Below are 72,089 nucleotides of genomic sequence, written 5' to 3'. Positions count from 1 at the left end.
CAAACAGCCAATGGAGTAATGAAGTTTTTAATCAAAAACAGTTTTAAGAGGTCATCTTTGTGTCAGATGCCCAAATTCACAGCTGGGTACCTAACCAAGCAGCTTGGTTTCCCAAGATAGTTGAGTTCCACTAGCACAGCTGGGTAAGAGTCTCCTCTGCAAAGGATGAGTCTTTCCCACCTTCCTAGACGTACAGCGTCCCTAGATACTCACTTTCTAGCTACACTTTTCTCCCTTCCTCTCCTAGTTTCCAAGTCAGGCACAGGGCTCAGACCAAAATGAAAGCACCCTGACTTCACAGGGCTGTTTAGACATGGTGGGATTGCCACGGCTCCAGGCGTGCTAGGATTGAGGGACTTTGCCCAGTGGGCTGCTTGTGACTTCCATTCTTGCTAATGTGTAAATTCATTCCCGAAGGTGGCTGAAGCCATGGAAATCATGCTAATAGCTGTTGTGTCCCCTCTCATCCGATGTGAGTGGCAGCTTCAAGACTGGCAGGTGGCTTTGGTGACAACGGTGAGTGACTTACGTTCCCCACATGCAGGTCATCCACTACGTAGGCATTGTCCAGGAAGCCCACCACAGGCTTTGTAAAGTACATTTCCCAGTGGACCAAGTAAATTCCTAGGGCCTCCTCTCAGAGACAAGAACAGTACCATAACTGTAGCAAACTGAGGAGAGCACACGTCTGCGCCCAGAGCTATAATGCCAAAACAAGTCCCCACTGCCAGATTCTTATTTTGAAGCCCTTGCCATCCAACCCTCAGCTTTGAGGGTTGAAGCAGTGAGTGTCTACATGGTGGAAGTCAACTCCTGAAGGCCACCTTGCCCATGGTTCTGGGCACTGCATTTCATCTTGCTGCTTGGAAAACATTCAATTCACTCACAGTTCAAAGAGCAGAGCTTCCCAGTGCTGCAGGGAGTGGGCCCTACACAGCTGTATTTCATTTCCCCTCAGATGGTGTTTTTTGGCTACATGGTCTTCAGCATAGTGCTCGGGCTCCTGGCTGACAGGTATGGCCGCTGGAAGGTGAGTGAGCTCTGGGGGTTGCATGTCCTTTTCCCCAGCCCCATAGAAATCGTGCACATGGCTGGACCCATGGTTTGATGACCCTAGTTTTGCCCTTTTTACAGATTCTGCTGCTCTCGTTCCTTTGGGCAGCCTATTTCTCCCTGCTGACCTCGTTTGCCCCATCCTACATCTGGTTCGTGTTCCTGCGGGCCATGGTAGGAGGTGGCGTGTCGGGCCACGCGCAAGGGTAAGGCTGTGCTTCGCTCCTCGTGGCACGGGCAGCGGCAGGCCAGCCTTCAGGAGAGGGTTAGCAGAGGCACCCTCCGACCCGAGGGGGCTGAGTTCCTGGGTTTGCAGGGAGAAAGGACCTCCAGCTCATTTTGGCTTGACCCTGGCGGAGTGCCCGGTTTCCCTCCCACTGGGCCTGATCAGCCACGGCGACCGGGAGGAGACGGCGGGGAAGGGGCCTCCACGGGGTCTGGAAGGGGAAAAGGGGAGCGAATTCCCACACCACCTTAAAACAAAACGCCGTCCTGTAATTTCACTGAATCCTGGTCAATCGACTTAAATTGCAGTTCCCAAGGAGTGCTGAGCCCGGGAATAGAGAGGGCAGATGGTTTACATTAAGCCAGTGACAGAGGGATTATTAAGCACATATATTATAAAAACAATTAGACAGGTAACAGATGAGCAATGGCTGCTTCCTCATAAAAAAGTCACAACAGTTCTGCTTAAGTAGCAAATTCTTCTTGAACTGATGTAAAATGTTCCCACTTAAATGAAACTTTCTGCCCTGTTGGGGTGGAAAGGGGAATGTGAAGGGGGAGAGGAGAAATTCACAATATTAACAACCACTTCACTAGGAGCCTGGCAAATTAAATGATTTCTTTTGACTCTCCCTGGGAATCAAATGCAATGATCCAGCATCTTCTATGGATCCTTGAAGCCTGGTTGCTGCCCACACAGGAAAGCTCAAAACTGGTTGCATTGACCCAAGAGCCCCTTGCCAAAGCTAAGGACAGGATGGGTATCGATGTTGTTGGGAGGAGAAGGCACTGTGCGCCTGGGTCACACAGCCATTGATCTCCTGGGACTGCCTCCCTTGCAGGAGGACCCCCGTTCCCTGGCCATGGAGGCTACTAGTTGCCCTGATGAGGATGGAGGAAAATTGCGTATTTTATAAAACACTTCAATAGCTGAGATAGAAGGAATTAATGTGGGTCTCTCCTTACCCCTGTCTCTTTCCAGCCAAGGAAGCACAATTCACACCTGTGAGCTTGAGAGACATCAGTGCCAGGCCCTCCCCCAGGGATAGAAGGTGGAATGGATTGTTTTCTTTATGTAATGAAAAACAGATTCACTAAAAATTGTCCACTTCTGTGAACATACTGTGCCTGTGCTGATACCACCATCACCCCACAGGAGCTTCCTGTAGGATTATCTGACGCACAGACTACGGTGCTAACCTGCCTGTATCCTACAGCCATGGCCTGGACGGGTTTCATGCTGTCCCTCTCCCTTACATGTATTGTGGTTCCTGCCTGAGTGAAAGTCGTATTGAGCAGGGATCCCCCTGTCTCTGGGTTCTCAGTGCTGGAAGAGGGATGGGCAGCAAAGTCCAGCATGGACTGAGCTGAGCTGCTACTTGATTAGTACAGAAATTCTCTTTGTTACAGTATTTCTGCTTTTTTCCCCCCCTTTTTTGCTAGGCTTATCATAAAAACGGAATTTTTGCCTACCAAATACCGAGGATACATGTTGCCCTTATCTCAGGTAAGAGTAAGCATGTTACTGTAGTTTTTCTAGCCCAGTTTTTCTAGTCCCAGGAGATTTGTCCTGCTGCCATTTGGAAGCAGAGTCTCCAGCACGTCAACCTTTCTCCCAGAGCACTCACACTTGTCTTGGTCTGACCAAATGCCTACTGCCTCCTGCGCCCTGGAGTGTGGTGTATGTGTTTTTAAAGATGGACACAGACAGCTGCCTGCAGAAAAGAAGGAATTTCTCCTCAAATAAGGTCCTAATCCGTGCATCTCACTGTCCCTGCTCAGGGCTTTGTGTGGGGAAGGGATAGAATAGCTAGTCCCAAATTTGTGACCTCTTGCTGGGCAAAGACCACAGCAAGCGTGACTGGGGTTGTTGCTGACTCCAGATTTCTGCAGTGGGCACTTGCTGCATGTGCAAATGATCTGTGGAGGCCTCATCGAGCACATAAATTCATCTGACTGTTGAACCAAAAGTGTTTGTATATGGTCTTGGTGGCAGGGATAATTTGCTTTTCATTACTGCCTGTTTGATCCCAGGGCTTCATTACCAAAGCGTCACCAGAAACACAAAGGTTTATAAAAAAGAACACTCTTGTGTTTCTCCCCAGAAATTTGTTATTTCTGCCCACAGATTACTCATGAACTTGCTGTGGCTTTTATGTATTTGTTTGTGCTTTGTGTTGGCTGAGTTCCCTTGGGTGGTCCCCTGGAAAGGGACGCATCTCCTCATGGCAAAAAGTGAACTTTGGGGAAGGAATGTATTGCAGATTGGGGGCCAGATTCTCCGTTGGTATAACTTGGCATTGAGTCCACTGGAGACCCACCAACTTCCAGCAGTGAAAATCTGGCTTGTTTTTGCTCTCAGTGCTTGTAAATCTGCTGCTTCCCAGCAGATATTTAGACAAGAGGAAAATTCAGGCACATGAGCATTAGCAGAGAAGTGACTGGGAGGACAAAAGAAGTAGCTTTAGGTACAATGGTAGCCACAGCTAGTTATCTGTTTTAATCTGGAGCTAATTAAGACTATCTTCAGCTGTCCCTCCCCAAATCCTTCCCTTTCTTTCCCTCTTTCCTTCAACCCAAGCTCAGCTTCTCAGACAGCTGCAGGACGGCTCGGTTTGAATTGCAGTGCTCCCCAGCACAGATCCCCACCTATCTGTGGAACCAGACCAGGAGGGAAGAAAATAGACAAGTCATGGCTATGGATTCATGTTTTAACCTCTTCTTTTCCCTTGGAAAGGTGTTTTGGTTGGCAGGATCCTTGTTAATCATTGGCCTGGCATCAGTGGTGAACCCAACCATTGGCTGGAGGTGGCTGATCAGAATCGCCTCCATCCCTGGCATCCTTCTCATCCTGGTGTTCAAGGTAGGAAGAGCTCCTTTCCCTGCCACACTGCCACTGACCTGGCATCTCCCCAGGCACCAACAGGCATTGCCCTCCAACCCCTGCAAGCCTGGGGCTGTCCCTGCGTCCTCTTTCCACCACCACAGCCCTCTCACCCAGGGTGCTTGGGAAGGTCCTGATGGCTTGGGGGTGGAGGGCTGCAGACCAGCTGCTGGGGAGGTGTCACCCTGAGGGTGATAGCTTGGCTTTGCCTTGCTTTGAAAAGCCTCTGGCTTTGCTGCTGTGCTGCAGCCCTCCAGCACTTTGGTCTCCAGTGTCTAGGCTGCCAGCAGTATCCAGGGACTACGGTGGTGGGCCAGGCATCAAAAGGAAAACAGGCTAGACAGGATGGACATAAAAATTCACAAGTCTTATCTTCAGTCCAGTGCTCACCACAGCTCACCCTCTTCAGTCTTTACACTTGCCAGGGCTGAGGAAAGAAGCCGCAGTAAAGGGTTCACAGAGTAAATGGGTGTCAGGGTCAACCACAGCTTCCTCAGGTTTACTCATACTTCAGAAATATCAGCCTTGGACGTGAGGACCATCTTATTTGTGGGGACTGACATGGAAGCTCCCTACTGTAGTGCTGAGCTGTGGCTGGTGCAAATTGTGCTGATGTGAAATCCCTTCTTGCAGCTGAACAAATGCACAAGTCCACCTGGGGTGCTACCTGGGCAGGCAAATGCAAGGTCGCTGTGAATGTCCACTTGTATGACTGTCATTGGGATCCCTGATTATTTTGCCAGAAAAAACATGGGTAGCAAGGGCTTTTAGTCCAGAAATAAGAAAAGACACAGTCAGCATACTTACCTTAAAAAAGGAATCTTTAATTCATATTTCAGTGACATACATTTAATTGTTTACAATTTAATAGAGACATAATTTAGTGAAAAGGTACTTAATTTTGGAAAGACCACCAGGTGTGGGTGAATGTTGCAAATGCTAGTGATGAGTGAGTTTGTTCCTAAATTTCATCCATGTCTTCCTATTTTTAATGGCCTTGTTGAGTCTTCCAAGACTTTTGCTCAAGGGACATTTGCCTCATCCCGTTTTAGAATTTCGATTAATTGAGGGTTGTTTTTGTTAAACCTGTATCTTTGGCTTCTACCTCTCACAAGTGCTTGCCAGTAGCAAGCTCAGTAGCAAACTCCTGGGAGCTAGACCAAGAAATGGGTTTGTCAGGCAGGGTGATCCCCCCAACATAGGCTATGGGGAGCTGGGACACGCAGGGGCACCCCAGGGGATGGCTGGGGAGGAGGACAGACAAAAGGCTGCTCCAGCTTAGGCAATGCCCTGTGCTAACCTGGTTGGGCTGGGGATGACAGGAAGCTGTGAGTAGGGTTGTGTGGACAGAGAGGTGCAGGAAGGCTTTCTGACCCCCCTCTGCTTTCAGTTCATCCCGGAGTCTGCACGGTACAACATCTCCACAGGAAACGTGGCGGCTGCCATGGCCACGCTGAGGAGGATAGCCAAGATGAACGGGGCAGCGATGCCCGAGGGGGTGCTGAGGGAGCCCACCAAGGTAAGCCGAGCCCGTGGTGCTGCCCGGGCCCTATGTCCCAGGCAGGGCTGCCAACATCTGGGCTTCAGGGTGGGAGCGGGGCTGCCAAGCACGTCTCTCTCTGCCTCAATCCCCCTCCTCGCCTGGTTTCTTTCCAGACAACTATTGAATATGATGATGAAGATGTCATTTTTCTTTTGGAGACAATAATCTTGGATAATAATCAAAATGGAATTAAGTTTTTTTTTTGTTTTTTTTTTTCTTTCATTGTGTTCAGAAAAATATCATACTGAGAAAAGATTTGCTTCCTTTACCACAAAAATGGCTCCCGGAAAAGTACATTCTTCCTTATTGCCCATCCGTCCCTCAGGGTGTCCCCTGTGCTGTGAGACCTGGGACCTGCCCCTTGGGGTCCCTCTCAAGACTACGGCTGCTCAGGTTGCAAGGGTCCCTGCCATGAGGTCACCTCACCACTCTCAGAGGCTTCTCCCAGCCCTTGGATGAACTTGTCCACTGGGTCCCAGTAGCCCGGGTCCCTGACTGTGGAGCCACAGACCAGTGGATGAGGGTCAAAGCAGGAGAGGCCATTTCAGAGCTACCACCGTTTGCACTTGCAAGCAGCTGAGCAGCTCAGGAGTTGAACACTACTGGACCAAAAAGCCCAAAAGCATGTGTGGGTGTTGGAGGTGGGGCAGGAGAGGAGTTGGGGGCCAGGTGCCCCCCAGGCTGTTCCCCCTTATCCCCTGTCTGGGCTCTGCTGACTGCAGGGTGGGAGGACTTATTCAGGTGACTCCTTTAACCCCCAAGAGATAAAGACTGGGCAAAACTATTGTCTAGAGCCTCAGAATTATTTTTCAGCTCTTTTAAGTCCCTTTCCTGGACCTCTTTGCTACTTACTCAATCCCACAGGCACCAAACATTGTCCTCAGCAATTCATGCAAGATGGTGCCATTGTATTGGAATTAATTAGGATTAAAGCTTCCCTGTAGTTTAATTCAATTTATGTAATGGACCCACATTGGCTGTGGGAAGGGCTTTTGTTAGTTGTACACCCTCTCAGGCTTAACCAATGATGAGGAAAACGAAAATAAAGCCAACCCAAACCACCCCTGTGAACTGGTCTCCCCTCGGTGGTGGGATGCTGGGGCAGCTGCCGGTTCATGGGGTGCAGCAGGGCTGGCAGAACCCCCCAGTGCCTGCTTGTCTCTTTGCTTACTGGCATTACAGGCCTCCCAGCAAGATGTACATGGCCACAAACTTGCTCCACCAGCAGAGCAGCAGATGCTGGGCCTCTCTCCCCAGCACACGGGGCAAAAGGAGCTGCCAGCAGCCTGGCAGTGCTGGCCCCCAGCAGCAACCATGTGCCCCTCCAGCACTGTGATGGTCGTGCTGGGGCCAGACTGCTGGGGACTGGGGAGGGGGGGGCCCGTGGGGGTCGGGAGTGCTCAGGGTGTTCTCTTTTCCTCCCCTCCACCCTTTGCAGCTCATCCTCCTGTGGGCATCCTTTGGGAAGAGGGGCTTTCTTCTCCAGAGGGCTGATGGGGTGCTATGTTGCACCATTTGTCAGTCTGTCTGTGCCATCAGCAGCCTGGGGTGGGGGCACGGGGGGCCTGGGGTGGCAGCTGTTGTTGCAGAACACTCATCTGTGTATAAAAGATGCCTTTTTAAAAACTATTTCTCTCAAACAATTTGCAGGAAAGAAGAGGAAGATTCAAGGACCTCATGCACCCCAAGTACCTCAGAACCACTTTGCAAATATGGATCATATGGTAAAAAAAACTATTATTTTTTTTCCTCTCTTGTGTGTCAGCTCATTCTCTCAGTCAAATACGTGCAGGGAGCAGAAGCCTCCCATTGACTCTGCCATTACAAGGCACCTCTTCTGGCTCAGGAGGCGGCTGCAGAACCTTGGCAACTGGAGGGGGGGAATATGTGGGTGTGGGTCACCACAGGCTTGTCCTGATCTCAGCCTGTGCCTCAGACACCCGGTCTTGGTTGGTGCTAACATAGGCAGAAAAAGGCTGGACATCCAGGATGGTACAGGGCACCATGAGACCTTCCTCAAGACAGGGTGGCGCAGGGGAGGTGGGGTGAGAGCCAGGCAAGAGCTGCAGGACCGAACCCAGGTCCAGCGTGCCCCAGCCATGTGCCTTCCCTTCTTGGTGTAAACTTGTTCTTTGCAAGAGAAGGACAAAGGCAGCATCTTTGCAGGCCACTCATTGTATCAGTGAAATAGGGCTCCAGCAGAAACTCATTAACCGTTACCAGTGCCACTGGCTGGGGAAAATTAAGATTGAAGAGAGATGGGTTTCATATGCAATGTTCCTGGTAGCTGTATGCAAGGGTAATGCATGTTTCATTGACTTTGCTGTCTGGAATGGAAATGTATAAATAATGGGTCCGTGGGAACTCATTGACCCAAAGTGTTGCTAAGTCAGGCCTTGAATTTTTTATGTTTTTTCCCTCTCAACTTGCATGAATGTTACAAAATGTTGCTCTTTCTGTTTTTTAAGTCCTCCTTTCTCTCCTAGTCCCCCTCGGCCCTGGATCGCTGGGGTGTTCTTGGGTTTACATTCCCACACCCACCCCGCCATGTCCTGAGCATCCCCCCTCTCCCCAGGCAGCTCGTTTCCTAGCTTAGATTCTGCTGCTTGTTTCTGAAACTGCCAGGGGGTGGATAAAAAAGTGAAAATTACTTCCCAGCCTGCTTATGATTAGGCGTATGCTGAATTAGTTGATAATGACACAGCCAGGCTGCCATCACCAATGCTGTGCTCTTGACAGCCAGCCAGGGTGCAATGTGAGCCTCTCCAGCCAGTTAATGAAAACTCCTTTCGAAAATCCCTGGGCAGAAAGGATAAGGACTTAAAAAACAAAAAAAACCAACCTGGACAGTTTCTTCATGTGAGCTGATGTTGAGACTCCCACCCCTGGACAGGGAATGGTTTGGAACTCTCTCCAGTTACAGCCCTGCATGAGGAAAGGGACCAAAGGGGCATGCTCTGCCCAGCGTGACAGCGGCAGGTCACCTGCTGCAGATCAAGAAACAGCACTAAGGGACAAGCAAAAAGGTGTGCTACGAGCTGGGGTGGGGTCCTCTGAGGAAGAGAGGTGCATGGAAATAGGTGGTAGTGGTGTGATCGGTGACCTGGTGGGTGCCCGAGTCACTACTGGGTTAAGGAGATCTATCACACAGAGCAGGTGTACACAGTAGGGGTCCCAGGGCACCCAAAACCTGCTGCCCTTCAGTTTCCTCACCTTCCCTGTTGTGTTGACCACTCACTGCAGTGTTTTCCCCTCCAGGCTCGGCATAGCTTTCGCTTATTACGGCGTCATCTTGGCCAGCGCTGAGTTGCTGGAGCGGGACCTCGTCTGTGGCTCTGCGGCACCACCCATGCAGGACCCTGATGATGACTCCAAGGAGAACCACAGCCCCTGCCACTGCCGCTTGTTCGGACCCGCTGCCTACCACACCATGATCATCAGCACCGTCGGAGAGATCGCACGTAACCCCTTCTCCCCTCCCTGCCCGTCCCTGTTCACAGCCAGCCAATGCTCCCTGCAAAGCTTTTAGCTGTGCATGCACTTGGTGACGTGCCAGAGGTCAAAATGTCCCCAGCAATGCTGGCAAGTGCCAAGCTCAAGCTCTTCAAACGGAAGGTCTGGGGCACAGGCCATGGGCTGGTGGCAAAGGGCATGGGAGGGCATTGCTCCCCAGGTGAATAATTCAGCTTCTGATGGCAGCACGGGTCATTCCAATAGCAGAGCCAAAGGCCTCCTTTGCAGTTAGTACATACTGACAGCCTTGGTTGGATTCCAGGGAAAAATTGCTCTTAACTTACCAGAACCAAGCTTGTCTTCCCAAATTCCCAGACCTGTACTTTTGGAAAGCCATAAATAATCAAGGATTGCAAGTAGTCACATTGATGTAACTGAATGCACCACACAAGTGCCCTACTTTCCAAGGGATGGTGGACTCAGGAGCAGGTCCTGTGCTGAGTGCTGCAGTAAAGGACAGATAAGTGCCCAGGGCATCTGCAGCAAACCAAAATGCTCCCTGGTGCAGCCAGTTGGGAAGCAGTGGGGAGTGGCAGGATGGCCCAAAGGCACCCACATAGGACCCTTGAGAGAACGAGGTGTTTTTGAGGCACACTGCATAAGGTCTATCAAGCCAGACAACCATTGCAGTTAGGTCATCTAACATTTTATGGTTTTCCCTTTTGTTTCCAGTAAATCCTCTGAACATTCTCGGCATCAATTTCCTCGGGAGACGGCTGAGCCTGTGTATCACCATGGGATGTACGGCGCTATTCTTTCTGCTCCTTAATGTCTGCACATCAAGGTACTCTGTCTCAGCACGGGGGTGGTGTTGGTGGAGGGGGTGCAGGTACTGAGGTGCAGGTACAGCAGGTGCTGAGGGCAGTACCTGTGTTATTCTCAATTGGTCCAGGTCTCAATTCTTCAGGCCAGTAAGTCTTACACACCTGAAATCCCCTCTGACCAGTTCCCTGCACTTCCTGAGAAAGCTGTGGCAGCAGATGATGCTGTGGTGGAGGGGTGTGCAGAGCAACTCACCCCCATAGCTTCCCCTAAGCACACAAGCAGCTGCTTCCTAGTGCAGTTTGGAAAGTTAAAAGTGACGTGAAGAACACGCACTATAAAGAAGTCATATTTTTCTTTCAGTCTCTTTTTCCTTCCCTTTCTTTCATTTTTGGCAGTTACATATGTCTCTTCTAACTTGTAGAGTTGGGCTCCCCTAACTTGTAGAGCTTCAAGGGGAAGGCTGTCATTAGTGCTGCAATTATCAGTTTGATTTTTGAGGGTGTGCCAGAAAGACCCCTCTCAAGCTTGCAGAGCTTAATGGTTACTGAAAATCAGGATGGCTTCTAGATGAAGTTTCCTCTGAAGTGGCTGGTAGCCTGCCCTGCTGCCTGCCTCATGGGCCACTGGCCCTGGAGGCCAGCTGAAATACTTGGGAGCTGGACTGGGACACTGCAAATAGTTGTTAAACTAAATGACCCCCTGTTAGGAAGCTGACAGTCATTCACTAAGGCATTGGCCTCTCTGCTGCTATTATTGTTATTTTTAGTTTTCCATGAAACTGAGCCTGCCCATCATATTTGTTTGCAACAGTTTTGCAGAGGAATGAAAAACAAGGGCTGGGCTAGAAGACTTGGCCATAATGCTTGAAGGCACCAGCTGAACTACTATGAACTACTATGGTCCCTCCAGCCTCTAACACTGGAAACCTAACATGCAATAGCCTGTTGTCAAACATGCCTAAAGAAAGATTATACTTGTCAGAAATCAACTTTTCCTTACCCTTTCCTTCATATCAAGCTGGTAAAAGCCTTAGCACAGTGCCTCTATTGGGCTGCATCTCTGCTGATCACCATTCAGTGATACTAACTCGTTGCTCCACACGGTTTTTCTCTCCAGCACAGGCATGACTGGGTTCCTCTTCATGCTCCGTGCCTTGGTTTCAGCGAACTTCAACACCATCTACATTTACACAGCAGAGGTGGGTCCTCCTGAAAGTAAGTTAAGCTACTCTGGGGCATGAAAGACCACTTGCCTGCACCCAGGAATGCTGCCATATTTATTGACTAGTTAGAGTCACCTTCCTTGAACTAAGTATCTCTGGCCTCCTGGCCACACTGTTTTCATATGCGAGGTCAGGAAAGGAATCAGAAAACTAGTTGGAGATGGCAAAAGCAGGTGGAAAAAGAGTGCCCTACTGAGGCACCTGTTGGTCAGCTACTACAAAATGTTATCTTTGACTGTGTTGTGTACCACCCTACTCCAAACCCCACAATCTTTTCCCTCCCCAGCCCCTGCAGTTAGAAAATAGGCTACCACTGAAAGGAACCTCTTCCAGCACTTACAGCACTGATGTAGTAGTATGAGGTAGTATCTGAGGGTATATATCTGTTTTTTCTTACTTAATGGAAATTGCTGTGTTGTGCCTGCAAATAGTTTTAATTCTTCAGAGAGCTTGTCTTTCAGACAATTTTGGAGCCATGAATTCCATGGGCTAAGTATGCATTGACGGGTTTTTTTGTTGTTCTCTTTTAAACACTTCTGTGGAGTTAAATGTATTGCTTTACAGATTAAGTAAAATGATAAAAAGTAAGCAGAAGTAGCTCCCTGCATTGGCCTGATGCTATAGTGTATAGAAGTATTTAAGTACCAGGCTTTAGTCCTGAACTGGATACTGTTGATGTAAAGACCGTTGCTGCAACAGCCGTATCATAAACCAGTATTATTCACAATTTAATCAATGCTCAAAACCAAACCTGGAAATCCTCTTCCCAACCACATGTGGAGTGCGGACTCTGCTTGAATTGCCTTCAGTGGCTTTGCACAGTGAAGTATTCAAACAAAGGCTTATGTGAGTATACGTGCTGAAATCTATTGACATTAACAGGACTTAACTAAAGTTAAACAAAACACGTTTAAGTGTTTTATTAGCACAGGTGTTTGGGAGATGTAAAAAAGAAAATACACAAACCACATTATTCCAAGCCTGGAGGCTTCTTATTTGGATCTGTTTTTCCTCCTTCTAAACAGAAGTGCTGTTGATAAAAACAAATAGGCAGTCTTGAAGGCTGCAGACAATATCCTTTCTTCCTGCTTTCCAGATACAGGGCCTGACAACATAAATTGAATTCCTCCTTTAGCACCCAACTGGTCCTCTGTGACTTTGATGTGAGCTGCCCAGCACAGCTGGGAGAAGGGGCAGGGAGCAAACAGCAGGAGGATCACATCCAGCGTTGATTGACGTGCCCTACAACTCTACTTGAGGCCAAAAAAAAAAAAAAAAGGAAAATTTGAAAGGCCAAAAAAACAAGACTCAAAGCAGCCTTTATTTTTTTTCATATCTTAGCCCACTAGCTGCCCTTGATAATGTAATGGGTCCCTCTGAAGAAAAACTTGGGAAAAGGAAAAATAGGGACACATATCACAGATCATTGTTGCACTAATTGGATTTCTTTCTTTCCTGTTTCAGGTTTATCCCACCACGATGCGAGCCCTGGGGATGGGAACCAGTGGGTCCTTGTGCCGTGTCGGAGCTATGGTGGCCCCATTTATATCACAAGTAAGAGCAGGCTTGATAATGTTGGTAAACATTGTGCCAATCATTGCTATTATATAGGCAGAGATGCCCCTCAAGTTCACAACAAAACAAATGACCAAAAAAAGATGTATTCCATTCTGCCCTTCGGCTCTTTAGCTGGTGTTTATACAGAGTACTTATGTGGTCTTTGCCAGATGCAGGTGTGCAAAAATCTCTTCCTAGAGCTACCCTAATTGAGGCAAAAAAAAAAAAAAAAAAGGCAGATTTGTAATGGCACAAACAAGACTCAAAGCAGCCTTTATTTTTTTTCATATCTTAGCCCACTAGCTGCCCTTGATAATGTAATGGGTCCCTCTGAAGAAAAACTTGGGAAAAGGAAAAATAGGGACACATATCACAGATCATTGTTGCACTAATTGGATTTCTTTCTTTCCTGTTTCAGGTTTATCCCACCACGATGCGAGCCCTGGGGATGGGAACCAGTGGGTCCTTGTGCCGTGTCGGAGCTATGGTGGCCCCATTTATATCACAAGTAAGAGCAGGCTTGATAATGTTGGTAAACATTGTGCCAATCATTGCTATTATATAGGCAGAGATGCCCCTCAAGTTCACAACAAAACAAATGACCAAAAAAAGATGTATTCCATTCTGCCCTTCGGCTCTTTAGCTGGTGTTTATACGGAGTACTTATGTGGTCTTTGCCAGATGCAGGTGTGCAAAAATCTCTTCCTAGAGCTCAGCTGGCTTGTATTTACTTTCAAGACATTGTTTCTCTATCGCCAAGTCTCCCAGGTGTTTGTGACCTTTTGCCCACTCTTTAATTCCTAATTAACTGCCAGCCCCCCATACCACTGAGCTGATGTTTGGATTGTTCTTCTGCCTGCAGGTTCTTATGAGCGCTTCCTTCATTGGGGCCCTGTGTCTTTTTGCATCTGTGTGCATCGTGTGTGCAATCTCAGCCTTCACACTGCCCATCGAGACCAAGGGCAGGGCTCTGCAGGTTAGTATTGCCAGACCTCCTATGTATCTACATGCTATTGAGAGACCAGTAGATGATTCAGGCAGAAATCAAACCAAATTCTTCTGAGATCGTAAGGCGAAATAAGGCCTGAGGCAAGCAGCTTCAAGCACTGTCACCCCAGCTGCCTAAAGCTCGTTTCTCATAAAGGAAAATGCCAGAAGTGCTGTAGGGAGAGAGGACAGCAGATGACAAGTAACACCTTAAACGACTAAAGTCTTCATCAAATTCAATTCAAACGCCCCAACAGCATTAGTGCGCTAGCTAAGCAGTTGTGGCTAGTGCTTCCTAAAAAGCAATTAGCCAAAACGTTAAGGGAGGGAGGTTTAAATTCAGGCAGCCTCCCATGCAGAAGTCGCACTAGTTTAATTACAGGCAGTGGTGAGCAGTTCTGGCAGCTGTTGATTCAGTTATACCAGCATGGAAATTCTCATCACGGCATGCTTGCTGCTGCCACATCACACTGCCTGTTATTCTGCAGTCTTACCTGCGTAAACCAAAAGCCCATGGACTAAATAATCCACATTCTTCAGCAGCCTAGAGCAAGACAGATGTTTGATCAAAATGTTTTATGTGAGCTTCAGAACCAGACTTTAAAAAAACCCCATATATACAAACGCACACATATGATATATATACACACACTTAACTTCATTGGGTCACATTTTCTAAGGTTTCCCCAAGGTGTACAGGACAGTTAATCTTAGGGTTTTCAGTAAAGCAACGTATGAAGCGTTGCCTGCTTCTTGAAATGCTTGTCTTTTAGAAATGCTTGTCTTTTATGTAATTAAAAATATCTATATGATATTTCACAAAAGACTGTGGAAAAAATAATCAAAATGTAAGTAAGTAAGAGGTCAAAGCAACTTATTCTTCCCTTGGGGTGAAATTCAACCCCATGCACAAAGGCCAGAGAGCCATTTAGGCCTTCAAATGGTTGGATTTACAATAATTACTAAGCAAAACATTTCATTAAAACTGCTTTAGACATAAAAGGAAAGCTTTGATTCAGCTACAGTTGGATTAACTTTGGCTAGCAGCGGTCAAGATAAATGGGAGCGTAATGATTCCTTAATAGTATTCCCCTTTTTCCTGGGGACTTAACTCAATAGCATTATTATCCTTATTGCTACAAGTAAGAGTTATAAGCTCCAGTTTCTGACCTTTACATGCAGAAGTCAAAAGGATGGAAAAAAAAAAAATGTGCAGAAGTAGTTGTGTAATCGGTGAAGCCACCATTAGATCTTAAATTCAGCTTGCCAACTCTTATGTCATGGTCATTTCAGAGATTACATTTGTGTAGGTCATCACTCCGGGATCGCTGCATCATGACTGTTGAACATACTGTCCAAGGGCCTCACACAGTACAGTCATCCAATCCATACAAGAATTTAAACACATAACGTAAAAACTCTTTTAACATGGAAGTCAAAAGGATGGAAAAAAAAAAAATGTGCAGAAGTAGTTGTGTAATCGGTGAAGCCACCATTAGATCTTAAATTCAGCTTGCCAACTCTTATGTCATGGTCATTTCAGAGATTACATTTGTGTAGGTCATCACTCCGGGATCGCTGCATCATGACTGTTGAACATACTGTCCAAGGGCCTCACACAGTACAGTCATCCAATCCATACAAGAATTTAAACACATAATGTAAAAACTCTTTTAACATGGCAGTATCTAGTTCTAAGGCTCCAGGCAATAGATACACTCCTTAAAGCTAAGTCTAAATGAACCAACTAAAATAGAAATATGTAAGTAGACTTTTGTGAAATCTAGACAGTGACATTTAAAAAGGTGTATCTACTCTTGCTCCAGTTTACTAGGACAGCATCAGTCCTCTTTCAAAGCAGTCACAGGGACTGCCTATCAGAGGCGAGACCTTTTGTACATACCCAAATCCCTATTATTTTCCCCTGTATCCATTTCTGTTGGTTTTCATGTGCATTTTATTAATTTTATGTATTTTTTTTCTTTTCCCTTTTTAGCAAGTAAAATGAAAGCGAGTGTTTGATGTTGGATTGGGTAGGAAAGAAAAATAAACCTTTGGAATCTGTCATTTCCTGTGAGCTGCATTTGATGTTGATTGCTTCTCCATACCATTGCCATTATTAAAAATTGTAACTGAACAGCGTAGGAACTATGATTTATATAGACTAATGGCAAATTTATCAAGGACATTTTCTTTCTTTTGATTCAATAAATAGATACTTTCTACCTGTTCCATGAAGTGAGATGAAGACTCTCTGCTACTGGTGCTGTTAGTGACATTACATGAACAAACACAGAAGAAAAAGAAAAAAAAAAGGGGGAAAACAGCCATCATTCAGTGGATTGAGGCCAAGGTGAGGAAATAAATACATAAAGTAGATACGGTCTTTGCCATAGCAGCTTGAAAGAATATAGTGCTTTCCTTTAAAGACAATTTCTGAGGATTCTTAGGGTGACATTCAAGACCACAAAATGAAAGCTCAGTCAGATTTTTCCAGTGGGTTATTTAAACAGAGACATTTTCAAACAGTTTACAGCAGACAAATAAGTAACTGGACTGCAGAAGTATATCTATGCTCCTCTCCCCAGTATTTTCCACTGGGAGAACAACTTGAGCGTGAAGCTGCATAGGTGTCTAACTTCACCTCTAAATGCACTAAGCCTTCTACTAAATCTGTACTTGCATCATACAGTCCAGAGAAACACACAGCACCTTCTTCTGGAAGCACCGTTAAGCTTGGTGGCGGGGTACCTAGGACTTCTAGGCATTGCTAGATCTTTAAGACTTCAAATGTTGCAACAGAAGTGTCTCTTGCTTCTTAAGTCCGTGCTACTGTAGTGTGCATTGATCACGCCTCTTTTGGTAGAATGGTCTCCCTCTCCATCTCCTTCAGCTCCTTCTCATCTCTTCCTTTTTTTTTTCTGGGATGGTAAAACTCCTGCTACAAGCAACTCTCTTCAGGTAATAAAAGAGAGTACCAACAAAAAAACACCACAACAACCAAAACAACTACACACAACCCCCCAACCAAAAAGGAAGGAAAATGGAAAAAGAAATGGTTACTCTGGGCACCTTAAAAATCAACCACATGATTGTGGTAGTATCTCATGTGATGAGTATCAAAAACAAAAACCATAAAAGAGCCTTTTTCTAGGTGCATATGTACACAGCAGGGAGGCATAAGCAGCACTTGCATCTAGTCTCTTCAACCATCTCTCCACAGCACCACACCAGGGCTCCACAGCAAGTCAAAAGCAGGCTTGTGTATATTCGGATGTCTTCACAATTCCACCTACAAAATTCTGGCACAATCGGAGCTCAATGAATTCAAAAGGCTGCCTGCTCTCCCCAAAACTCAGTTTTCATTCAAGATGACATAAACGAAGAGTATAAACCAATTGCTTGAGCAACTATAGAGAAGTACTTCTCTACCTCTTCAATCTCTGAATCTATATTATCAGTGCTTCTGGAAAGTAGCAGAACAAAAAAAGGTAGTTTGTCCTCACCTTCTGGTGATTTTAACACGACGGTTGAAGTGCAATATCTTTTTTTTTCTTCACCTCTTCACACTTGTGTATTTCCAAGTGAATAACGAGGCTGGTTGCATTCTGACAAGAGCATTTTTAAAAATTGGGAAAAATAACAAGAGCTTGTGGACAGAAAGGATGCTTTTTACCCCCTCTCTAAAGAGACACAAAGACTGACTAACAGTTACAAGCAAACATTTTTCCCTTCGAGACTTTTCCATCAACTCCATTAAACAGCGGCACAACAAATTTGAGACTCCTTTAAAGAAAACATTACAGAGGTACCATTGTTTCTTGCTGGTGGTGAGAAAAATGGCGCAACACAAAGTATTCTGTCCTTTACTTCCTCCATTAAAAACTCTCAAACAAATTCTTTTTTTTTTCTTTTTTTTAAAGTTATTTTTAATACACTCCCTTGCATTTTAAAATTACCAATAACTTCTTTGGGAGCAACTACACTTTCGTTGTACCAGTCAGTATTAAGTCAATAATATTACACCATCTGTTTTCATGGCTTGTGTTAAATACAGTACAAAGAAATCAAATTATGGCCAGCCACGTGCCTTTGGTAAAATTAAAAGTCTGGTGAGATCACATTTTTTTAAAACTCAGAAAGCCACATGTTGAACCCACGTAACGTTTTAAAGTTCAGTTCTATACAAACTCCTTTTCTTCCTCAAAGTAAAGTTAAACAGCTGTCACCCCACACAAATGGCAATTTCTGTGCTGCTCCAGAAGAACGATGAAAGTTTGGAACCTCAGGGGGATTCTCCTCATGCTTTGATCTCCATCAGATTTGTGTTTCAGACAAGGGGTAGAACGTCTAGTAAATATCCTCAAACCTACAAATCAAAGCAGTTGTGAGTTTTCCCCTTTTCACAATTAACAGTGATAAATATTCTTAGTTTTTAAAAAAAAAAAAAAACGTTCTGTAGTAACACATGCGGCTCATTTAAGCAACTGACGGTCTTCTCCTTTGAGGCGTTTTTTCCGGGGCTGCACAAAGTCATCATCCGAGTCATCAGTAAGTTCTGGATTATCTTTTTCACTCTGGCAGTTGGGTTGTACAGGAAACTTTCTGTCAGGATAAAGGTTCCTTAGAAGTTCTTCAAAGTACACTTCAAGCTTCATGCCAGCATCAGCCACTTCTGAATCAGGCTGTGGGGTGAATTAACAACATCAATGCATCACGAAATAGCTTTATACATAGATCACACTAAGTCTTTTAGGTGCTTTTACAAACTACAAGAAATAAAACAGCAATAAGAATGGCACCTGTGAAACACATGGTCCCAAAGAGCACAAGCCTGCAAAACAGAGGGCAAGGGTAGGTATTTTGGCCAACACACTCAGTGTCTTTTTTCTCTGATGGATTACCACAGAAGCCAATTGCTAAAGCCATACTGCTATATAAAGAGGTTCTAAAAACTCTTAAATCCTGACTGGAGGAAAAAAAAAAAAAAAAAAAAAAAGTTGGGTTATGCTGTGAAATAGCCTTCATGGTGCTAAAGTGTTTTAGAACGTCTGCTTGAAATGCTAGAATTTCTCTAGCTTACAGACCTTTTATAATTATGGTGACAATATTACTAGGATAGATGATCACTGTGACCTGGAAGACTAGGCAGCCCTAAACTCATCCACAGACACCACGGCTGATGAGTTTCTTGAAGCAGAGGTCACCACGGCAAGAAACATTTCCAGGTATCGAGGGTGACTGGATGAGAATCCCATCGAGGCCACTCAGAGGAGCCTTTATTCCCGTTGTAATTCTCTCTCATTTTGTGGTCCACTCAGTGCCTGCATCCCTTTTCCACTGCATGTTCCCTTCTGTGCAGTGAGGGATTAGTAACAGTCACTCAGCAGACAACTAGAAATCCTAAGGGTGACTACAGACCTCCCAGAATGTAAATCCAACTGAATTTAAGACTTGAGGCAAGGAGGATTAAACCAATTTTAAAACCAAATGCCCACCATTAATCTCTATGATATAAAAAATTATCTTATTTTTTTTTTACTTGTTGTCCTGCCAATCAGCTACCTTGTTTGTTACAATCCTCCTTCCTTCCATGGAAGGATCTCCACTGCATAGTCTTCTAACACCACAGTGGTTTCAAATGCGATCTATGTTTTCACTGCAGTCGCATCATCAAAATAAGTTTAATACAATAAATTCTTATGTTGTAAGTTCTACCCCCACTGCAGTTTTCCTGAAAGCAACTAAGCCTACAAAAATAGATAAAAGTATCTAACCTCGTTAAATTCAGCACAGTTTTGGAAAATCAGTCTGAAATCAGCCACAAAATCTTCCAGCTTTGTGTAGTATGAATTGTTCACTTCAAGTCTTTTCTTGATGGTTGACAAGTCCATAGGCTTTTTGATTATTTTGTAGTAATCAGGAACCTAAATGGAGAATAATTTTTTTTTACCAAATGCAGTCATGTTCATTACTTACTGTTTTACATCTTTAGCTCTGAGAGAGAGAAAGATTTAGTCTCATCTTCAAAGTATAATTCTAAGATATAAGAATTGTACTTCTAACAAATATGCAGATAGTTTCTGGAGTAACAGTGACATATGCTAGCTTTGCTGGCTAAAAAATACTCCTTCCAATGCCTATTTTAAAATAAAGAAAAACAAATAAAAACCCCACCTACATTGACTATATACGATAGAGCAACTGATTTGGATATTTTTTTGGATGTAGTCAAATGAGCCATCTATTAAGTTTCACTCTCAAGACCATCATATGATAACTTTGGCAACCCACTCAGAGACAGTATGTGGGTTGATTAAAATGAATTTTGGTCAAGAAATATGTCCTTGGAAATGGTGGTAAATTTCAGAGATATAAATGATTTTGGCACTCCAACTGTGGTTGTAGGATTAAGATTTATTCTTTCTTTAGAAAGAATTAGAAATTAAAAAATAAGATACGAAATCTATTGATAATATTTTTATACTTTTTCCTAACTAAAATCACATATTAATATGAATACTATTAAATGCGAATATAATTCTAAATTCACGTGAATTTAGTAATACGTGACCATCATATATTATTGAATTAATCTCTTGTGCCATTTCTCATTATTAAACTCTGTAGAATGTTCTTCAGAAGAAAAATTCTTATTCTAATTAAATAAAAGGGGTGCATAGGAGCGTATTACTTATTGATGAATTCTTTTCCCATGGAGTTGTCTTGAAGAACATAAGAGAGGTACTTTTCATCTGATCATGCTAGCAACTCTTCTGGCTGTCCTTGGACTTCTAATGCACCCAGGTATTGTTTACCATTTTAAACTAATACATTTCAAGCTAATAAGAAGAAATTCAATTTCATATTAGTACTATGGAGCACCCTAATTCTCGAAATCGGGTAATTTCTTTAAAAACCAAACATCCCAATTCACCTTTTTAGTGAAATCACTCAGCATTGTGAAATCAGCAAATTGTTAGAACTGACTTTTTGTGCCTATTTTTGAAGTATTAAGTAAAATCAGTTCTTGGGGAATTTTACTAGGAAATTCCTTTCCAACCCAATGTTTCAACTTTTTATTTACTCCCCTTCAGACAGCTTTAATAAAATTAAACAGATTAAATACACTCAGTGTCTGGGAAACTTACCTTCTGAAGATGGACTGTGATAGGACACAAAAATGTCATTAGACACATGCCAATTATGCTACTAATATAAAATGGAAAGAAGTAAGGTACATACTGTGGGAGGAACCGGATCTTGAAAAGCAAGACTCATTTCATGGCAGTAGAGGTACAGCAGCAGTCTTTCACACTTCTGTGTCAAAAAAAAAAAGATACTCAATTAATTAGAGAATCCTACATGATTTGTTCTAAAATAACAAACTACAGAAAATGCGAAACGGATGCTCAGTACTTCCCCCAGCCCCTAAGCAGAAAAGCGAGCACAGAAACTGTATCTGGAAGGACAATAACCTGTCATAACTAGTGGCCTACAGTATTCCATCTCTGCAACAGATACATCATCATCAACTCTCAAAAGTATGCTATGAAACCTCACACAGTTGCTAACGGCGTTATCCAGCATTTGCTGAGCCCAGCAGACATTCCATGGAATAAAAGAGCATGCATGGCTCTTGGTGCTTTACAAATCTTCAGATACAGCAGTAACATTTTTCCTGATCTGGGTATAACTGCTCTGTAACTGCAAAGCTCACAGTGACTTTTGTTAACAGCAGGAAGGAATATCTTTTCTTTGTGTATCCAAATATATTAAACTGGCTCTTGAGCCTTGAAAGAGATTCTAAAAACAGTTTTGAGTGATTTTATGCCTGCTGATCCTTTATCAGAATATTTACAGGACCTATCTTACATTTTTATAACTTACTTTTAAAGCAAAATGCAAACAGAGCTAGCTTTTTTCCTTTTAGATAGCAGCACATGTAAATAATGGTTCTACAGGTAGACTAAGACTCCAAAGAAAACACTAACTTCAGTGTATTTAGAGAAGTTGCCAAATGAAACCAAGTAAAACACTGGTAATATTTTCCAACAGAGCTCAAAACTGCTTAAAAAGTTTTAAATAATAATAAAAAACTACAAAGAAATAAGAAAAATATAAAAAAGACCAAAAACTCCCCAAAATCCCAAGAATCCAAAAGATTCTGTCAAGCAGTTCAACTGTCTGCTCAAAGGCTTTTTTTTTTTAGTTTTACCTCTGAGGTTTAAGGGAAAAACAAAAGTTGGAGACCCACTGCTTGCTTTGTAGCTTTCCCACCAGAACATTGGAAGCTGCAAAAGGACAGCAGTTATTCCCAGTGGTGTGTGTTCATCTCTGGATCTGTTAGTAAGTGTTGCATCTCTCTATATCCTCATTGTGAACAAACCACCTTAATTTTTTAAAAGGGTGTCGACAAAGCGCTTTAAAGACTAACGCCATTAGCTGATAATGGCAATCTCTGCCAAATTTGGAAAGCACAAATGAAAAAAAATAATTCTCAATGCAAGGTCAGTATGTACGACAGCTCTGTTAGAAACAGGACTTGGCAATTCCCAGAACACTGCCCAGTTCAAAACACCAGATCACAACCACTTCTCAGACATCCAGCGTGTGTTGTTCAGCATATTTACATGAAGGCTGCTACGATCTCAGAAATTATTTAAAAAGTTAATTCTCTGTTTTTACCACCACTTCCTAAGATATGCATACATTTCAGAATACAAGCAGCAGCAAGACAGTACACATTTTATCCTTACCCTACGGTCTATTGGTGCCAAACCCACAGTGTCTTCCGATTTTCTTTTTTCAGAGCTGTGAGCAGGTTTATCACAGTCATATTCCACTTCTGGCTTGGACAAATCCCGGCAGAATGTACAAATCCACTCTCCACTAAGGAAGACAAACAGACACACAGACCTCAGTGATGTAGCAAAGTCTTGGCAAAAGGCTTTCCACATACTTCTGGATAAGTTCCTCAATTGTGGGGTGTTCTTTTCCTCATCAGGTGTTGTTTTGTTGGTGGTGGATTTTTGAAACATTACAAAAGGCAGAGACTGCTGGTAAAAATGCTTTCTTAGAATTTTGTCTCCCTTTTAATAGCACAATATCATTTATGGTATCATAACAGAAAAATGGTTTGTCATAACAGACAAATGGTGTCTACCTTTTTAAGTACTGAAATTTTTCACTTAAGCTTATACGATTCAATCAAAGCACTATTAAGAGTTCTGTTTCCTGACAACAGAGAGACTTGAAGGCATCGTATAAGCCAAACAGAAGGGTAAGTGTTAGGGCTGTATGGTGAAAACTATATATTCTCTCCACAAGCTTACAACATATTACTACTCTATAGAGAATACCCTCGACAAGGGTTTTTGGAAAACTGGAAATTCTTCGCTCCCTAAAACTGAGTTGTTTCTGATTTTATCAGTTAGTTTAGGAAAACCCTATAGAGAAAAACAGCAGCATAAGATTATGAGAAAATTAGTTCTGCTTAGTGATACTCTAATACAATTTGTGAACCTCAAAGTTTTGAAAAACCTATGAAGAGTGTATGTTTTTAATGTAGTTCTCCATAAAGAACCATGCATGCCTGCAGCCAACCACAAGAGGGCTGAATTGTACTTCTTACAGAGCAGAGAGAATTCAGCAATAACCAGTTACGAGATCTGACTGCCTGTATTTACTCAGAGGTCTGTTGTAATAATAAGATCTTTGTAAACGAGAAATAGTTCCTGCAGAACCTTTTAATTCATTTCGATAGTAAGGCAGAAGACTTTCCAAGTTAAAAAAAAGAAAATCTTACTGTTTTTTATCCAAAGTAATCCAAAAATTTCCACCATCTGCTAGTTGCAACAGACAGTAGTGAATAGCGGGCATCTTCCTTCAAAGAGACTTTTATCTTCTACTGTCTTAACATGACAGAGGTATTTATATGACAGTGTCACCTCTGTGCCCGGACTAGCATCACAGAAATTATATGGTAGATATACAAAAATAGATACAGGACATGATCTAAAGATCTCATGATACAAGAAAACAGGAAACACATGAAAGATGGAGGAATGATGCATTTAAATATCCAAGAATCAGGAATAGCATGGTGTTTTGGAGTGAAGGAAAAAAGATGCAGTGACCTTAAGAATCTATAGGGGAAATTCTATCCACTGGAAGGAATCATAAAAGAAGTAGACTGACACTGCTGCCATAATATTAAAGGAATTATTTTGTGCATTTGAAGGAACTAATGCTAAAAGACCAAAATTTGTGAAGCAGAGTGTTGTAGCTGAAAAAAAAAAACCTCCACAAAAATAAGAACAAAAGTCTGATACACACAAGCCACAAGAAAAATTAAACTAAGTGTGGTTCTGAGGTCCAGGAACACAGTGCACTTGTATTAACTTTTACAGATCTGAACTTTTGCAGATTAACTTTTACAGATGCACTTTTACAGATCTGAACACTTGACAGAGAAGTTGGTTTTGGCTGCCTTGCCCCTGCCCTGGACATCATCATCTCAGTTTCCACAGAACAATCCAGTAAAAAAAGAGAAACGTTAAAGACTTATTCTTGAAGCTTTGATTTTAATAGAAACAAAGCCTTGTAAATATAGCTATCTACCTGCTTAAAAATTATTTTTTTCTTGTCAGAAAGGCACAAATGTTTTAGCTTAAGTGTTTCCTGTAAATTTACTAAGTTTTGTTTATTGTGCAAAGCTGTAACATAACATCATTTTATTTAAAAAAAACCACCAAACTGTAAACTGAAGTTTTAAAAGGGAAGAGAAACATTTTAATGTGCCATTTCCAGTGACATTTAAAAGAGTAAATATGCTCGCAGAAGTATGCTTGCACAGAGATGACCAATGTACTAGACTAAGTTTCTATCTAAATGTTTTACACCAGCAAACTATGCTAATATTTAATAAGAAAACCTAATAAAAGCATTAAACAATGAACATGTTATGACAGATGTTTCTATCCTTTAATACTAATAAGCTTATTGCATGGCATTTCCAAGTTGGAACATTGCAAAATGCCGTTTATTTTAATCAAAGATAATAATTCCAGAAGCAAATGCCAGTTAAGACTGTATTTTGAAACTCAAGAAACTTGAGTAGTTGCTTTGTAACAGCCAATCAAGAAAGCCTACTTATTATTTCAACACTGAACGAGATGTTACCAGATGCCAGTCGCTACATCCCATGCTTGGACTGTAGCCATGTTTAGGACTATAGCAAATAATATATTTAATACTACATTAGCTTAGATTTTTCTTTAAGTTTATTACTATTATTATTACTACTACTATTAAAGATATGTAAATCTTTTTTGTCAACCTTAAAACATTTTAAGACAGGTTGGTAATTCTGTGGCCCAATTTTAATAATAGATGCCCTAGATATAAGTGATCTTGCTTAATTGCAAAATAGGGGAAGAGTTTTATTATTGGGGCTGCAAATCTGTAAAGTTACAGAGGAGGTGCCATGCAAATTCCGATTTTCTGGATTCAAGACTTCAAAGATGACACTGATTCCTTCGAGGCTGAAACGTCTTGTACCAGGTTTCACAATACAAAGCTTATGTCTTTCAATGCAAGTTTAGATGGAAATGAAGGAGTCATAATTACCTTGGAAAACTCTTCAACGTAGGGACATGACAAGAAAGATGGAATACTTTGGGACACTTCTCACAGCAAAGGAGCTCCCCTCCATTTTGACATACTGCGCACCAATCTTCATTGGGATCATCCTCTTTCCTGCCCTCCCCAATGTGGGGGGGACCTATCCATCCTGTCTTCCCGCTGGATGTGTTCTCCTCCAGTATCCCTGGTTGATCATCTGTGCTGTCCGGCGCATCTGTTCTTAAGACAGCTTCATCAGAAGTGGAATTATGATTGCTATCTAACAGCAACGAAGTAAGGATGCTTCTTGAAAAGGTGGCCTGTAGGAAGAAGCAAAGGAAGCCAGACTATAATACTTATGTGAATTTACATGACCCTAACAACAAGCAAACTGACCAGAGCAACAAATTTATGTGTAAGCAGCCATGAAACTTGCAACCTGCATGCAAAACTTACTATCATTCTATAGCATGTCAACTAAAAACAAGAAATTAACTATGAAAGGCTATTTATCGCTCCACTAATAAAAAATAAAACTGATCTTTGATGCCCCCAAAGTCTAGCAACCTTATTTATGTGTGTTACTGCACTATGATTAGTAACACCTTCTAGCACCACATGAAAATTTGATGTTTGCAGGCTATTCCCTGCCTTCTCAGGTTCTCAGTGGATAAAAGCAGCCTGATCACGCTAGTTAATTAATTGAATTGGCAGAACTAGTCTCATTTTGAATTTCACTTCTTCATTTTATGCCAATAGCTTCAGCTTTTCACTTTTCCCCTGAAAAAGTCCCCAACAGAATATCAGTAAATTATTTTATTCCCCATAAATACAAAATACCCTCCCCACCAAAAAGAAAGGGTATCTTTTATAACTGTTAATATTACATTCCGAGGCCGGGATTCCTCATCTGTTTCTTGCTTCACTATAACAACTGGGAAATCAAAGTTCTCATTTGATGCACTTGACTCCTGTTTAATTCGGATCGGCTCCAACATAACAACCGGGACTTTGTGTGTAGAATCAGCTCCTGGTGGCCTGCTGGAGGAGCCAGAACTGTAAATGACAGAAAAAAGCACGAAAAAGGAGAAATTAAGAGTCAGAACGGGATGTCTTTTGTACACTGATGCTTTCCAGGACCTCAGGATGCTAATCCATTTTGCTTCTTTGAATCCTGAGCACTACAGTATTATTTCTATAGAATACAACATCCAAGCTTATTTCCTTTGATGTATATTGAAAAGGCATTACAAAAAAGGGAAAATTTTAATGGCGCAGTTCCAGAACTAGGATATTACTTGTGGTTTTGACTTCTCATTAGCACAAGATTTGCAAATAATCTCCATTTCTTTTAGGTCATACATAAAGAAGCACTTCCATTGAACATCATCCTACTTTGGAGGAGATGCAGCTGTATTTCGGGGAAGGACAGTGCTTTTCCAGAGCTGAACCATTGTAAACCATACAAGCAAATAGACCAGATAAAATACATATTTACCTTACCTTGAAAGAGTTTTTTACAGCTTTGCAGCTCTACCAAAACTGGAGCCGCCCTTTTAGAACTAGATCTGTCTTTTTTCATGTGTTCACTCGTAATAGGATGAGAATGGACAACCAAACTAAAAAACATCATCTTATTTTTCTTTAATAATAATTGAGAATTTTAAATTTAACAAAATGAATTCAAGTAGCAGCAGATCAAATCACATTTTTATAAATGCAAGTAAAAAACTCTTCAGGCAAACATTTAAACAGTTCATAAGAGTCCTTCACAGAATTTACTGTGTAAATTGAATAGAGCAAAAGGTACTCTATATTAAAAGCATCTGCATTTCCAATTCAACTAAGACGAATATGATCTGATTTTTGTCTGCATGAAAAATTAATCTCATGTCAGATGTATGCTCTAATTTATTGGAAGACATTAATGGATCTGCACTCTTCAAACAACATTGTGTAAATCTGTTTGTTCATTAATATTCCATCACTAAGGGATAAAAACATTTGTGTAGACTCACAGTGGATATCTAGTGTTCACTTAACTAACTGCATTATGGCAGAAAATTCTTAATAACCCTCTTTATAACATCAGTTCCTTAAATCTGAAGTAATTTATAGTTCCACGAGGACTTTCAATATGCAACTTTTGCCTTTAGCTGATTTTTCTGAATTTAAAACCTAATTTAGAATTGGCATTCTTTCAATAACGCCAACCTAGCCATCATTCGCAGAGTTAATATGTTTTTAGATGTGCTATTAATACATTACAAATGAAATAGCTGCTTTTAGAATGTAAAGAGTGCTGTAATAACCATCAGGCCTGGCCTGTTAACAGAGAAGGTGAGGCAAATTGACTTCTACGTGCATTAATGAGATAAAAGACTGAGGCAAGTTCTGTGGAGGTGGCAGTAACATTTTCTTTTCTCCCACTCTTTCCTTACCTCTCTCTGCTCCCAACACTGGAGGCACTGGGTGAACGGATTGGAGGGTGTATGTTTGTCACACCGACTCCTCCTAGGACAGAAGGATCAGATTAGAACAAAACACAGGTCTGTGCCAAGCCTGAGATGCGACTCAGAGAAATACACAGGTTTGGGGGAAAAATTCTCCTGCAGTGTCATTTATTTAACCCATAACTCATTTAACACAAATTCACGAGAGGATGAGAGGGAGGGACAGGACTAAAAAGGGGCCCATTGCATGTAAGCAGGCTGGTGGGTCGGTACCTTCGCCTGGCTGACCCCTCCATCTGATCACAGCAATTTATTTTGTCTTACCCTATTAAATTCTAGCAGCTCTGCTGAGATGTACTAAGAAACTTTAAGGCAGACAAGCTGGTGAGTAGGAAGAAGTAAGTCTGAGGGCCAGATATGACAGAGACCAAAGCTCTGGGGACCAGATAGCCAAAAGACTTGTGAAGGACATTTTTGCTGAGGATTGCTCCTGAAAAACCAGAGTGGGCTGTTTGTGCTGCTGTTGTTTACAACACTAAAAGATTGACTCAATTTTACCTTCTAGTAGGGTTTCTGCAACTCTGCCTTCGTTTTCATATTTCTCATCTTTCATACAAAATAAAATCAACTGATTCTGCTATCAGTGTTAACATTGCCACATTAGATTTTACCATTACACCACTTAAACAGAAAATTGCACCACAGTCCAATTACCTGAGAGGCCTGGTGATGGTACCGATGAATTTGGTGACTGCACAGTTCTGTTCGAAGGGGGTTTTGGCTGATTCTGCTCTGCACTTCCGTCCTTCCTTACAACATTATCCAGTGTGATGTTTCCTGAACAATCAATCTAAAAGGTGGAGAAGGGACGGGAAACAGCGTTGGGAAGGGGAAAAAAAAAAACACAAAATAAACCCCCCCAAAAAGCAACAACAAAAAAGTAAACCATGCCTCTGCATACTGTTGTTTTGAAGGCAAAGACCAAAATGCATTTCACCTAACTTTAGCCATCCAAAAAGTGAGGTAGTTAATTTAAAACAGATCATCTTGGTTTTTTCTAAAAAGAAAAGAAATGACCAAATCCAGACAGTGCTTTGTTTTAAGATCAAATGATTCTGCAAGTGCCAATTTTTCTCCAATACCTACAGAAGGATTACATCAGACAGGTAGTTTTCACACATTGAAGCAAGAGATGAATTTTTATCTCCACACCTTCTTTTGACATGCTCATATTATACACTCTAAAAAAGATCATAAGCGATACACAAACTACCCATTAATCCACTGCTCTTTAACGGGACTGGAAGAACCTCAAAGGACATTCAATTCCATCTGTCCCACATATTTTCTGGGCAGGGGCCATACATATTAACTTAAAATGCAAACAGCAAACCACCACTTGTTCTTTCCACCCACAGGCCAGGCCAGATAACTGAACTCTGGTTTAGGGGCTCCCAATTTACCATTCTAATCTTCTGCAAAAATCACACATTCTGGTTTGATAAAAAAGAAATGAACTTTTGAAATGTTTGGGTTTTTGCAATACGTAAGATCATGTTTGATAAGAAAATAGGTCATCAGTTTGGTAGTAGTTACCTCAATTATCCAGACGCCTCACAAATCGACTGGTATTAACTGCATTGACCTCTGAAATTTCTATTTATAAGCTAGACTTATTCAAAGTGGATGCAGAAGCCTCTGCTAGGTTAGCATATTTACAGTGATTTGGGCCATGTATAACATCATAAACTTAACCATATACAAGTAAAAAGTTTATAATACTGTGCACAAAAATCGGTATGCTAAAATGTCTCACAGACTCAACAGTTTTATGATTGTGTTGTGGGGTTCACCTTTTAAGTCTGACAGATACCGTGATTCTGTAGTCTATGTACCCTATTTTAAAAATAGAACACTTCTAACTGAGAGTTTATTGGTGAGAACACAAGACAAGTGGAGTAACAGCAAGTTATGACCAGAAAACCACGACATTTCAGGTATCTACAAACCTTAGACCACAAAAATAGGCTCAGCAGTTAATTGAAAGAATAAAGTCAACTGACTAAAACTCAACAGCTCTAACGTGGACCTCTGACAAACGTACCAATCAGAAGAAACTATGAAAGAGAAGTTTAGAAGCTTAAGAAAAGATGATCTTATGATGGTCCTTCTATCACCAGCTCAAAGGCATGTTAGAAAATAAATGAAGAAAAGTAGTACCAAAAGGAAAAGATATACAGAATATATCCAGTGTACCAACAATTAATACCTACTTAAGCTAGCCCTTCCAATGAGTTAAAAACATATTAAAAAAATGTTAAAAGTTTACCAGAAATACCATCAGCAAACCAGTGCTATCTATGGACACTGGTAAATGAAAACTAACTAATTTTTGTTAGTAACATTATGTGGGGTGGGGGAAAAATATGCAGCATCCAAATAAATGAGTCCATTACAATTACAACCTGCAATGTTATTTTTCTTTGTTGTCCTAACAGCTGTCTCCCAGAACAGTTCTGAATATTGCCAGCAACGTGTAGGCAATCCTGCATTGCTGTTGTCTGGAACTGTCTCATTTTGACAAACGGAGCAAGATATTCAGTCTAAAAGGTTTCTACTTCTCACCAACATGAAGACTTACTTCAAAACAGAATCCGTAAAACATTGCTCTTATGTTACACTTACATCAGGAAGAGATGGCAGATTATAGGAGCTACCCACTGGAGAACTCAAATCTATCACAGGGGGACCATATGTCTTCCCATCACATCCTACCGCACTAGTGACTGTGGGACTGGATGGAGTAGAGGTTGTGCTGCTTGCCGTTGAAAGGGCGGTTGAAGTTTGTCCACTGCCAATCTGCCACTGAAAAGAAAAGAGGATAATCCACAATTCAGCATTACTTTTTTCAACGGATCACATCTACTGCATATGCTGGTTCTAACTCAGCAGTTAAACAAGCAGCTTAGTTCAGGAAGCTGAATCCAACCATAAAATCCTGATTTGCTCTGAAGTTATCTAATTTCAAGAACCAATCTTACGAGACAAGGGAAGATGACAAGGAGTTGAAAACTATGAATAGAAGAAATGAATGTCAATTCTTAAATTCAAAGCTATATTTCGATGTTAAGTATCTATTAATATTTCATGCTGCACTGACAGTGTTGTGGGAGAAATATAAGAGTTTCAGTGAAATAAAAGCATTACAGATAATAGGCTGAATGCACAACTGCTCCAGTACTTTATTAAGTAAATAGCTATAGCGTCACTTGGATGCCATCAAGTATTTGATGTTGTGCTTCCCCTTAACAACTTAAAGTGATTAAGAATTTGAAATGCTGACTGGATCTCCACCCACACATACATTTAACACCATGATATGAAGTGCAGAGTCAAGTCAGACTAAATTTCTTTCTCGTTTAGGCATATGTGATTTTCAATTACTTGGCAACTGTAGGCAAAACCTGACTGCTCAATTCCTTATTAGTCAGTCATTCTATTTACTGGTTTCTGCTTTCAGAAAGACATTGCTAGATAATTAAAATACTTGAAAGAAAGGCTTGCGGACAGACCAATCTTCTCTTCAGAGGCACAGAAGTGACTTGGGTTTTGTTACTACAGGTTCTCTTAGATATTGTACAGCTTTCTTCAATTTAGTTACAATTAGTTCTCTGACATCATAAGCCTTGCAAACATAAATGGTATTACTCCACTTCTCAGGTAACAGATCAGATTCATTTGATTCTTTCCTGCCTACCTCTAGTGACATAACTTTCTTTCTCCCTCCACATACCTAGTAACACATATGTTAATATGCTTTTTAATAAAGATGTGCCCTCCTGAACATCCAGAAAACTCACTCCTGTTGGAGCAAGTCCAGAGATGGGCCACAAAGATGATCAGAGGGTTAAAGCACCGCTCCCATGAAGACTTGCTGAGAGAGTTGGGGTTGTTCAGCCTGGAGAAGAGTCCAGGAAGACCTTATAGCAGCCTTCCAGTACCTGAAGGGTTCCTATAAGAAAGCTGGAGAGGGACTTTTTACAAGGAGATGTTGTGATAGGACGAGAGGTAATGGCTTCAAACTGGAAAAGGGTAGATTTAGATTAGATATCAGGAAGAAACTCTTTACTGTGAGGGTGGTGAGGCACTGGAACAGGTTGCCCAAGGAAATGTGGATGCCCCATCCCTGGAGGTGTTCAAGACCAGGCTGGATGGGGCTTTGAGCAACCTGCTCTAGTGGGAGGTGTCCCTGACCATGGCAGGGGGGTTGGAACTAGATGACCTTTAAGGTCCTTTCCAACCCAAACCATTCTATGATTCTATGATATGATGTGTTTGCTTCTGTCCAGTTCAACTGCTCATTAGCTGGGTATTGATCAGTCTTGCTCAGCAGAGGTCCTATAATTGTGGACTTTCTTTTCTCTCTTCATGTGTAAAAGTTCAGATTTGGCATACATCTAGAGAACGATGGCAGCTGCAGCTTTTTAGTCAAGCTTTTTCCCTGGTTCCTAGTGAAGTGACTAACATCAAGGTAAAGGGTAGGATTTTCTATTTTGTCTGTTCACTGACTGTAGTGTGCAGACCACGGCCATGTTAAATTTTGCATGTGGCCAGAAATCATATTAATAGCAAACAAGAGAATGAAACACCTACGTAGCACACATAGTGGCTCACTTCTGTAATGCTTCAGCTACTTAGAACTGTCAAAATGAAAGAAACTTGACAGTTATCTCATTAAGAAATCTGTGGGTATCTTGTCATAGAGAAAAAGGCAGCCTCTGTTCTAACTGAAAAGCACTCCAGAATCATAATATAAAAGTAAGATTATATAAAGCACATTTGATGTTTTATTTCTACGTGGCGAGTGAAAAAGGGAAGGAAACTCTACCTGCTTTATGGCTTGCTGTGCCAAGAATGCCATTTGTAATGGGTTGGGCTTTATTGCTTGTCTTGGTAGGTTTTGATGTTGGGGAAATCTCATCTGTTGTGCAGGGAGAGCTGAACCATTGGACTTGGGGCTATGATTCTGAAAATGGATCAAGCGCGGAGGTGCCTGCATGAAAACAAACAAACAAACAAACAATTCTGCAAGTTAGCTGATATCTATTCAATGTTCCAGAAATGTTTACCAAGTGGCCCTTTTAAACTTCTGAAACTCGTAATAAATTAGATGCAAACAAACAGTACCACATCATTTATCTGAATGATCACACAACACATTGATTTTCAATGTTAAAAATAAAACCTAATAGATGGTTTTGAATTCTTCTGATATAATAAATGCAGATACATTACAAAAGCCAGTGAGGGCATTTCCAACTTTGAAAGTCATATGGGAGAATCACAGAGTTTTATGCAAGAAAGCCTTGGAAAAAAAGTAATGACAGATTCACTTTTTAATCATTTGACAAAAATTCAAAATACATAGCTCAGCACTATATATGGTTGGATACCATATGCTTTTTTTTTTTTTTATGAATAAAAATAGGCTGCGTGCTACCACGCATTTTGCCAGACAAGCTTAAAATGCCCACTCAGTTCTCAGTAAAGAAAATGTTCCCTAACCTAGTTATGTAGCCATGTGCTAAAGATGAAGTTATCTAAAGTTATGTATCTAGACCTAATTTCTTTCTTTTTTCTTATCTTTCTTCACTTTCTCCTCCAGCGCCATGGAGAAAAGAGAATCTTCTCTCTGGAAATAGTCATAACTCACCTGATGAGAAGCAGGAGGTTGCTGCATGGCCCCTGGCATTCTTGGATTTGGTAAGCCCACGGGACCCGCTCTGCGCTGAGCTTGTTGTCTCTGAGCCATGACCTGTTGCTGCATGTGCTGGAGTCGGAGCTGAGCTAAGCTTATCTGTGTTGGGAACTTGGACAGTTGGTTGGAAGGTAAGCTGCCTGGTGGCTGTAAGTTGGGTTCCATCGCAGGGCTCTTGGGCATATGTGGTGGGGTTTCTTTATCTTCAATTACCAAAGAACCTAGTGTAAACAAAATAAATAAGATTAATACCAAAATATTGCGGTTAGTAGTAATGCTATTTTTCACAATTAGTTCCTTTCATACCATGCGGTCATGATTCATTGTTGTACTGTAAAGAATGGATAAACATGAGTCAAAGGACTCCATTTATTTTGTTTGTTTCCCTGACAAAAAATGGTCGCATTTCATAGCAAACTGTCTTGTGCTGCAGCCTCCTCTGTATGATGGATTCTCCTAGGAAGGTGACCTAGGAGACACCTAGTGCTCCAGAAGAGCAAGGGAGCAAAGTTTCAATGGGAAAGAGTATCCTGATCCAATCATCTGATAAAAAGATTTAGCTGTATCGTAAAACTTAAAGGTACTGTGATCCTTTCTGGCCTCTGAGTCAACATCATGGAATGCTCACATGATAGTCTCAGTTGCCACACACCACCAATTCTAGAATGTGACAGGCACCTCCAGGAGATGTTTTGTCTCTCTCCACTGACTTAGAAGGAAATTTGACGAGACAGGTAAATTTAGAGATTAATGCTGGGTGAGAGATTTAATCTGAAGAGATATATAGTGTGATTACATGAAACTCTCCTGTAAAATCCTGGCTACCTCATCCAAGAAACATGAATTCCAACTAGAACAGAATTTTGTTTGATTCAAGGGAATAGCCTGATATTTGTACAGGAAAAGACAAAAATGCTTTCTTTGCTTAAAAAAGAGTGCAGTAGGGAAAGTTATGGTCCAAGACCAAGAGTTTAAAAATTCCAGTGATCTGTGGAAGGTTACACAAGAGCTTTTCAGCTCAAGTGAAAAACAGACACCTCATACTCCCTTCTCTCCCAGAGATTTAGGGCTGCTTCTCAGGAGAGAATGTACCCTCATGAGGTGGGTACACCACTTGACAGTTTGACAACTCCTGTTACAGCACAACTTGAAATCACCCTCTGCCACTTCTCTCCTTATACCCATCAGTCTCTGTGGATCCTGTGCTGTCTAGCATGGCTCATTTTGGGGTAGATTACCTGAAGCAGGAGGAAACGTCTTGCATTTTATATTCCACTCTTTCACCCCAAGAGCTGAGAAGCTATACAAGAAGCATCATTCTAGTCCCCTGTCTAGACACAGGCACAGAGGGAGTCTAGGCCAGCCCAGCTCTGTAGTGCAGAGCAGGGCAGAAAGCTAACATCAACAATGCTATTTTTATATTGAAACTTAGTAATTTTGGTGTTGCATACATTTTAATTATGATTCTACCACATCAGTCATTAACAAAATTATTAAATATGCTAAGCAAATTGGAAAAAACCTACCAACCTATTGCCTAATACCCTTTATTAAGCCTGTAACACGTCTAGTCAATGTTTCCCAAAAAGTGGGCAGAGAAAAATGCAAATGAATAATACTGTTTCCCATAGACGGCTGTATGAAATATTTTACTACAGTCAAAATAGATGATTTATTTCCTTTCTCTAAAAAAGAAATTACCTTGACAAAGAATGGTATTGACTGTGCTAAAACCAACTGTCAAACCTATACTGCACTTTTATTCTGTTCTCTGTGTGTCTAAATACATCTTCAAAAGCCTTTCCAGACTTAACATCTGTGGTACAGCTAGTTACCCAAAGGTAATATAGAGAATGATTCCATTCCATTATTCTAGAAAAAGCTTGGGCTATCATACAATTTGTGGACTTAAAACACTTTAAAAGTGTATTTTTTTTTTCTTAAATACATTCTGAAATCCATCAGACAGCTATCCTATTAGTGTACAGATGCTATCACACTGTCAGCAACATGCAGCCTAACTAGAATTCAAGCTATTCACAAAGTAACTTGTTTCTTTTACTCAGACTTTATTTAATTTGTTCTTCAGTCGTTCTTAAATTTGGCTTATCTACAGAAATTTAACATGTCTGATCATAAACCTACCAGTCTAAAGGTTGTGATTTCTGAAACAGAAACATAATGTGTCTACCACTTAAATAGATAAAGTGTTATAAGATCTCCTATGCTGATCTATACAGGTGCAGTTTCTGTTGTAGCACTTTTCAGAATTTAAGGGCATATATTTCAGCAGCTCATTAAATAAACAAATAAAAAGCAAAAGCCCCCTCTTGACAAGCATCATTCTCAGTTTAGCAGCAGTTCAGTTACCACCACACAGCTTGACAGTTCATTTCTGGAAACAAGAGATTCACTTTCAATTCCTTTCCCAAAGAAAATTATTTGCAAAAAAGGAACTTGGAGAATTTCCCTGCTACCATCCAGCATCCTGGTGGGTGGGGAAAGAGTTTGTTCACCTTAAAGCACTGCCATAACACTTTTCCTCTCTGTCTTCGTAGAGAAACATACATTTGCACCTCTCTCTACACTTGTAGAGCTGACTGCACTTTCTGATGAAAGGCAGAAAATGTCCCACAGGCATTTCACAAAGCATTCTGCACGTGACTGAAAAACAAAAATGCCCATCAAGCTAACAGTGGAGAGAGAAAGGAAGTATGACAGCAGTTCAAAATCCTAAAAAGACCTCTGATCTTAAATTCCTGATCCTAAGTTAATGAGTTCCTAGGATGCCTATCTCCATTAAACTCAGGCTTTCAGGCAATCATACAAGCAGGCTACCTCCAAAACTTCCACGTTCTGGGACTCACTTGTATCATGAAACCCTAGAAACTCACAGCTGTAAGAAACCACATAAAGACCTGTTTGGAGACTAGATCAAAATCTATTAGGATAACAAAGAAGTACATGTCCAACTCTATTAAAAATACGCTTTCACCTGAATTCCACCCCACAACTTCAGGAAAGACAATCTAAAAGCCAGACAACTGTCAAAAAGTAGTATTCTCTTCCCTGTTTTTCTGTTTTTCTTTGGCATTCTCCTCTTCATCTCAGTTCTTCAAGGGTTCAGTGTGCCAAGGAGCAAATGGGGGTTCTTGAACACTGCTGCTATGGGTTTCAGCTTGGGAAAATGGGATTGAAGTAGAAGAAAGGGCTGGAATATGCCAAATGAGATTGACATCTGGAATCCTTTCTTAGGATGTGAAGTAGGGTTATAGATTGTGTTCCTTGTTTCAGAAGCCAAGAGCTACCATTCAAGCAAGGTTAAGTTTGTTAATATTTTTTTTCCCATACAACACACTTTAAATGTCTTCCATGGGTAAGGAAATAAATCTAACAAATTAAACCAAGAAATGGATAGTGCAAAGGCTATTTATTGTCACAAAAAGAAAGCTGCCTTCAAAATAGACGCCAAAGGGCTAATAAAACTTCAACATACCTAGATTGAAAATATTTTGAGCCCAGAAGCTAGGATCACAGTGAAACTGGATGGTATTATTAGTCACCGGTGAAGCATCACACCTTGCTCGGAGAAGATACCGTAGTCGATACGTAATCTAGAACAGGAACAAAACAAGATGTTTTTCTCTGGGGCCAGAGCCATGTATTCGAATAGCATAAAGAGTCTTTTAAAAACTCACAAAAAGCCAAACCAAACAAAAACCCAAACAAAACAAAACCACAAAACAAACAAGCCCCTAGAAAACTGCGGTCAAAAATGGAGAAATTTGTCCAAGCTACAAATAAGAGGTATTCTTAACATCTTTCCCTTATTCCTAAAATAGTTTTAAAAAGCAATCGGCTGCAGCCTAAGGAAAATTAATTCTTCTCTCCTGTAAAAATATTTATCCTTCTGCAAACTTGGTCATTACATGCAATGACTTGAACTACTTGCAAGTGAAGTACAGATTCACATAACCATTGTTGGTCCTCCCCCTGCCCCAAACCTATGTTAGCCCATTCATTTTCTTTTCAAAGAAAAAAATATCCCATCCTTTGGGCAACAAGTATCACAGGGAATTTTCCATTGTAATAAATTTAAGTTTTCTTCAGAGAGTCAAAGAACAGATTTTATAAACTTTGTCTTTGAAAACTCTCAGATTCACAGATATTTTCAGACTTTTCCAACTCCTTGGTTCAAATGGATTGGACTATGATTATCTTACACAATCAGAATACTCTAGCAAATGCTCAGTATTTATCCAGTTCCTAGAAAGAAAATATTTCCTTGCAGTTGTTTCACTAGAAATAACTAACAGAGGCACTAATTTTAGGATAACACAGAGCCGATACAGAAAAACTTTAGAGTTCAATACTTATTTTTCTTGAATAATAGATTATTTCCTGGAAAAGCTCAACAGATACACTTGGCAAAATCATCTTAGCTGTAGTTATCTTTCACATAGGAATTTTATAAGAGCTTTCGGTTTAGAAGCTTTTTCTTTCAATTTTAGGCAGGTCAGCTTTAGACCACATATTAAAAACATCTAGAAAGATTTAAGTTTTTCTAATGGCCATGGAAAATTTTAAGTGCACCACTATTTTGAACACTGATTTCCTACGATTTCTGTATACACTACCAGAATAAACTATACTACACCACAGAAATTCTGGTCTTTTGTCCTGTCACCACTACTTGTTGCACACAGTTCTTTTCATTGTTAGCTCCTTATATTCTTCCTACTGTGCACACACATATATTGTAGACAAAGTCATGCATGACTAGATGAGTTACATCCAGTCAGTAATAGTCATAGCTACCAGTGTTTTACTCATGCTAGAGGGCTAGGCTGGGAAACTGATGTCTTCCTGCAAACTGTTCAGTGTACTGTTTCCCTGAGGTACCAACATTGCTAGATGGTCTTTTTCTTCAACTGCATATTGTTTATAAGATCAAGATGCCTGCAACTTAACTTGTTTTCTTACTCATAGAGCAAAGTCTTTGAAGCAACACTAAGCACTTATAAACAACATGACTCAGTTTGATGCCCCTTTTCTCTACTCAATTAAAAAACATGACTTGCTGAGGCAGTATAAGGCAGGCAAAATGAATTTAACTACTTGAAGTAAGTTGATAAAACCAAGTAATATTCCTCTATCTATAGCCTGCAGCATTTTCCTGAGTACCAAAAAAACCCAAGAAAAAACACCACCAAAACCCAGCAACAAACCTAAAACCAACCAAAAACTAAACAACAAAAAAATCCAACTGCAAGACCCTCCAGCAGGTTCTCAACTAAAAAATGAGAAAGATCACGAAAAAAAATTGTGATCCTGCTACAGGAATTAGGAAAAAGGGTTTAGCATCTTTCCTCAACATTGTCACAGATTTCTGTCACCAGTCTAGTACAATCTAGTAACCTCTGGACAAATCATGGTCAGCTCTTTGTTTGTTTCAGCTTCATTTTTATCAATTTTTGAGGATTTTTAGTGGACAATGAGTCTGATAGAACAAACGAACACATTGATTTTTACATTAAGATGCTGAATATCAGACTCTTCAATATATAAATACCATCTTCCTCTGAACTCAGAAGCTGTAACAAGTACTGAAAAGAATCTCAATTATTATGTAAGACATGTAACATTTTTCCCAGTGTTTCATGGTTCATTGCTTTCACATGGTTTTCAAAAGGTGTTGTCCCTACTTCTGCAGATCTTCAACGATTCTGTGGTAGTGTCACAAGAGAATCATGACCAGAGAACTAAATTATTAGAAACATTGTGTATCTATGTGTAAGAGAAAACCATGAAAAATTATATACAAATATTCAAATTAGTAGAAAGTCAATAAAAAAAAATCTAATTCCCTAGTGTTACCGACAAGTGTGTGCATGTGCATCTGCCTTAACTACAGTCTTTAAGCCAACGGAGAGTGCTATCTTCCTACCCTTACCAAGCGTTTGCTGTAGAGTAGTGCTGTGCTGCTCCCACTGGAAACTGCCCATTTGGAAAAATTCATGACATGTTCCAGCTGTTTGGAGAGCCCTGCCACTTCCTGCTGTTGCTGCAGAAGTTTCATCCGATGCTCTTTAGCCAGAGTCTGCAAGTAGAAAAGCAGTTCCAGTCAAAGGGCTTGGTTTACAGTTCACAAGCATTAGGCTTTCGTATTTGTAATTCACAATGATGAAGCGGTTTCACTGAGCCCTTCTAAAAAGCATCCCAGCTCCCTGACTGCAGCTATCAAACAGAAAAGTCAGGATGCATTTATTCAAGACATCAGGACTTTCTGTGCAGATTCCCATTTTCTCTTTTGACACATTGTCATAAATGCATGTGCCTCCCTACAAACACACTTTCTAAAACAGAACTGGAGGTAATATTTTTCCACGTAACCATTCTAGACAATTCTCTCCTTTGTTTTGTTATCGAATTGCTGAATTTATGAAAAATTCTGATGAAAAATTGTACGCATGACACATAGAATTATGACTTGTAAAAGCACAGAGAAAGAAACTGGGCTCAGAGACAGCCCTCACTCACAAAGCAGAGAACACAGATAATAATTACAAGCAAAACAACAAAAATCCCCCAAAACCCAAACCTTCTTCCCCCCCCAACCCCCACTTGTTCAAATAGCTCGTGTGGGACATCCCTCCGCTGTGCAATTACGATAGGACATGCACAGGTGTCTAATGATAGAAATGGATTTTATTTTAATGTGAATCCACACAAAAAACCATTAAGACTGACATTTTTGTTTCTTATGATAGAAATGAAATTACCTCCAACTGATGCAGCAGAGCTTTTCCCTTTTTGTTAATTTCTACCATCAGTGTAAATATGGCAACTTTAATATCCTGTTCCACCTGCTTTTGATTCTGATTCACTTCCAGAATTCTGTAAGAAGATAGTATAGAAAATAATGTTATTTAGCTCACAAACCCATCCTCCAAACACTACAAAAAAAACAACAAACCAACCTCAATTGCTAAGACTACCATATTACTTGGCCATACGCACCAATTAACAGATATTCCAACAGACACTTACAGTCAGGAAAATTACTGGGAGAAACAGGAAGAGCAAGTACCAGTGACTTATGATAAAATTAATTAACTGGTGGTAAATTCTAATGCCATCATTCTGCAAAGTTACTGACATCTGCCACTGATAAATTAAATGCTCATTGCAATTGAAATTATTGATTTTTAATTGTCCAGCACATTTCTGGAATGGTTATTGGCAATCAGAACTGTTCAAGTCTAGTTTTTATCTAAGGTAGATTGGCAGTCCAGAAACAAAAACAATAAATAGATTCTCTAATTTTCTATTTCAACAATAATGCTTGAACTCATAACAGCAAAACATAACCTTATATTGTGAAAACCACTACTCCTAAGATGCAAGAGAGAAGAACCACTTAGATGCAACAAAAAAGAGAAGGGTATCTACTGGGTTTTTTTCCATCTCCACCATCCGCAGAGACGGGCAAAGAGAGAGGAAGAGTTCAAGTTGCATTCAGCATCCTCTACCGAGTTTAATCTTCCTGGGTACTGCCTTTCAACTCTGCTGAAGGAGCAGTTACAAAGGCCTACTGCAGCACTCATTTTACAGATTTATTTTCCTCCTAGTTTTGTAGTACCGAGTGAATAAAGCCCCAAGCATAAAAGTATTACATAAATCTTCAAATATGTGTCACAAGCATTATGAAAACATGAGTCATAACCTTTCACTTTCTAAGAGGGATCCACACTAAGAAAATAAGTGTGCTGATGGTAGGGGAGAACACAAGGCTGCCTTCTACAGTCTTTATTGCATAAGTTGTTTGGTTGCACCCAAGCTATTGCTGCCCATTAAGTCCAGAGCCTGAGCAGAAGAGTTACCTAATACAACCGAGCACATTAAACAGGTGGCAGTCACGACAGCAAACTGAAGACATTAGAATTTTTCTTTCTCGAAGGATAAAAGGAGAGAGGTACAAAATGCACTAACCTAAACATTTAAAGAAATTGCCCTGTATATAAAGTTGCCCTCTATGTCAGTTTTAACCTCAAAAACTGATACATACCTGTTTTGGATCTGCTTCCCCGTATATTTTATATACTTAGTCTTCTCCATCAATTTAGTGATTAATGTCTCAATGATCACTTTCTGGTTCTGAAAAGCTTCTTCTATAAACTGGTACCTGTAGTAAATAACAATGAGTATTTACACATACAAAAGGTGTGATATACTTGCTAAAAAGCAGAATATCTTATAAAAGACTTCTTTAATTGAAGATGCTGCTCAAGTCCAGAATTTAGCTGTCATTATGAAAGCATATGTCAGCAAATGCTAATATATTTTATTTATACTATATTTGAACTTATAGGATATTTCCTGTAATTTTCATTTCGTTTGAGAATTTATGATTTTCATAAATATGAAGAGATATTGCGTGACTGTAGCCCAATTTTAGCAAAAGAAAATTAATGTTGTGCTGTAGTCATCACTTTGTAAGTGACAGTGCATGTAAGCTATTACTTCATGCAAGATAAGGATGTAGAAACAGAAGAAAAAAGACAGATAGCTGAGTCAGTAGAAGTCAGCAACATTTTAAATCAAGGAACTGAAATCATCAACAATTTGAGGAAAAAACAGAGGTAGCACATTCTGAAAGGGATATAAATCCTAATAAAAGCAGAATTGAAGAGGAAGGCTGCAACTCAGCAAGAGCAAGGTTTGGCCTGTTCCAAGGAGGAACAGTGGCAAACACTTCTCCACCTATTGATGTTCACCTGGTCAGGCGAGTGAGTTCTTTGTGTGGTTGCATCAGGTATAGCAAGCATATTAACTTAAGAGTGTATCTATCTCAGATCACTACTGTACGCATTACCCAGCAAGATTATTGTCTTGTACTCAGAAGCTGTACATAATCCTGCTTTTCAGCTCCTGTGGCCAGTAAGAGAAGACCAAAGAACAGCAACTCAAAGATTTGAGTGTGATAAATAATGTTCTCCAAACCAAACTTTAGGTTTACTCTTCCTTTTAAAAGACTCTTCACAGAAAAAATGCCCATTTGCACCGTTCTGGAAACATTTGGTAATGTTGTTACATAATCATCTTGTTGAAGGACAAATGGAGAAATTACACAGAAGTGCACAGTTGCATAACACAGCCCCTGTGCTTTCTAAGGACTCTCTGAAGAGCTGCATAGCAACAAACTCTGTCCAAATAACTTGACAGTAAAGAAAGGTCTTGTGCTTAAATCACCAGATTAAAAACTGGAAAAAATTAGGTTTTATTTTTAACTATCACATGCTCATCAGCCACACTCTCTTGGATACAACCTCTTTTTATTTGTGGGCTTCATTTCTGAGCAGGGAATTTTATTTTGCACTTTTTTCACTTGACTATATTCCATACAGCTAGAGCTACAATCCACTTCAAGCTATCTTCCTATAAGTGAGCAGCATAAAACATATACTTTGTTCCGATACCTGTGCTCTTTGTGTTCTAGTAACTGGCAGTCTCGGCAGGTCAACTTGTCACAGGTTTCACAATACAACTTCAACTGCTCCTTTTTGTGGTAAGGACAAAACACAGGTCGCTGACTGGTCACACCAACTGCCTCTGTTGAATAAAGGAAAATGTCAGTCCAGTCTCTTGAAATGATGCAATATTTCCTGTGTTTCCTTACCATATTCCTCACCTAGATGCTAGAAGCGTGTATCAGGCCACTTAGTCAAGAACATAATCACTGTAAGCTCAAACTGCAATGTCTCACTCTTCATCAAGCATGGAGCTAACACCATCTCTCATGGAAAATGTCTAGAACCTATTTTACCATAACATATTAAGGGCCCACAAAACAAACTATTTACAAAAAGAGTAAGTAGCCAGTACTGTAGCAGCTGCAAAAGACATTGCACAGCCAACAAGTTACTTAAATGGAAAGGAGACTTAATTCATTGCTCTGTCCTTTTTCTCTGCCAAATGCAAAAAAGGACATTCGAGGATATCAAGAAACAGGCATTCAAAAGTAATGTCTTTACATACAGTAGTCTGTATGTAAAACCTACAGAATATAATAACCAGAAGTTACTAACGTCCCTTCAGGACCCCATTCTAATGGATGAGAGGTCTCACTTCAGCTTCTAGTGAGCAAATACCAAAGAGCATATGAAACACCACCAGATGATAGAAATGAAATCTGTTCTTTAAACAACTTAACCAACAAAGCCTAATTTCTTATATGAGTTAGGTTGGACATTGAGTTCACGAGGATTATATGGCTTGTAATGAAAACTGGCTTCATGCTGCAGCATGAAGATGCTTCAACGCAGATCAGTAAGATTTCTTTTCCATACCCATTCATTTACTTATTTTCATGAAACCTGGAAAATGTTATTTTCAGATTGGAATCCTTCAGTCAAAATTCTTTGAAACTCACCAGAAGTGAAAGCCCTCATTATACATAAAATTCACAGGACTAGATATGGTGTAATGAAAATAAATACATATTATAATACATTTATAATAATATGTAATAATTTATAAAAATAATTTATATATTTAGAAGGTAAATGATACAAGTCCAATGGACTTATTAGAACCAGTAGAATGTTTGTCAGCATCCTATTATGTTTGTGATTGTCCCACAATGCCATTGAAAGAGCTGTGTCAGAGCTGATCTCTGAAGCCTAAACAATGATTTCCAATTATACCAGATGAAAGATAAAACCAATGTATATTTATTAATTTAAAACACCGCATAAAAAATCATATGAAATATCAATCTGTAGGGTTTCTTGTCACCATGCAGCATCTCTGACAGAAAAATAGCTATCATACCTGCAGCCATGACAGTCTCCTTTTTCAGTAGCTGCATTCTAATGCATCTAATGCTTAAAATTAAGTTTTCTCTTTTGTTAGCTGGATCATTTAAGAGATCCACTTAGATGGAGAGCAACCAAAGAAACACCAGAATTGGTTCAAACGGTTACAGCCTTCGGCAATGAAATTGAAATAAGTGACCAGGAGGTAGGAAACTATTAAAACATATCCATTACCAATCAGAAAAATAACATAGTTCCACTAAATCATATGCACCAAAGGGTTACATCATAATGAATCTGTCCTTTTATATTTACTAGGATTCAGAAATACAATTTTTGAAATTTAGCACTTTAAAAATAAATGTGGTGGTCTAACACAGTTTTCCAATCCAGACACATATTCTTTGTGAAATTATAAATCGTGTGTTTTACCTGGAGATACTTCCTCTTTCTGCCTTACTGTATGATCCTTTGTGAATTTAACCCTCTGGTGAGCTCTGATGCAGGTCTTGCACAACCATTCTACACACTCCACACAAAAACCATTAGCTTCTGCATTGTCTTCACAGCTTGTGCAGACCTGACATGAGGAAGAAAAGGTAGCTGTTACAATAAATATGGGATATACATACAAGCTTTTCTTCATATTCAATCGGTGCTCTTTCACAGTTTTCTGAAAACTGTGAAATGAGAACGCAGAACTGCCTGAGGTACAGGAACACTATAAATAACTGCATAAAAGTAATTGAATATGACTTTTCGGAGAAAGTGGTCATTTTATGAGTGTTACTCTAAAACCTTTACCTGACATGATAAAAGTCAAACCATTACTCTCTGCCTGACACTGCACAATTAGAAACCATATAATGTTTACTATATACAACATGCTCTTGTGAAACATTTACTCAATACAGAACACAATCAGCACCGCTCTGATTTTAGAAGCCTCCCTCAGTTCACACAGAAGCTTTAATTTTAGTTTCCGTTCACCTGCTTAGAGTTTCAGGATGTACACACAATATTGAGCAGCAGGGTTCTTCTCAAGAATCTCTGTATCACCACTTACAGATAGCATTCCAGTTAAGCTTATCGGTAATGCTAACCTAGCATTGATTTGCAACCAATGCATTGTAATTTTCATACTCTGGCCTGTTAATTCCTGGGGCTCTTTGGATTATAACCAAGAGATCTAGAAAAAAGAAATATAATTACAGAAAATAAACCTGACAGCAGACCAAAACCTCTCTGCACAGAGTCAATACACACACAAGAAAAAATTCCTATGAATGAACATCTCAAACAACAGGTTGAAAACTATGATGGGACTTGGACAGGCTTGAGAGTTGGACCCACGCAAACTTCATTAAGTTCCCAAAAGGCCAAGTGCAAAGTCCTGCAGGTGGGACAAGGCAATCCCAAGTACAAATACAGGCTGGGTGGAGAAATGATTGAGAGCAGCCCCGAGCAGAAGGACTTGGGGGTGTTGGTTCATGAGAAGCTCAACATGAGCTGGCAATGAGCGCTGGCAGCCCAGAAAGCCAAACACATCCTGGGCTGAATCAAAAGAAGTGTGGTCAGCAGGTTGAGGGAGGTGATTTTCCCCCTCTACTCTGCTCTCGTGAGACCCCACCTGAAGTACTGTATCCAGCTGTGGAGCCCTGAGCACAGGAAGGACATGGACCTGTTGGAAGAGGTCCTCTGGAGGGCCACAAAGATGATGAGAGGGCTGGAGCCCCTCTCCTATGAAGACGGGCTGAGAGATTTAGGGTTGTTCAGCCTGGAGAAGGCTCCAGGGAGACCTTATAGTGGCCTTCCAGTACCTAAGGGGGGCCTACAGCAGAGATGGGGAGGAATTCTTTTTCAGGGAGTGTAGTGATAGGATGAGCAGTAGCAGTTTTAAACTGGAAGAGAGTAGAATTAGATTAGATACTAGGAAGGACATCTTTACTGTGAGGGTGGTGAGGCACTGAAACAGGTTGCCCAGAGAAGCTGTGGATGCCCCATCCCTGGAAGTGTTCAAGGCCAGGCTGGATGGGGCTTTGAACAACCTGGTCTAGTGGGAGGTGTCCCTGCCCATGGCAAAGGATTTGGAAATATATGACCTTTAAGGTCCCTTTCAACCCAAACCATTCTATGATTCTATGAACAACACCACTTCACACGTTCATAACATTACTTAACTCCTCCTTTACATGACCTCTGCAGTCATACCTTCACGGGGGTTTTGGTGGTAAAAATATTGAAAATACTTATGCAGATACTTATGCTTAGGTAACTACCATCCATTTCTATCAACATTTAGCACTACTGCAAGTCAAAGCCTCAAGATGTCTGAAGATTACTATATCCTACAGATCACAGTGATAAAATTCTGCTAGCAGGAGCAACAATGAGAAAGTTTTAGATTTTAGTTTAAAGTATGATTTTTTAAAAACTCCAACTTCTGCACCCGCACAAGATAAATATAGATTAAGTTAAAAAGGAAGCAAATATTTATATCCTATGCAGATAGATAATATATATGTAGAACTATGTCCCAGTTTCCCCTTCAAAAAAAAAGAGGAAAATTAGCACAAAACTTGCCTTAGGCCAGAAAGCAAGTTACAGACAGAACTGGAATTTGAACATAGGAGTTCCAGATTCCAAATGCTGTGCTTATTCTTCTGGATCATGTTGCCTCTCAGAGCAAATATCTTCTGAGAACTGAAGTTACAACACAAGGGTTGTTGACCCCTCTGGTTGTCACTTGGAGTTTGAAGCAGTTCCTTTTCATTAAAGGTGACCTGCAAAGGAGAAAAAATTGGGCTTGTGCCCCTTTTTCTGTTTCTTTACCAAACAGAGGCCTGAAAGTTTTATTTTTTATCTTTAACTTTTTTTAATCTTCTGCTTGGTTTTTCTTTTTCTTCCCTCTCTTTACATTAAAAATTCTAGTCCTATCCAGACTAGTTGACTAGGGAGAAGTACCAAAGTCAGGACATCATAAAAAAGTGAAGAAAATGGATGTAAAGCAATTAAAGGAAGTGAATTTAAATCAGGAAATTAAAAAAATTTACTTGCTCTTAACCCTTAGTTTCAATGACATTTTGAAAAAAAAAAAAAAGTATTCTTAAGGTGTCAGCACAGCTGCTTGAAAAATTAATTTAGAACAAACAAGTATGACAGAGGCATTGCTTCAATTTTACATTTTTGGTGGCAGAAACTCTCATGAAAGAAATTCCCTCCCATCTCCTTCCCCAGTTGTCTCCTCCTCAGATGTGCCAATGCAATCCTCTGCAAGAATGTGGTGTAAAACCAGATTGATTACATCATTGTAGCTGTAGCTCAAAGATCAGTTACATCAGCACTGCTGACCGGGCAGCAAACCACTGCAGGATGAGAAAGAAGTTTTAAAATCAGTCTTGTTGCCAGAGTGATACAACGGTGCTATTGCCCCCGGATACCCAGAGGTCTTTTTGCCAGTTGGAGTGGAGCATAAAAGACTGAATATTTGTTTTCCTAGTGTAAAAAAAACAACAGTGAAAACAAAATAAGTGAAGGGAAAAAATAATAACAAAAGTCTTTCAGGCATTCTTTAAGTCAAGGCAAAACAAAGACCAAAAAAAGGCAGGAACCTAATTTAAAAAAAAAACCACACCAACTTCCCCCCCAAAATGCCACCCCCCCAGCCTTTCCAAGCCACCTTTAGCAAACTTAGACAGATAAATTTGCTACATGCCACTGCATTTCAGTAAGTTCCAAGGATTTCTGAAGTTATTCATTCCTCCTAGATTCCAATATCTTTGTCTTTTCAATATGCTTTAAGTTTCAGGGTTTTTTCCAACTGGTTTGACCTGCTACAGTTGGAATGAGATTAAGATTGTGATTCAATAACCAATAATTGGGTGCTGACAAATGAACTGAGACTCTTCCTTTGTAGTCCCAAAAATATATATTCCAACTTTATACTCTTCAAGCCACCAAGTTGAAGAGAGACAGATTTCTAAAACTTTTCATAGACATCATAACTCATGCTGTCAAAATACCTATGCCTTCTAGGTAGAAACTAGATTTGCTTCTACCCACTTCTTATTTGAAATACGCATTTTCAGATACAGCTTGGATTTTGCTAGAACTCCTAGTTATTAGAGTAAGTCATATAGCAAAGTACACAGAAGTGCAATTACTGCAAATATTTGCTATACTCTTACAAAACCTAAAACATATTTCATTTTTATTTTTGTGACTCATACAAGCGGCGCTTCAGTGATTTCAAAGAAAATTCTTGCTAGTTAACCTGTAAGTCTTTATTCTGGTTAGACAGATATTTATTTTTAATTGAGTTTTCCTTGTAATTATATTTAATTCAGTCACTAGTTTTAGTATTTATAACCCCAGGAAGCATTCATTCAGCTTTCATTCAAATTTAATGAAAGCTGAAATTACTCAGCATGTTGCAGGTTAAGTACTATTTTTCTGTTGTAAAGCTTGCATATTTACTTAAAAACAGATTAACATGCAAGAGTTGAGGTAATAGAACTGTCTTCTCAGCTACTGTAGTAACTAACCACTGTTCCAATTAAATATACTTTGAGTATTAAAGAGATTAACTAAGCCATCAAATGTTTCCGAGTTTCAAAGGAAGACAGCAAAGTAGTCCAGAGGAATATTCAGTGAACTGATGTTCCAAATTTCACCGGTGTAAATTAGATGCAATGGCTTCCTCTACTGGATCCAAAAAACATTGATCTCTTGTCACATAAAAAAATCAATGAGGACAGCTCCTGTCTTTTGGTACGTTCTTGTCTATATGTAACTCTAAATATGAACCATATGCTGATACTTCAAAATGCATAAAACCTAATCAACATGTCCTCTTTGCCCCAACATCCCTGCCACAGCTGCCTCTCTTCAAAGCTCAACAAAACCCTATTGTGACTTTTCTTGAGTCTACTACCCGCTGCCCTAAACCAGTGGCTTTCAGTGACATTTTGGCCACAGTAGCAGCTTTGATACACGTGTTCCCTTTTGGACACAGAAGCTATGAAATCAGGACCTACACAAAAATGCACTACAGGCTCAATATGTTGCAGCAACATCAATGTTATCACTACGATCTTCTCTTCTGCATCAATCTCACACTTCTCATTTTTACTATCACAGCTTTGCACATGCATTTTCTTCTGCTAAGTTCCTAGATTTCCCTTACTTATCTGCTCTCTAGTCTTACTCAAATTTAGCATTTGCTTCAGTAACACCTCTTGGGTTTGAAGCTCCTTTCTGATTACTCTGATGTATCAAGTAGAATTAATTTTTATTTTCAAACTTCTCTTCAGCATCCAATAATTTTGCCAAGTTTTTCAATAAATCATAATGTGAAAAAAATTATACAGGATCTGCTCTTTCGAAGTATTTATGTCTTAGTTGCCCACAACTTACAATGATTACTTTCTGGAAGATCAAAACTGGATTTCCCTTTACTCTCTTTTCTTCTGGAAAGCTTCCTATCCTAATAGACAGCACAAAATTCTTAATGTTCTCTTGTTTATACTTAATTTCTTCTGCTCCTGAAGTTTTCAGTAGTAATTGCTAGAAAGGACAGCTATGCCACCATCAGGAACAGGTAAGGTAAACGTGATTTGAGGTAAGTGGCTGGCACTTTAAGGAGTTCCAGTTATTTTTCTCACCCCACAATTCCAGTCTCCATACTACACCATTCACTCCTACAGTTTTGATTCAATATGCTGAAAACCATTTTAATATTACTACAATTTTAAATCTGAAACAACCAAACACTGAATTTGAAAGAGGTTTTTTTTTTTGCAGTCTCTCTCGAATTGAAATAAACCAGTCCTTCTTGACAACACACATATACAGGTTAGTCACAGATACAGACCAGTGGTGCCAAGTCACACCACCGCTTGCAGAGAACCCATGGGTTGCCTCTAATTCTAGTTTGTTAAACATCCTGCTAAAGATGCCAAACTATCAACGCCAAACTAACCATCTCAGTAGAAAATTTCCATAAAATAGCCAAAGTTTGTGACAGAGTTTGGATGATCTCTGATCCAATATTTCCTGCAAGTCTCAGCATCTTTTCCACTGTAATTCCTCTGATCTGTTGCCTGTGTTGCTACTGGCAATTTTTCCTTCTTTTCTCTTTGCTCCTTCAAAGGCAAAATAAGATAGACCGAGTAGAAGGATGTATCATCCTTAAACTTCATAATATTCCCTAACAGGACACTGATCTGTTTAAGTATTATTGAGTTAACTTTGCTGTTCCACAACAAACAGCTTTATTGAATGGTGTAGCACTTTTTTTATGGTTCCAATGTCAAAGTACAAAGGAATGTCCAAAAAGCTTCATTATCATACCCAAATTAATCTATTCAAACAAAACAGAATCACACATAATTAATTTCCAATAGGTAAAGTACATGCTCACTTAGCAGTCATCTAACAAAACATTTAGCTCCATTTAAAAAAAAAAACAACTCAGTAGAAAAATGCATGAATGTACTACTCTGCTGGTTTAGCAAAGTCTACTGGTTTGCCTTCAACCGCTGCAGAAAGTATGCTGAGTTCAACCAGAAAACTCATTTCAGTTTTTGTTAGGAAGAGAAAGAAACAAATAAGGAATGGAAGAGCAAGACAGGTGTCTGAGAAAGGAACTTAAGGAAACACAAATGCTTTGAAGAACCTCCCTGAAATCTGCTCAAACCACTCAACAATGGATGATTCCAAACCAGCTGCTGAAATATGTGGAATTTCTCTGTATCTCTCTCCAGCAGATCAAGATCAGAAGGTAAAAAAAAAAAGACATCTCCCTCAATTCCAAGGAAGTGCCTGACATATAGTCCAACTTTTGATACCAAAGTGCACCCAATTTCACATGACTATGACCAACCTTAAGAATATAAAAAACCCTTCTTGAATTTTCAGTTCCTTACCCAAGTCTCAAAGGTCTCAATTCCTCACTTAACTTTCACAGAAAGCAGAAAAAAGAAAAAAAACTGGGGGTGGGTGCATGTAAAGACTTTGTCACTAAACCCAGGAAAAGTAATTCTGCTGCTATCACCACTCCCCAAAGGAATATTTAGAGGACTTGTTATATAACTAAGCAGAGGTTACGGCACAGGTCCAAAAAAAATTCAGGACTGCTTCTGCATAACAGTTATTTGTTATCTTGCTTCTCTTCCTAATTTTAAAGTCACTAAAAAAACATATGATCAAATTTTCAGTGCAACAGGGACTATTCATTTTCTCAATCTTACTGGGAGAGTATTGAGAGACTTTGTGTACATCTCACAACCACCTCCAAAACTCAGATGTTTCCCTGTAACACCCAGGGGTGGGAGGGTGGGGGGAGAACTAAACTGAAACAAAACAAAAAAAAACCAACACACAAATACAAAAAAACCCCAAACTTCAAGCTGTCCTACATCAAGAGAACTGTTAATACTTCCAGAGACTCCCAACTAAATGTCAGTTTCTGGTAAGGTCTATCATTTCTCAGAAATCCAGTTGCAAAATTCCTCATAAGCTGAACACAGTTTAATGGTTTTTGAGATGTAAGTTAATTCCTCTTCCTTGGAGATGATGACAACATTTATGCCTTTTATAGTCAGTGAGCTGGTATCACAAACCTGACGGTCCTTTCATCTGCTCCTGAGACACATACCCATTCATATATGTAACTGCAAATTTCAACTACGCTTTGAAACAAGAAGACTGCATAATAAAGGACTCTAAGAAGCTGCCCCCAAGACAAACAGATTGCAATGATACAGGTCCCTAAAACAGGAAAGTGAAAAAGAGGCATTTTCAAAATAAAAGGAGACCACCACCTAAATGTTAGGGGATGAGTTAAAATGCAAGCTATGTTGACACAGTAACCTTTTTGTACTGTTATTATGAAGAGTGCAGCAACATATAGAGAGGCTGAATTATTTACAGTAAGTTCCTAAAGTTTAATAAAACACTTTATGAGTAAAGACATTCTTGAGATACTCTCTTACTAGCTAAAAATGAAGACACGCAATATTTTGGTACCAGAGATTACTAAACTGTGGTCCTACACAGATGTGATTACTCATTTGGTATTGCTTCCACACTAGAACTTTCATCCGGAAAAACCAGCATGAGGAGAAAATAACAGTATTATTATTCTTCCAGATAAGCAGGTTTTGGTTTTATGAGATGTCTATTATTTGATTGCAAAAGGCAGCCTACGTAAGAAAAACAAACAAGAAACCCCTAAAACATACCATCTTCCCCAATTGTACATTTGAGCCTCTTGCTTGGTAACTGCACTGCAGCTATTTAATGCCATGTTTTGTCAGTGCTGAGATAAGAAAAATAAAGTTGATAACCAGAGGATTCAGTTTTGCACTGAGATCTCTTGACGTAGCGTTGTTCAGGTCTCTGCTTCAGAGAGTGTTTCAAGTGCCCAGTCTAAAGCACAGAAATTCCCATTTTAGCAACTGTTCCTTAATTTATATTTTGCTGTTATGACGAAATCTTATATTAACAATTAAAAATACTTTAGAATAAGGCAACCACCTTCTTCACATGCATTTTCATTGATTTTAACTCATCTAGAGCAGCTACCCTACGTGATGACTAAGTACTTGAAGTCTTTTTCTGCATATGAACAGCAAAAAGGCCACACAGCAAGAAGCCAAGGATATGCATACACATCCAAAAGGTGTTAACTTGATTACATGTTAATGCACTTACCTGATTTGATTTCTCTACTGTGCTACTGGGAACCTCTGTGGTATCCTTCACAAAAAAGTTATCTATGATGTGTCTCTCTGCACATTCCTGACCACAAATTGGACAGCGGATAACACCGACTGGGGGGAAAAAAAAAATTTTGATTATGCTTGCACAACTTAAGGTATATCAAACAACTTCAAAGACAGCTTGTAAAGATAAATACTTTGAAAGGATGTTTTGATACTTTCCTGTCAATAAAGTGCGAGTACAAAGAAGCTAATTCTTATTTATCAGTGAAGTAACCTTTACCTGTTATTCCCTGATGACATGTTCTTTCAACCAAGGTCAAGCACCTTTTTATTTCAATCCTATAAAGAATTTGCTTTAGGCTTACAGAAAATTAATTTATTTGTTCTAAAGGGAATGTATTCCCATTGACAATTTGGTGTTATAGAATGAATTAAAGTAAACATTTATTAGTGTGGAGTACTAATTAGTGACATTGAGTGTTATTACATACACCCACATACATACAGCAGTGTGACATGACTGACTTCCAACTGTGTAATATGAGAAACTGAGATGTAATGAATTCAAAATGAATGAGGCAAGTTGTATAGAGGAAGAACAGACCTGTATTAACATTGTGACTACCTTCACACTAAGCAAGGGAAAGCAAGCAAAAACGACATAGGAATAAACAAGCGAGGTCCTCTTTCTCCTCTGCAAGACATACTGGGGAACAATTCTAAGATAATAACATACTTAGACTCCTGGTTGAAGAAAGAGCTGAGAACCAATAACTCAAAGGGTTAAACAATTAAGAGCTTTTTCAAGAGAATAAAAAGGACAAAGTCAAGTTCAAAACTTGGGGTTCAACAGTGAGTAGGCTAGACTGAAAGGGAAAATATCTATATAAATATTTTAAAGTAGACACCTTTCCCAGGTGCAGAAAGCAGAACGTCTTCTTAGCACTGAGGTTTGCTTATCATCTAAGAAAAATCTCTAAAATGCTAAGCATTATCATCTTGCTTTAAGAAAATTGTCATCCGTTACCACCAAAAAAAACCGAAAATCACTGAAACTAAGTTAGGTTGAAATAATCACTTAGGATGTGGAAATCATCATGCAAAGCCTACTGTAGAATAATCATGTGAGTCCACACTGAGATAGATTCTAGACTTACAGCTGCCATTTGAAAGGAGGCAGGATTTCAGGGCCTTAAAGAAGATCAGAGGCATCATTTAACACCAGTATATAATTCAGCACTTGCATATTTAAGTAAACCTGCATAGGCTTAATTCTGTTCCTGTTTCACTTTTACAATAAAATAGAAGTACAGAAGTACATAAATAAAGAATAAAGTAGGAGTACAGAAACTATTAAATATTGCACTTTCTGCAGAAGAACTTAATTCCTTACTCTAAGCACTTCATGCAAGATTTAAGTAACTTTTTCATAATGTTCTTCCAATACACACTACAGATTTAACCCCACTGTAAAGCAGTTCTCTAATAAAAGTCCACCAGTTTTACTAAATTAGCTCTTCATTCTGGAAATTTAGCCAGCAGTTCTCCACTTGTGTGCAAGGCACTTAACACTCAGCTGGAAGGCTAGGATGTTAAGCCTGGTTTTATTATAATTGCCATTTTGCCAGCCTGCATTTCAGTACATACTTGTGCAGCTTCTTTTGATATACAAATTCCATATTGTGGTTAAAACTTCTGTAATGTTTTTTATCCCATCATCATGAAGGATAATTGATAAATCACATTCTGCTATGTCGGGTAGTTAATTCTTGAGTACTGAATTTCTCCTTTTATTGAGCAAATAAACAGAGTCGAGAGTGAACAAATGTCCTGATACTCAAGCTACATACCTGCTAAAAACCCCCTATTTTTTATATTTTTCAACAGTGCCACCCTCTGTTCCCTCACTGCTCATTCTTGACCCCGACAAACCGCACTGATTTGGGGAGCACAAGTGACTGAGTCAGTCTTTGCATGTGATTTGGAGCAGGGCAGAGACAGAGAACGAGACTGGGAAACTGCTTCAGCCATGGATGTGCTTCTCCCCCTCTCCCAAGCTTCACCTTCAGCCCCCGAACTGCTTCCCGGACCCAACGCACGACACCGCTTCCACAGAAGCAACATGAGAAGCCGGAGGATGGGAAGGGGCCAACACCACCACTGAAGGTTCAACACGGAACCGCTGCCTTCGAAACAGATCGGTTGCGTTAAACCGAGTTTATAAATCAGCTTGAATTGAAAACATGGCAGGCAAGGGAGGAGAAAGGGACAAGTTCGGAAACATACTAATACAAACCAAACATGTCATTCGCATTTTCACCAACAGAACACTGCCAAGTACCTGTTCAAGAGATTGCTTAGAAATTCTAGACTGAGATGGGAGAAAGAGGAAAGGAAAAGTGCCCAAACCTCTCCAAATCCTCTTGAAACTTTTTGGAGAATTCCTTATGCTGTCTGGCCTTAAGTCACGGTTTTCTTCTGCAACTGTTGGGTAAGTTTCCTTTTCCCTGAATTGATGACTGCTCCACAAATCAGTTTTAAACCAGGTTTAGTCAACCCCAGGACCACGAATTTAAGTAAGAACACCTAGTACCATGATCTCGGTGTAACTGTTACAGCCAGGTTACACTGTTATCTACACAGCTGGCAAAGCAAGCCTTTTTGGCACAAAATGTAAAACACAAATTAACCAAGCATCATTCATTTTAGGTCCTTATCTACTATTCTGAACGTACCCAAGGCTCCTTCAGTGACTGACTGAATAAACGGAATATAAACCACCTCTCAGTCTTTTCCTCTCCACTCGCCAAGTGAGAAATGGAAGGTGCAAGCGAGAGTGCTCCCTACATGATTTTTCACGTGTGCTGCATTTGAAACAAGAGGGCTGTGGCAAACAACAGCACCTAACGACTTCACGCAGGTTCATTTCAGAACTTGAGTCTAGCCACTTCAAAGAGACACAAACATGCTGCACATCAGCACTGGATTTTCTACTCGTGTTCCTTATCAGTAAACAAATAGTACAGTAGAGCACACCGTATAATCACCACAGTCCTGCAGAACGTGGTGCAGAGCTGGCAGTTCACCAGGACTCTCACACAACTGAGACAGACACTAAGTTACTGGGAAGGAAAAACACGGTCCACAAAGAACCCAGAATTCAGAGATTCCTATGGGAAAACACTAGCAGAAAAGACTACAACTGTTTTGGAATTAAATAAAAAACATGGGTAAATACGAAAACAACGTATCGAAAGTGAAAAAAAGAATACTGTTTATATTCAAGACACACACACTTTAATTTAGCAAAGCTCACGGACAAACATCTGTTTCAACATTGGCATTTCTACTGATATTATCAGGGTTATCTGTCATAATTAAGTACTAAAGCTTTATTTGGAAACAGTAATTTTCAAGTAAATTCTTGCTTTGCAATACTAGTTACAGGATGCAGCTTTTTGTATAAAATGACAGAACTACGCTTAGGCCAAGCAAAGTTTTCAGCCGTTCATCCAATACAAACTGTACCGCTGTCATCCATCACAGATGTGATGGGATTGAAGTCAGTTCGTGTTATTTATGTTGCTTACAGCCCAAAACACATCAGCACAACCCTAAGAGCACAAACCCATAACGGTCAGGCTGGAGAAAGTCATAAACAAGAAATATCAGACGCAGGAAAGTTACTTGATTTGTTCAGTGTCTGTTTCTGAAGCTGACATGTAACATTTGATTTGTTTCATGAGCAGAGCCCTCTTTTCAGATCAGATTTGGTCCAGTAACAGGGTGCGTTTGGATTACATGTCCAGGTTTTAGTAATGGAGGGCCAGAGGGAGCTGCAGGGGTCTCCACTGTGAGAAGACACTGGGGGTTGCTGCCATGTCAGAAAAAGCCAATTCCAGACATCTCCAAGATGGACCCACCACTGGCCAAATCTGAACACATCAGCAACACTAGTGGCACTAGTGTGCGTGTTTAAGAAAGGGTAAAAAACGCTGTGCAAAAGAAGCTGGGAGAAAGTCAGAAAAATGTGAAAGAAACAGCCTTGCAGACACCCAGGTCAGTGAAGAAGAAGGGGGAGGAGGTTCTCCAGGTGCCAGAGCAGATTGTCCCCCTGCAGCCCATGGAGAAGACCATGATGAAACAGATTGTCCCCCTGCAGCCCACAGAAGGCCACATCAGAGCAGATATCCACACTGCAGCCTGTGTAGGACCCCACGCTGCAGCAGGTAGATGTGCCCTGAAGGAAGGTGCAGTCTGTGGAAAGCCCACGCCAGAGTTTCAGGCAGGAGCTGCATCCCACGGAGAGCTGCCCATACAGGAACAGGTTTTCTGGCAGGAACTTATGGGGGGACCCCACACTGGAGCAGCCTGTTCCTGAAGGATTGTACCCCATGGAGAGGACCCACATTGCAGCAGGTCTTGAAGAAAGACCCCATGCTGGAACAGGTCTTGAAGGACTGTAACCCACAGGAGGGATCCTACACTGGAGCAAGGAACAAGTGGGTGGAACATGAAGAGGCAGAGAGGAACTGGTATGAACTGACCACAACCCCCATTCCCATCCCCACTTGAGGAGAGAAGGAGGTAAAATCAGAAGTGAAGTTGAAGAGGAACGTGAAGGAGAAAGTTTTTTGTTTGGTTGTTTTGGTTTGCTTTATTTTATTTTTGTGTTTGTTTCTTACCATCCAAATTTATTTAATTGGTAATCAATTAATCTTCCTTTCATTGAACCCATTTTGCCCATATTTTTGTTGGTTGGTTTTGGGGGTTTGTTTTGTTTGGGGTTTTTTAAAGCTAAATGCTTTAAGCTAGAATTCTAGCTTAGTTGAAGTGAACCTGAAAGAGATGCTGGTTTGTATGTAAATTTGCAGGTTTTACATAAAGAAGACAGTGCTTTGTTATTTTGCAACCTTAGAGAGATGCACATGATACATAATCTCATGTCAACTACAATACCTGCACCCCTCCAGAGGTCTAATCCAGTTTAGAATGGTGCTAAAAATAGAGATCTTATGCTGCTTCCTCTTCCCAAGTAAAAAGAACTCAGTAGAGTAGTGAGACGGTATCATTGCCCTCAAACTAGTCTAGTAGATGACATCATATACTACAGTAGCTTAAGAGAAATTTTATTTAAAAGAAAGGAAACTCAGATAGATGCATGCTACAGTAGTGTCTTTTTGTATCAACAATAAAAATGGAAACAGGGTACAATAAATATCAGCATATTAATGACTTGACAGTTTTAATAGATTATTCTTATCTCAAAACATATTATTTATAATACATTTTGTATGTACAGCGCGGATTTGATAAAGGAATCACAGACGTGGTTTGAAACCCTTTTCTCCTCCTCCAGTTGTAGCGTACAAAGGCTTAACTCAGATCATGGACAAGTATCCCCTCCTAGATCCTGCAGCAGTAACAAAACACACCACCACACACTAAGCATTACTGCTCTCTCCCCAGCCTCCTAATACACCTGACAGAGGAGTTCAACTTCTTTTGGTGCACAAAGAGTCACGTTGGTTAAAGTCATTACCGACAGACGGTATTCAGACAGATGGCTGAAGCAAACACAGGAGCACACATAGAAGGTTTTTGCTAGCAAGCCAACAGGTGCCATAGCAAGCCATTAACTAATTTTTTTGAACAACCAAGAGGACAATGATATTTTCCAAAGACATTTCTGCTTGAATTTCAAATAATAAGATCCAGAAATAATATATGTAATAATTATATATGAATATACAATATTTATAATAATAGACAGGAAGAAGGAATGCAATACAAAGGCAATTAAATATAGCCCGAGCATTTTCTTACTATATTCCATGTATGTATTTGCTTTAGATGTTCATTGGTACACCTTTTTTCCTCATCAACACTTAATTACATTTTAAACCTTTCCTTAAGCATGCATAGAATGCAATTCCTAAATTAACCTCTGAATTAATTAACATTTCCTCCATAGAGTCCTTCTGCAAGACACCTTCCTAGTGCTACAATGAATCAATTTATTTTTTTTTTTAAAACTTACGGTTTGGAAGCAATGGTGAAATAGCTTTCCAACCATGTTTAATCTTATTGCCAACACTTCCTTCCTCTTGTTTCAAGACACCTGTTTCCTGAATTGTGCTGCAATTTACTTCAGCGCTTTCAAAGCTGGGAACCCTAGTTAACATACTATGGTCTGTTCAAGAAGATTCAAATTCTGAGGAGCAAGATATCAAAAGAAATTTAGTTGATTTCCTTACATAAATTGGCAAGGAATGTAATTCATTCTCTCATGAAACTATAGGAGAAACACACTATTTCATCCAAAAAAGAACTACATTAATGCTTTACAGGGAAAAAAAAAAATCCCCAAATGCTTTTGCTCTTCATTCCCCTTCTCCCCTCAAATACCCACAGTTTTGATAAAAGGAACGAGGGCAAAAGAGAAGAAGAATCTAGAAAGCGGTAGCACAGAACATTATTTGTCCACACATTGTGGGATAATACAATGAAATTTCACTAATCCAAATCTTATTTCTGCAATTGACATTTGCTATACCAACTATATATTCAAATACATTACCAAGTCAGCTCAAACCTAGCATTTTCACAAAAGAGAAAAGAAACCCAACAGTATCTTTAAATAAACATTGTCAAAGCAATTAAAATAGAGTATCATCAGAAAGAACATCAGATTCTGGTTTGCAATTTGGATAATGCTGTTCAGGTTTAGCACATTCCTGGACGGTGAGGCTCTGTTGTTCATCCTGATTAATCTGGGGGTAAGGAAGACCTCTAATTCCACATGAATGTTCTGACATTTCACTAATTCTTGCCCCAAACAACTCTAAAGGGCTTTGAGATACTTGTGTGTGAATTGAACAATACAGTTAGGAGTCCTCCAAGATCAAGTCATTTTTTAGTGAATGAAGTAATTTTCCTTCCTGAAGATTCTCTGAAAGACGACTTGCTACCATAGCAAATTGCCAGAAATAAAGGGTTGACACTTGGTATATTTAATGTCATCTCCTTTCAGAATGCCTGATGTTGCACTATACTCTAGAGACATAGGGAATAGCTGAGAAAAACCAGATCTAGTATTAATTGTAAGAGGAAATAAAAAATTAAAAATTGCAGTCAAGCTACCTTTCCTCCTTAGTGTGCAGGATGGGCAATTGGGCAAGAATGACCTCACATTTCCCTAAAATTGCCTGAAGTAGCATTATCTACCATCATCTCTACCCTGCAGTTTAAAGGAAACAAACACCAGAGAGGATCCAGCAGGGACTCCAGCACACCAGAGCAGCTACAGGAGGAGTTAACTAGCGACCTTCAGCCAGCTGGTCCATTTTTGACTGGACTGATCCTTCCGCAACTGCCTGTTTGTTTCAAACCCTATGTTTCCCTCTCAACCTTTTGTCAAGCTTCAGTCAGCTGCCAGTTGATCTGCCATCCTTCCTTCCAATTCAGAATATTCACTCCTACAGAACCTCGTTTTCTCTAGCAGTAACAAGAAACCCATTTTCTGGTTCTAACCATCATCTGAATTATTCACACCAAATGGAATCTACTGCTTCCAGCCCTGTAGTGCCCATTACAATGGGGCAAATGCAGGTGGGGAGAGAAGTAAGAAACACTCACAGGATTAATCTGTAAAACAACTCAAAATTTCAGTGTGTTGGGGCCTGAAGCACTGCAAGGTTTAGTGGAACCAAAAAAAAAAACACCTGAGAAGTAGAAAGGACAAAAAAAAAATCCCATGTATTGTTAGAAATAGGTTCCTTCGTAGCCTTAGTAGAATCTTCAAAAGGGGAACACTGCACGGGATAACATGCATTAGAAAGCCTTTCACTAAGAACACCCCCGTGTCACATGGGCTTAAATTTTCAAATTTGAAAATCCTACCAAGAATTGCATAGTTTGCTCTCTTGTAACTGATCATTGCATAAGTATCTTCATTCAAAAGTATAAACCAAAGAAATTCACTGTCTATCAAGAGAGAAAAGAGGCTTGAAAGCATTTCTCCTCCTGTCCCTGCACACTGATGCAAGCTGAGGGAGAACCTAAGTCTAGGTAGGCAGTCCACTAAGCTTTGAGAGTACATTAAGTATTTCTAATGTGACATTTTGTAACTGTTAATGTCTAACATCAAACCCGCAGGAAGTAAGATTTTAAAAGCGTAATTACCTGTTTGCTCTTGCTCAGAAGAATGAAGTTTTCAAGTGTCAGGGTTTATTTTTGTCAAAATAATCCTGTATGTTTGTTGGGGTTTGTTTTTGGTTTTTTTTAATGGAGCAAGCTTTTCCCGAGTGCTCCAGTGGGCAGGTGAAAACATATTACTTAACTTGGGAAGAGCTCCATAACCACCATCATGATTATTGTGAGGATGGTAAGTGGTAAAATGCAACATTTTCATCTACTCCTTTGTGCCAGGAGAGTTGATCATGCAGCTCTATAGCGAGCTGGATCAAGAGCGTGTGGCTCTTTGAGCAGCAGTCGAGGGGAAGATCTCTACTCTTTCCAGCAGCAGCATCCATTCATAAAAAAAAAAAAAAAAAAAAAATCAAGCAGCTGTGGGACCTTACATTCAGACTTTGCTTGAACCAGGCTCAGACACCACATTGCTAACCAAAGTAGTAATGCTGGCTCCCCAGGCCATTCATTCCGATCTTATGTGTTCTGTAGTCCATATCAAGTCTTATATGAATGCAAAATATAATGCTGATCAGTCGCAATTTATGTTATGTTTTATGACTGTGATAGAACAGAAAATAAAAATAGCAACAAGAATGTTTAGTCATATTATTTTCCATGACCAGGAAGCTTTCAATGAAATTATTCTGTTGTTGTGTTACAGTGAATAGCTGAGTTAAAAAAAAAAAAAAAAAAAAAAAATCAAGCAGCTGTGGGACCTTACATTCAGACTTTGCTTGAACCAGGCTCAGACACCACATTGCTAACCAAAGTAGTAATGCTGGCTCCCCAGGCCATTCATTTCTATCCCATTCCAATACAAAAATTTATGTGCCGTGAAATGAGCTGGATTAGGGAATAGGACGGGGATTAAATGGGGTCGCGGGAGAAGAGTTGGTTTTCACCACAAGAGTTCTCACTGGCTACAGGCTCACAACACGTATGCCTTTTCAAGGAACACTAGCCTGAATTTTGGACACGCAGGGGAAACCCACTGCACGTTCTTATTCTTCCTCACAAGTTACACGCTGCATCCACAGCAATACCATCTCAAGCAGAATGCATTTACAGCGTATACTGCATTATTTCCAACTCGGTTCTCATTTTCCTGGGAGTACATTCCAGACTCCTGAAGCATCCTGAGACAACAGGAGGAGACTGCTCTGGTCTGCCCCAGTTTCGGCTCATTTGCGTCTTCGCTGTACTGAACAGGTTTCAGAGCCAATTTAATAAAGCCACTGGATAATCATTTGTACATCCAAAAGTGTATTTTTTCTTTGTAGATGCAAAGTGTTTTACTGAAAAAGGAGGGTATAAGGGTTCCCTTTCTTCAGTACAGATCAGACCAAAAAATATACTAGTTTTGTGAAACGAAGCTCTATTAAATTAGGCTTTGTGTAACATGATTTTCTTCAGTTTTACAGGAGTCTTATTTGAAATTTTAACTCTACAGATTTCAGAACAGAAAACACTAACAGCAAGTCACACATACAGTTAAAATATTTTTTAAAATAGACAGGCTAATTAACATTAATAGAAGGTATGTTAGAGACCGAAGATAGTGCCAGCTATAAGATTTTTAGTATAACTACACAGGAAATTAGGGCACTTCATTTGTGACCTACAGAATCTTTTTTCCTCTCGTTGTGTATACAGAGACCCTTAATATTTGCAAGGTTTTTCATTAAAATGCATGGGGTTGAGGGTAAACTGGTTATATTTACACAGGTCATGTTTTCCTGTTAAAAAAAAAAACACTTAGAAAACTTAATTCAAGAGATGATATCATGTGCAATGATGTCTGAATCAATTTTAAAAATAATTACTGCTTTCCTCTTGTTTCTCATTAAGCCAATACTGGTGCTGCAAAATTGGCAACTTCTTCAAACCAGTTTGTTCCAGAAAAAGCTGCTCCTATCTAGTTCTGACAGCCTGCTGCTGCTAGTGGAGGGGAGATAGGTTAAACCAACAAGCGAGCACATCTCAAGGGGAAACTGGCATCTACTGCCAAAATACAAACATTCAAAGCCACCACTAAACTAACAGATAAATTTATTAAAATCTGAATGCTTTATTTACCACCCTTTAAAATGGAAATAGATGAAAACCAGACAAAGACTCCTAGCTGTAATCCCCCCCTCTGGAAGAGTGTTACAGGCCAGCTTTTATGCTGCAGCGCATTGACTTTCTTGGAAAGCACTGCAGAGCTGAATTAAAATATTTCAGCTGCTCTGTGAAATGGTTCATTGTTTTTGCTATACGTGCCCAATCTTCAAACATTTCAAATATCGCACATTAGACTTCATAAATTGTAAATTTCACAAGGCCTCCAGCCACTTCTGAATACCTTAAGAAATTCTGAAGGGAGAGTTTATGTTCCCATACAAGGCTGTCCAATGTATTTCCTTTGACAACACAATTATAAGAAGTGTCATAATGGTAACAAAGGGAAATACTGCTATTGTGGGACAGACAATATTTAAGTACAAGATGATGAATAAAAAAAACCTCACTGCCTTGCAATGAACACGCTTAAACGACGATGCAGTAGCTGCCAACAATTATGGCAATTGTCACTCCTGACTGTGATGAGCATTTCTTTCATCAAAATTAAAATACATTCTTTCAAGTCCTGAAATTGTCAAGTATTTCCAACTTATATGTAATGAATTCAAGCGCACAAGACACAAGGATTTTTAAGATTCAGTGACACTCTTGCATCATTTTCTGAGCAACCTAGAATTTAATTTTTCAAGTCGTTAACATTTTGAGAGTGGGTTTAATGCTGTCCAGATTCATACATTGTACTAGAATACCATTTTGCAGACACTCTAGGTCCCTGTCAACAGTACTCAAGCCCATTGTATCCATGTGCTTCTGGAACAAAGAAATTAATACCTTTCTCCCTAAAGAGCAATGCGTTAGCATGTTGCTATTACAATTTTAAAAACATCACTGGGGTAAAAAATTGATGTTGCCAGAAACACTGGTACAGAGATGGACCCCACCTTAGAGTTGTGGGCATGACACAGCTCGTAGTCATTTCTTTGTAGCAAGGAATTTTGTAGTCCAGTCTTCGTCTTTTAGAGTTCTCATCTACTACCAGCTGACAGTTCAGTAGTTGTGGTACAATCCATCCATTACCAGAAATAACAGCTATAAAAAAAAAAGTAAGTAAGCCAACTACCGTTTGGGCAGTTGGAACCAGTCACAAGCCAAAGAATCAAGCCTTTCTGGAAGACACCAAAGGAGGTGGTTCTTTTTAATCCTCTGTTGAAAAGATGAAAACTATACTCCAACATGTGACAGTCTTCACTGTTTCACCCACTTCTTCCGTTCAGCCTCAGATACCATCATGTTCCTATCAACACTCAGCAGATGTGAAAGTGAGAAAAAAAAAAACCAAACTCAAACTTGAAAAATAACTTTGAAGAATCTGAACCACATTAAGGGAATCACACTGGATGTAGTAGTGGTAACAACAGTAGGGAACAGGCTTTAGTCGGAGTATTTCAGGAGAAACACCATCCAAAACAGGAATGCTAATGCTAGCCTTTGCCTAGCTCCTGTTACTCCCTCTCTTCTTCAGGTGCTCAGATGCACTCTTACAACCTGTTCTTCCACCATCTCCTCACATCCCCAATACGATCACTGCTCAACAACTAGAAACTACCTATCAGGACTTAGGAAACTAGTCTCTTTGCCCTCATTTTTCAAGCCACTAGCCTCAGGGGAGCAATTCAGGTGCCTAAACAGACATACCTAATTTGAGAAGGATATCCTGTGGATTGTGCAGTACATCTGACAGCCCTTTTTTGAATATCACAGGCATCCCAGAAACTCAGAAGCAGCAGAAGATAGTCCAGTTTGGACAGCTGAATCTCAACTTGCCTGTCTACTCTATTCCACGTATCTTTGCTGCAGTGATTTCAAATTCCTGTTGCAAAGTAGAACTGAGAGGCACACAGAAGATCTCTTACATAGTACCCAAACTGCAGTCTATGGCTCCAACAGAAGACTTGGTTACAATCACCTCAGTGTCAATATTCAGAGCCATTAACTTGTTAACCACAGCATTTGCTGCATCCATCTGTATTCTGCTATATAGATACCTGTTCTGAAACTCTCTTCAAGGACAGACAGAATCCAAAGGTCATCAACAATTCTATTATGTTTCCTTCAAACTACCTCAAAATACAGATTACAGTGAGGTGACAAATTTAATGGAAGTCTCCATCAACTTTATCCAGAAATTGTATATGCAGGGAATGGCTGTTCAACAGTACATAGAAATAATATGTTAATTTAGAATAGTAAGTTCTGCTTTTGTTTAGGTCATTTTGTTTGGTGAGGGGGTAGAGAGAAGAAAAAGAAAGGGCAGGCTGGTATTAAAAAAAACTTTTTTTTTTGCTAATTATTGTCTCTTCAAGATATTCTTCAATTACAATATGGTAATAGCACATCTACCACACAAGTACAATGCCCAGGACTTAGATCCCCAACAGTGAGAAAGAGGAATTTAATATGTATTTACCAATGATTTCTGAATATTTACAAAAGTACACTTTAAATCTGTGCTGCGCTTAAGTCTGTTATACAACAAACACTTTCATTATTAACCTGGTAATACTGTAAGGATTTCTAGATTATTATTTTTTTAAAGCTTGCTGTTGACGGGGACAGAAACAATGAAAGGCACAAACAATATTTGATGAAAATTCACACACTGATAAATGTACTCAATAAGACAAAAAAACAAAGATACTTATTTTCTGCAATTTCCATCAGATAGGTCCGAGTGCTCTGCAAGACATTATTATTGGAATAAAAAAGTAAAGATTCGAGACATTTAATTTATTTGAGCAAAACAACCCCAAGATTCCCAAATCCAGTCTATTCTGACTACTTGTTTTATACAAAAGCTGTTTAATATTAAAGCTTGTCACATACAGAACTTTTGCGTTTATGAGAAAGTAACTCTTAATGGCAGCACAGAAATAACACTGATTTACTCTGCCAAAGTGACTCCGTAAAGTTAAACTCTGCAATTGAAAGATGGATAAAGTTTCTTTGCAGTGTTGCCAAATTTTAATAAGTGCGATTCGTCTAAATGTTGATTTACACGAAGCTCCCTTCATAGTCAATGCAGACTTGCTATGGGTAGAGCGTGAGGAGGTGTCCCTAAAACTGTCCCTGGGGGCAGACAGAGAGATGAGAGCTTGGGGATGAGGATTAAGGGACAGGCCAGTATGAGGGACACTGTTGTGTTTATTACAGGCCAACTGATCAGGATGGGGAAGCTGCTGAGGCCTTTTACAGACAGCTGAAAGTAGCCTCGCAATCACAGGCCTTGGCTCTCACGGGGGACTTCCATCACCCTGATACCTGCTGGGAAAGCTACACAGCCAAGCATGTACAGTCCAGGAGGTTCCTCCAGCATATTAATGATAACTTCTTGACTCAGGTGGAGGAGCCATCAAGGAGAGATGCACTACTGGACTTAGGGAAATTAATCTTCTACCAAAACTGGTCTTCGTAAATGCCATCTACCTGTCCTTTAGATTCAGTTGATCTATTTCCACCTTCTTGTGTCATACTGCCCGAAAGGATTAATCATATATTAGTTTTAGACAATAACATTCCGGAACATTACACTTTGCTTTCAATACCAGTTTGGGAATGAACTAGGATTATACTTCTATTCCTACTTTATTTTTAAGGAATATTCACAAGGGTTCTAGCATTGTGGTTCTTAACCTACTTGGCTGGTATAATGACAAATGAAAAAGAAAAAACAAACTACCACAACTTTAAGGCACAAAAACAGTTATTCTGGCAAAGGTTTGAAGACAGATATACTGCAGCTCATAGCACCTATACTGTATTCTCAATAATTTAAATCAGTCAAAAGGCAGCCAAAGAAAACCTTATTAAATCTGATCTCATGCCAGTGGAACTGGAAGCAGGGAAAAAGAAAAAAAACTCACACAATAAATACAATCAGATTAGAATACAATAAAACTGTTACTAAATAGACTTTAAAAGGCTGCAGTATTAGCATTTAGCTTGTTAAAGAGTCCAGACTGCATTCAGCTCTTGCACAAAGGGTAGAATGGAGGGAAGAGGACTGTCAGTTCAATGCATTTTGGATATATACATAAAGTAATCTTCATTTTGCCAGAAGACCTTCTAGAAGGATTATTCTGAGATCTTTCACCTCATTGAATGTGACCAGCAGTGATAATTATCTAGAAGACATATGAGCTACCATAAACTGTGGCTTTGCTTCTAAATTGTAATCTGGTCCCAATTACAAGGCTATTTCTAAGAAGAAAAAGGCAACAGAGGACTGTCTCACGATCTGCAGTTGAACCTGCTCAGTCCATCAGGATACACAAAATTTTACTGATGGTGCCAGTCCCAACAGTTTATACAACAAATACTTCTTTATGGAGTGGTAAGCGCAATTCAGGCAGGTAACTCTTATGATACAAAATAAGGCCCTATTGCTAAGGGGTTTTTGTTTCATGTGTACTGCTAGAAGACGTGGGAAGACCACCGGCCCTCCCATACATTCCACCCCAGGCTCTTTTAAACACTCTTTCACGACATTGGACTCTGCCTTTGCTATGAAGCAGGGAATAACCATTCTATTTTATAGCTTGGAATGTAATATTTGAAGAAAGGGCTGCTAGCATCTCTGGACTCACATTCAGGTAGACTAGGACCTGACTACAACCGCGTATCTGTATTTTGAGATAATACTCGCTCAGGCAAAGCTTAAAGCATGAGCTCTGAATCCACATTTGAGTTTCTTGCACAGAGAAGCTGGGGAAAAGCTAAGTAGAGCTTCTCAAAGGCGATCAAGTTTCTTTAACATTTGATTAAACTAAACAGTCAAAGCATTCTAAATTATTTTAGGCATTTCAAAGAAAGATTTGCTAGTCAGCAGGTTACAGCCTCACAGTCCCCACTCCATACCAGCAATGGGAAGAGAAAACAAAACTGAAGGCCAAGTAGTCTGTAGTTGCTAAGCACAAGGACTCATAGGCTAAAATAACTGAGAACAATAGTTGCTAATGCGTGATGAAAGACCCCCAAACAAGACAAAAGCAAGTGAGGAAAAGAGCTACTGAGGGCTGAAAACCAACTGCTTAAGCAAGCAAAGGTACTACTGGAACTGGGAAGCTGTGAACACTCAAAAGAGCTAACTCTAACCCTGAAATATGCTACTTCCAATATTACAACATTGCCAGGAAATTTAGCCATTACTGAAGTCCTATTGGACACTAAATATCATTTCACAGCCCTACATTAATTCAACAGTGCTTGTCTGCTAATTAGACTGTCTCAGCTTCTGAATGATCAGTTGCCCACTACCCTAATCACTTCAGGGCTAGGGAATGCTACGAATTTCAACTTCTACTTGAAAACTATTGAAATAATAGTTACAAGCCACAGAACTTTTCCAAAAGGCAAAGATGATTCAAAGCTGCATCCACTTCTTGTTAAACCAACTGACTAGGACGACAGGCAATTTATACTCCTACCTTACTTTTTGGTTGTGCTTTTTTTTTCAACCTAGACTCCGCTTTAAAATGAGTAAACTACTTGCCAAAATATGGCCAATCTTGCATACTGCTTATTTCTAGCAACAGGCCTTTTGTTGCTGGGCTACTTTATCAAGGCACTGTACCTCGCATGTAAAATTAAGAACCTTGCTCCCACTTTAAAATGTCTTATTCTCCAGCCCCACCAGAGCCCTGCAGCTCTCTACTTCTCTGTCTTTCCACGGACACTGCTGCCAGCATTCCTTCCCTGATCCAACATCACCCACGTTACTCAGTACCCTCACCCAGCAAGTCCAGCAGCAGCCTAAACATAACATGAACTGCTGGTAAGCTGGCTTATAGCATTAGTTCAACAAACTTCAACTCCACACACCCTTGACCGTGATGTGAGCCTACAGCAGATGCCCAGAACTGAATGAAGCAGATTAAGTGAACTTTTAAATTTATGACATGCTTTCTGAACTCGGGTTGACATCCTAGAAAATACAAGGGTTTTTTTCCAAGTCAACATTTACGTAAAAATAGTCCTGTTTCTTTTTTACTATGTACAGTACAGACAGATATGTCAGCTCACTGGGAAAACACACACTTTTCATATTAGGTAATCATTTCAGTTCAAAGGGTATTTCAGCTCCAGTCTTGGTTTATTCAAATTGCACTATATTCACTTGAGAGACGGCAGTAGAAAGGGGAACTCACCACTTTTAAAAAAGTTGCCTGTGGCAACTTACTTATTAATCAGACGCAGGAAATCTTTCTACAATCAGAAAGCAAAAGGCTTGGTTCTCCTGTCCGTGTACTCCCATTTACATAGAGGGTTCAGCACTAGAGTTGCAGATTTCTTTTCTGAAACAAGGATGTGCCCGTGACCCAAATCCACACTAGAAATAAGGGCCCTCAAAACCCATGAGTGCAGTTCAAACATCTGAGCCTTCCTTACTCTCTTCCTTTTTTCCCACAGTCCACTGAAAAACTTCAAAAATAACTAGAAAGCTTGTTTAACATCAGTCCTCTATCATAAGTTAGTAATGTATGCAAGGCAGTACACAATTTTCTCCCACATAAAAGCTTCGAGAAAGTATTTACTTGAAGCACTGGAAAGACAGTATCAAGTAATGAGGAACATTCTTTTGCTCAACCTTTGGTTTCATACTTGACTTTACAAGACCGTTTCTTGTTAAGAATGGTGTAATTTTCTTAGTTAGCTTCACAGAACTGTTTTATGCCTTCTTTGATGGTAAACATTTATGTTTTTATACATTCTCCCTGGCCACTGGAAAAAAAATACGCATTTAGTCAGTTCAACTATGGCACTGACTTCTTTGAGGCATGTTTGAGCTGTAAGTATAGAATTTAAACAGTAAATGACTCCAAAGATATCTAGGTGTTGAGGTGAATTTTTCACTGGATTTTTTCTATTAAAACAATTTTTCCATTACCTTTAAATTAGCCAAACAAAAAAGAATGCATCATTAAACTCTTACAGCAGAGAAAAGTTAAATAGGAGATAGTAAGTCCAGTAGGAGATTTTGCTACTACGCATAATTATTGAGGTTTAGGCTGGACTGGCCACTAAACAAATGATAGATGCCCTCTGTTAGATCCTCTTCCTTCCTTCTGGGAAGTAAGTGTCTCTCCCTTATTCTCTCTTCCTTCCTCCTGGGAAGGAAGAGAGAATAAGGGAGAGACACTTACGGGTTGGGGGGAAAGACCTAAGCCAGCTTTAATGTTATATTAAAAATAAAAAGAAAATACAATAATACTAATTAAAAAATAATGAAATCTATACAAATATATACAAAACCACTATCGACCTCTCAGAATTACTGTCACCAGCCAGCACTGGGACTGGATTTAGCAGCAGATGGGAACTGGATTAAAGAACTGGATTCAGGAATGCACAGATTGGGATCAAAAGCAGAAGAACAGAGTCCTCCTCGGACACTGGCAATCAAAGAAGAAAGGCGGACCCTTTGATCCCTCAGCTTTTATACTGAGCATGATGCAGATGGGATGAAATACCCTGTTGGTCAGTTTTGAAACATGTGTCCTGTCTGCTTCTCACCACAGGTGTGACCCCTCTATGCTTTTCTGCTTCCAACCCTTCAACTTGGTACATGAAGCTAGCTGACCTTGGTTGTTACAGCAATAAGTGTAAGCAGGAGCCTCTCTGCATTCCATTCCTTGGCATTAACTATAAACATCAGACCTTATCTGCTAGAAGCAGGCACTGAAAAATAGGCCGTTAATTTCAGAGAGTGTAGTTAGTTAGAAGAGACTTAACTGAAAAGTAAAATTACCAAAAAGGAAAATTGGGTTTGTTCTAATTCAGACCAGGACAACAGTTCAGCCGGATCATATTCACCTGAAGAACCCTGCCTGATCAGCTCATTATTGTTAGGAAATCAGTGATAACTACTGCATTTCATCTTACTGTAAAAATTTTGTAGAAGTCTACATTTCCAATTTCAGAAATAACAGATTTTTCATAAGCAGTTAGTTATTCATACTGAAATACAGTCACATTAAAATCCACTTTAAATTCTCTTTGGTTTTCCCCTGTCTTGTTCTTAGATTAGATATAATGGGCAAAATACCAGTTTCACAAGTTTACTGTTACTGGGAAATTCCACTAAATAATATGGAAATTCCACCTACAGCATCATAACACAAACTTGCACAACCCTGGCACAAAGCTTTTCCTGTACAAAAGACCAGCTTCTTTAACAACACTGCATTCACAATCAAGACTTTCAACAAAATTCCTTTCTTAAATTTAACAAACTGAGTCATGTTAAGTGAACATCACTACTTAAGCTATTTTTATAACTATTTTTTTAATAACTTCTACAGTCTAACTTCTAAAAGGCTGCAATAATTCAAATGAACCTGGCAAATCACTGCAGTTGTTTTAACACTCATCTGATGTTTTTGATGGCTTCAGCTTTTCAATCTCCCACTTTCTATGGGTGAAAGAAGAACGCAAATGCATCTAACCTACCCTCAAAATACTATTGTGTAGACATACATAAGATAATAAGCATACTTTATATGCTTAAAGTAATCATATATTGGAGCAAGCATGACTAAAGCTTCTTTCAACATCATGTAGTTGTCTATCTTAATAAAGGCTGACTATGACTACAGATTTTTGTGGAATTCCTGGTAGGAAAGAAAGCAGAAAATTTTGGCAAATACAT

The 72,089-nt window shown here is 40.0% G+C and overlaps 2 protein-coding genes across 3 annotated transcripts in view; one reads left to right on the top strand and one right to left on the bottom strand.

Annotated features, from left to right (window-relative positions):
- The window catches only part of SVOPL (SVOP-like), a 16,712-nt gene extending 1,830 nt beyond the window's left edge, over window positions 1-14,882 (top strand). Inside the window, exons 3-14 of one of the 2 annotated variants that reach the window (XM_014937492.1) lie at window positions 418-516; window positions 959-1,030; window positions 1,135-1,259; window positions 2,722-2,785; window positions 4,016-4,141; window positions 5,553-5,681; window positions 7,356-7,429; window positions 8,964-9,166; window positions 9,891-10,002; window positions 11,100-11,181; window positions 12,670-12,759; window positions 13,625-14,882. In XM_014937492.1, coding sequence (XP_014792978.1) covers window positions 418-516; window positions 959-1,030; window positions 1,135-1,259; window positions 2,722-2,785; window positions 4,016-4,141; window positions 5,553-5,681; window positions 7,356-7,429; window positions 8,964-9,166; window positions 9,891-10,002; window positions 11,100-11,181; window positions 12,670-12,759; window positions 13,625-13,825 — 1,377 coding nt within the window. In that variant the 3' untranslated portion in view covers window positions 13,826-14,882. Of the gene's footprint in view, window positions 1-417; window positions 517-958; window positions 1,031-1,134; window positions 1,260-2,721; window positions 2,786-4,015; window positions 4,142-5,552; window positions 5,682-7,355; window positions 7,430-8,963; window positions 9,167-9,890; window positions 10,003-11,099; window positions 11,182-12,669; window positions 12,760-13,624 lie in introns of those variants that run through there. The other variant, XM_014937493.1, reaches the window with a different exon arrangement.
- Window positions 14,883-17,668: 2,786 nt separating this feature from the next.
- On the bottom strand, window positions 17,669-59,313 carry TRIM24 (tripartite motif containing 24). Its single transcript, XM_014937234.1, has 19 exons — window positions 59,169-59,313; window positions 53,118-53,236; window positions 44,835-44,982; window positions 43,065-43,197; window positions 41,654-41,770; window positions 40,368-40,482; window positions 39,539-39,685; window positions 37,082-37,199; window positions 33,541-33,806; window positions 32,716-32,880; window positions 30,513-30,692; window positions 28,542-28,677; window positions 27,816-27,888; window positions 26,262-26,430; window positions 25,381-25,694; window positions 22,509-22,641; window positions 20,995-21,069; window positions 19,527-19,676; window positions 17,669-18,434 (listed from the first exon to the last, which is right to left on the bottom strand). Exons 1-19 carry the CDS (start codon window positions 59,311-59,313, stop codon window positions 18,225-18,227), a joined length of 2,913 nt encoding a protein of 970 aa, XP_014792720.1. The 3' UTR covers window positions 17,669-18,224.
- Between the last annotated feature and the right edge of the window lie 12,776 nt (window positions 59,314-72,089).

The sequence above is a fragment of the Calidris pugnax genome, unplaced genomic scaffold (genome assembly GCF_001431845.1).
Source record: "Calidris pugnax isolate Ruff unplaced genomic scaffold, ASM143184v1 scaffold1, whole genome shotgun sequence".
Lineage (NCBI taxonomy): Eukaryota > Metazoa > Chordata > Aves > Charadriiformes > Scolopacidae > Calidris > Calidris pugnax.
This window is presented reverse-complemented; position numbering and strand designations above follow the sequence as displayed.

Coding starts and splice junctions, on each gene's coding strand:
- TRIM24 (XM_014937234.1), bottom strand. CDS start 59,313: ATGTTAACTAGGGTTCCCAGCTTTGAAAGCGCTGAAGTAAATTGCAGC. Junction 53,237..59,168: donor TTCACCATTGCTTCCAAACC/GTAAGTTTTAAA, acceptor TTTTCCCCCCAG/TCGGTGTTATCCGCTGTCCA. Junction 25,695..26,261: donor AGGAATCCCGGCCTCGGAAT/GTAATATTAACA, acceptor TTCTTCCTACAG/GCCACCTTTTCAAGAAGCAT.